The sequence below is a fragment of the Scomber japonicus genome, chromosome 5, assembly GCF_027409825.1.
Source record: "Scomber japonicus isolate fScoJap1 chromosome 5, fScoJap1.pri, whole genome shotgun sequence".
Lineage (NCBI taxonomy): Eukaryota > Metazoa > Chordata > Actinopteri > Scombriformes > Scombridae > Scomber > Scomber japonicus.
In genome coordinates this window covers 5671088-5743176 of record NC_070582.1, presented here as the reverse complement: position 1 = coordinate 5743176, position 72089 = coordinate 5671088, and the positions used below count along the sequence as shown (strand labels likewise).

Sequence of the window (72089 nt, the reverse complement as noted above, 5' to 3'; positions counted from 1 at the left end):
ATCATTAAAAGATGAATACTGAATGATGAAGATGAGTACAAAGGAGTGAAATGTGGATTGACGATTACAATACAAGGTTACTATTAAAAGAGCTGAAGCGTAAAAAAGAAGCTATACTTGTTGGGAAATTGCTTTGCTCAGAAAATCATTTTAAATTAACTGTTTTGCGTCGGCGTGAATGAAAATCACACTGATCAAGCTAGTTCATCCCCTCCAAGTCACATGACTGCATTGCTGGCTTTGGTGCATCTCATACTGAAGACCCCGTTAATTCTGATGCTGCAGCTTCAACTGATGAGCCAAAAGAGGTAAACACATTTTGTGTGACAGCTTTTTGTTTTTTGTTGAAACCTAAAATGTCTTCAGCTAAGCTTTGGAAGAGCAGCGGCCTCTTCCTGTTTTGTCCCATAAGGTAATTTCAAGATTCATGTTTTTATCAAAAATGTCAATTTACAGTATAAACTGCTGAGTAGAGGCAAAATGATCTTTATTTTTCAGCCAATCCTCCTCAGTCGTCCACCCGGGTCAAATTGACCCCGTCTGTTTTGACTTTTCCTTCTTTCCTCCCTTCCTTCCTCCCTCCCTCCTTCCTTCCTTCTTTCCTCCCTTCCTCTTTTCCTTTCTCCCTCCCTCCCCCCTTCCTTTTTTCCTCCCTCCTTTTCTTCTTTCCCTTCCTTCCTCCCTCCTTTTCTTCCTTCCTTCATCCTTCCTCCTTATCTTCCTCCCTCCCTCCTTTTCTTCCTTCCTTCCTTTCCTTCCTTCCTTTCCTTCCTCCCTCCTCCTTATCTTCCTTCCTCCCTCCTTTTCTTCCTCCCTCCCTTTCATCCTTCTTTCCTTGACTCGAGGACAACAGGAGGAATAAGGATCCTTTAAATTTCGTGTTTTTTAAAGAACTGTGACAGATACACACATAGAGTATCTCAGTGATAAACTAACATCAAATGATTACCAACACAGTCAATTCATCATAACCAGTTTCTATGGTAACGATTCAGCATCATAACGTAATTAGTGTTCAGTTTAAGTAGGACTCACCCTTCAAATTAATCTGGAAAAGGGTGTGAAGGATCGAGTCAGACACCCACAATTAATATGCTCTAACACACACACACACACACACACACACACACACACACACACACACACACACACACACACACACACACACACACACACACACACACACACACACACACACACACACACACACACACACACACACACAGTCATTAAGTGTTTTAGGTGCATTAAACCTCCACTGTAGTGAAACCACTTAAAATACAGTTACATAATACCTGTTATTTTATTTATTAAGTATTAACGGCATCCTTTCTCAGCTCTATGTCCCTCCTGTTGCAGACGGTAAACTTTCATCTGCTCTTTTATTCCTGTCGAGCTTGAAAACTCCCACGCTCCTCTCTGCTGCCTCTGGCTACATCAGCAGCAGAGAAGCAGGTTAACGGGCCAAAGTGATAACAACAGATGCTTTTTCATGTTTGAACAATAAAGACAAAGAAAAAAAAGAAAAGCACTGAAAAGATGACAAAATTAAAACAATGGGGTTTTCACTCCTCCCACCCCACCTCCACACACACACACACACACACACACACATACATACACACACACACACACACACACACACACACACACACATCTATGGTAACCTGAAGTCGGCCGCTCACATCTGCTGCTCTCATTCTGCTGCTCTCATTCTGCTCCAGCTGAACACCCACACTCTATTAAATGCTGTATAAGAGACACACATACATACACACACATACACACACACACACACACACACACACACACACACACAGTAAAGGCAGTGTATATGTGTGTGAGAGAGTGACAGCAATTCAGACGGAGTGTGTGTTCAGTAAGTATGAGATATTATCATGTATAACTTCTGATGCACAAAAGAGGAGCTAGCTGCCTGTCAGTGGGGAAGAAGTCGGCATATATCAAACTAAATGTTAGTAGAGCTGCAAATATTGAGTCAATTTATCATTTAGCCAATCCACAGAAAAGCTAAAATGATCTGATTCCAGCATTTTAAATGTGAGTATTTTCTGATTAGGGTGAACAGATGAATCAATAGTGAAAATAATCATTGTTTGTAGGAGTCAATCAGTCGATGTGCCAATGAACTGTCCTGTGAAAGTGCAGTTTCCAAAGAGGCCATAGTGAAGTCTACATGTTCCTTCCTTCCTTCCTTCCCTTCTCCCTTCCATCCTTCCTTCTGTCCTTCTTTCCTCCCTCCTTCCTCCTGCCTACCTCCTTTCCTTCCTCCTTTCCTCCTTCCTTCCTCCCTTTCTTCCATCTTCCTCCCTTCCTCCCTTCCCTCCCTCCTTCCTTCCTTCCTTCCTTCCGTCCTTCCTTCCTTCCTTCCTTCCGTCCTTCCTTCCTTCCTTCCACCCTCCATTCCTTCCTTCCTTCCTTCCTTCCTTCCTTCCTTCCTTCCTTCCTTCCTCCCTCCCTCCCTTCCTTCCTCCCTCCCTCCCTTCCTTCATCCTTTCCTTCCATCTTCCTCCCTTTCTTGACACGAGGACAACAGAAGGGTTAATCTAAATGGCCAAATCCCCCCCAAAAAATGTTATACTGAATGATACACAACAAGGAAATGCCTAAATATCTCACATTTGAGATACTGGAACCAGAAAATGTTTGATTTTGCTTCAAAAAAGACTCAATCTGTCTGTCATTTTTTGTTTTACTAATTGATTAATTGAACAGCACAAATTATTTAAATGTTATTATTATTTGAAACATTGATGCAACTCAATGAGCAGCTTGACTGGCCTGGTAGTCAACTCACTGGATTCACCAAAAATAGACTCAGGGGCCATAATTTAATCTAACAACTAAAAGCTGAATCTCAATTAAGTCTCATTATATTGTGACAAATATCAATTATTTTTATTCAGATTATATTGTTAATAATTTTAATGACTAAATTCTATAAAGCAAACTAGAAATGATACTTTCTTCTTCTATGTATGAATGTTAGACGGTCTGCTTCCTCTCCCCGACTTCATCTAGTGACACCTGAAAAATGACAAACCGGGTCGAGACGTCACAGTTCAGTTTCACACATCTCACAGGAGTGTGAATAGTTTCAAAGTATTTAGGACACACATACACACACACACACACACACACGGGCTGGGATGTTACGCATACAAAACGAACTGTTAATGTGTTGAGAGCTTTTGCCGCTATAAATTCTACATACAGGGGTCACGTAAGGCGAGCAGAGTTTACCGTTTCTAGGTCTGTATCGCCATCTCTCATTTCATTCCCCACCTCGTCACGTGGAGTAGCCGTGTGTGTGTGTGTGTGTGTGTGTGTGTGTGTGTGTGAGTTAAAGTGTTCATGACGCTTTCAGCCCACATCTCACAGCAGCCATGTCATCAAATCAACCGACCGAGAGACCCTGACAGAAACAGAGAGAGAGAGAGAGAGAGAGAGAGAGAGAGAGAGAGAGAGAGAGAGAGACAGAGAGGAGAAGGTGAGAAGAAAAAGTAGATCTCGCTGAAAGAGTGATGTCATCAAATCAACCGACTGAGAGACCCTGAAAGAGAGACACAGAGAGAGAGAGAGAGGAGAGAGAGAGAGAGAGAGAGCGAGAGAGAGAGAGAGAGAGAGAGAGAATAAGAAGAAGAAGAAGAAGAAGAAGACGAGAAGAAAAAGTAGATCTCGCTGAATTTGGACTCAACTAAGGTTGGATACGGTTCACGTTTGAACCGATACCAGTACTAACATCTAACAGTACCTTTACTTAGTAATAGTCTGTTGTCTGCAGCTCTTCATCCAATATCATCATCATCATCATCATCATCATCACCACCACCACTCTGGCTGTTTCTGCTCGTACTCTTCATAGCTCAAAATATATCCAGATCTTGTCATGATGTCGACTTGTTTGTTTGTTTTTTTAATGAAGAAGGAAAAGAAATGTTTTCATCAGCAGTAACTTAACACGGGCCTGAAAGCAGCGATCAGGAAAAAGTAAAATAAGGAAGTACAAACAGGAAATTTAAATGTTAGTAAAGGCCATCAATACTTATTTGAATTCACAACACAAGCCGCTGTCAAGGTACCAAAATCTGGCACTGATTGATCCAACATGAAGCTGCACTTATGTAATTCAGTCGGTGCCCTTTTAAAGTAGTGAGTCTGACACCCGACCCTGGACTCAACTGCTTCATGAAACACTTCAGGGCTGCATTTCATCTTTCATCATTGTAGTTATTATATCATTTTATCTATAGCATGTTAGAAAATAGTGGAAGATGCTTGTTTTCATTTATCAGAGCTCAAAGTGACGTCTTTGAATGATTTTTGTGTATATTGTGTTCATGTTTTTTTTCCAGATTTGATACTATTATAGTGGAAATACTATAATTCACAATCACACTATATTACTAGGGCTGGGCCAAAAAAAATCGATTTTTATATTAATCGCGATTTTTTTCTGGTGATTTTTAAAAATCGATTCTCATACAAGAATCGATTTTTATTTATGCATTTATTTATTTATTTATTTTTTTCTAAACACCAGCTAAATGTAACAGTTTAGTTTATTGTAAGATGTTGGGTTAGGGTTAGGGTTAGGGTTAGGATGAGGATGTTTTTTGTGAGGGCAGGTGCACAGTTTTAAAAATAAATCTCACAAACTGATGTGATGTGTGTATTGTTTTATGTAAATATGACTTATGATGTATTATCAAGTGTTTGGTTCAACCTGTTCTTGTTTAAGGAAAGAAAATCACAATCATTGAAATATAAAATCGCAATACTTGTATAATCAGAATCACAATTTAAATTGAAGATAGAGAATCGAATCGGCTCAAAAGCATATCGGCCCAGTCCTAATATATTACGATCTCACGTTATCCAGAATGAGAGCATAACAGCCATAATTATATAGTGAAAATGAAACATGCAACAACAGTATGTAAGGGTTAAAAGTATGAGCAGCTATAAAAACCTGTCACTATTAGTCATTCTATGTTTAATTTGACTTTTGACCCAGAAACATAGATGTCCAACTTCATGTGAAGAAAAAAGAAAAAAGAAAAAAAAAGCTCCTCTCATGTTCTCTGTGAAGCGAAACAAGCAGAGCAAAGCGTTGATCAATGCCAGTGGGTCCGGAGGTTTGATTCCCAGAGGGTCCACACCCATATTATAGATGTATGCATTCACCACACTGTGTGAGCCACTTTAGATAAAAGCCTCTATCAAACAGCAAGTTATAGACTTTATGTAAAGAACGAAGGGAGAGAAGGGAAGCTGGAGAGTGAAATATAGGTCTATAGGAAGAGGAGGGGGGGGGGGGAAGGGGGAAGGGGGGGGGTTGCAGGCAGAGAGAGGATTAAGAGAGAAAGAGAGTGAGAGGGACGGATGCTACAGTATGACCTACTTCTTTGAGCACTTCACCAATTGTTCCTTCTCACAGTGAAGACTTTTTTTTGGACACATATGTTCAAGTATATAAAAATAGGACTAGCACGCACAACGATAAGTGACACAGAAAAAAAAAAACACGTTTAAACACGCACAATTAGCGATCCGCCGAACACAAGAACCACAAGGTACTCTTTATAAGTGAAAGAAAACGTTCTTCAGGCAGAGAGCGGTAAATTATGTAAAAGCCTTTTATTCAGTCAGACATATTTAATGGTTTAAAGTGCCGACTAGTTTAAACCACTCTGGGTCCTCATCAGGCTGGAGATTATGAAACAAACTGATTCCTGATAGGCTAACACGGACGTATTGAGTTACACAATTCAATCACATAATGAAAAGACCAGCAGATGCAAAGAAAGCACGCTGATAGATAGAGCTGTGTTGATATGATTAAAATCCCATACACTGATATTGGTCATTTCATATCCTCATAATGACATATATTCTGTAAATCCAAATCAATAAGTAGCACACACACACATTGCTGCGGCGAAAAATAGAGAAGAGGAGAGAAGCGTGACCGTTAACGACAGCAAACGCAGCAGAGACTCTCACATTGAGCTGAAATGAAACGAGTGCACTTAAACTTGGTGAATAATTGAAATAAACATTGTTTCTACTGTTGTTTTTTGCTCTCATTTATGGACGTGCTACTCTCCTCTGCTCTGTGTTTCAGCGTGGGCGGAGCTTAGCTCACAGCGCAGCAGAGGAGAGACAGTGAACAAGGTGAAGCACTCCAGCTAACAACAACTACACTCATTTCGTGACTAAACGTGCAATAAATGCTTCGTAAGTTAAAAGCCAAGAAGTTAAAGATGGACAGACTCAAAAAGTGTGATTTGGAATAAACGGTAGAGCATAATATGAAACGATAAATGTGCTTCTATTGTCACATGACATATATCGTCATATCACACAGTCCTGATATTGAAATATTAATACGATTAACATCATAAAATAACAGCTCCAAAAAGCAGATTATGCAGCATGATGCAATAAAGACTAAATCAAGACTTTACTTTTTGCATCAGAAAAATGAAAAGGTGCTGCATTGGTAGAAGCATCTGATTTTAGTTAAACATGATCCAGAAAGTCCAATTTGAGAAACAGATCCATGAGTTTTTAGGGTTTATCAGACATGAAAACACTCCAATGATACTATGAGTCAAAATGATCACGACTGATACGAGGTAAACTACACCTGGATGGAAACCTGCTTACTGTAGGAATGCAGAGGTCCCCTTTAATTAATGTGTGGGCTGCACTTTTTATGGAATACTCAGTGAAAGCCCAAATTGAAAATTAATGGAAACATAGTTCTGCTGATGACTGGTTCATCATTAAAACCATTAGTCGAGCTACAATGCTAAATGAATGTCATTTCTTTGGGATTTGCACTGTGTTACCTTTGACTCTGCAAACCTGTGTTGGGGCGTTTTCAAAAATCAAAGAAATAGCTGACAGATTAACAATAATGAAAAGCTTAGTCTACATACATAATACATGCACACACACACACACACACACACACACACACACACACACACACTCAGACATGCTCTTTCAACTCTGAGACAGTTCAGTCCCATGGGAGTGTACCCGTCTTCTGCACAGATTGACAGCACTTTACCCAAAAAAGAAAAAGAAAGGAAAAAAAAAGAAGGAGCTCTCCAAAGACAGCCGTTAACAGGTCGTGCCATTTTCTCAAATAAAAATGGAGGAAAGGGAGAAAAGGGGCGTGGGGGTGTTGGCTGGAGAATAAGATTGACTCTCTGAGTCTTTCTAGCCTCATTCCTGAGTGGCATGTCAGTGGGTGGCAGTGAAACACGAGCCTGGTAGCTCATGAAGGAGGGTCCAGGTCGGGGGGTCTGGTTGCTAGGCAGCCGACCAATCAGAGCAAGATGCTGATTGGCTTGTGTGAGTATCTGGAGACAGGGGGTTAAGCCAAGAACTATAAACCTGGTTTTAGATCATGGAAAAGAGGTAAAAGAAGGATGAGAAAGAAGAAGATACAGATGAACGAAAATGCATGCAGGTTGTTATTAATGTCCTAAACTGTATTTTCATTGTTGTAAATTATATTTGCATATATATTGCAGCTGTAACTTATTCTAAAATGTTTAAAAGGAAAATATTTACTGTGCCAAGTGTCTTAGCAACAGTTCCTCAGATTGAGAATCATGCCTGCCTTGGCTGAAGGGGTTTCTCTAACCAATTTAATTTCCAATATCTACAAACCCAACCAAAAAAGAAGAGATGGGTCAGGTGGTGAAGATGATAATACTGCTCTTTTTTTTTTGTTCGATTTGAATAAAACGAAAAAAAGATTACTTCTCTTGAATTGTAGGCTCAAACATTTTGCTCAGCACATGATTGAACTCGTTGGGGAAGCTTTCTATCAAGGCAGGGAGAAAGAAAAAAAAAGAAGAAGTTGAATCTTTCTGTGGTTCAGGGAGTGCACTGTGATTTTTTAATATATTTCGGATTAGCTGTGGTGGTAGCCCGAAGAGTGAGAGAGAGAGAGATACAGCGAGAGAAACACACAAATTCAAAAGATTTATGTGCAAGGAGAGACAATGCAAGAAAGACAGTAATGATGAGTAATGAGCTCTGTCCAAAAAAGAGATAAGAACAGAGATAGAAACAAAGAAGCAGTGAGCGACAAGGAGCAACACAGGAAGAAGGCAGGATGTCCAAAATGCAAAGATTTTACGGGAACAAAAAGAGACTAGCAGAGATATAGAAGAAGACAAACATTGCTGAGTGTATGTGTGGGGAGGAGGGGGGGGGGGGGGGGGGGTTGGATGGTAGGAGAGCTGGAAAAGCCCAGCAACAGGGCATGCCTTAAATAGCTAGATGGTCGAAGATAACGTGACGCTGGAGAAAGCCTGATGGCTCGGGGCATGTGTTGTGTTGTGCTAAGCATGTATGAGCCCAGTGCTGACAGCAGCTCCACGGGCTCTCTTAGTCATATGGCAGATCACATGACCTCCCGAGGAGGCCTGGCTGCATGCGGCCCGGACGCTGGTGGGCTGATAAAGCCGACCGCCCATCTGGATTCTCAAAACATCACCGTCTGTAGGGATAGTTACCCCGATCTACCTCAGGAACAGCACTCATTCAGTTGGTAGAGGTTAATTTGTAAAGAGGAAGCATTTAATAAGCATGAGAGCTGCTTCAGGAATGGTATTACTGACCTTGACATTGTTTGTTTCTTACTCAAACGCTATCTCATGTTACAGCAATGGCAATCAGATTCATATATAGCAATAATGTATACACAAGGCAGTGCAGACAATTAAAACTTTAGAAAAGGCTTAAAAGGCTGCATACAAATTCAGAGTTAAAATGTCACAATTACTAAGGCACTACTCAAGCTGGTTTAGCACTTATCCCCAGACAGTTTTATTGCCTGGTCACTACATGAGTTTTCATTTTCTGTCCAGTGATCACTTCTTGCCAGTGAAATCATCCCATGAAGTCATTTTCACAAAAGCACAGACGTCCAATCTGGACACCTCCTTCTGTACAATCCTCCTCTCTCCCACTGAGACCAAAGCTCACAGCACATAACTGCCCAACACTTAGAAACAGTTTGACAAACTGTCCAAACAGTTATCATGGCTCACAGAGTACAATTAATGAGTGGAAGTGAAGTTTGATTCAATTATTTATAAAAAGGAACTACTGATCTGGCAATGTGTGTGCCTTGTTGTTTCCACATGATGGATTTGGAAGCAACCACTTGCAATGTTTTGATATTACTAAAAGGCCATTAGTTCAAGCTTTATTAAATGGACCAGTGTGTTAGATTTAGTGCTGTGTACCAGTGAGGTTGCAGATGGCAACCAAATTAATATACTCCCTCCCACCCTCACTCTTTGCTTGCAAGCATGTAGGAGAACCTACGGAGGCCCAGACACTTATGAAAAAAGCAAAAGGTCTTCTCTAGAGACAGTGTTTGGTTTGTCCTTTCTGGGCTACTGTAGAAACATGGTGGCCTCAGTGGAGGGGACCCACTGTCTATGTAGATATAGAGCTCATTATTTTCATGGGATTATACAACAATTAAAAACATACTTTTGAGCAATATATTCCTTTTCTGCCAAGTCTGTTAAGATAGATGCCACTAAATTCTACATAATAGTCCTTTAAATTGTATTTTTTATATAAACATTGCTCTATGCGGGAGTCGATGGCCAAAAGCCTTCAAAATCCATTCTCATTTAGTCAGCCAAATCATTGCATTTTTTAAAACTGCAAATACAAATCAAGTTTTGACCAAAAACTAACAGTGATGGAAACAGACAAGGCTGACCAAAACAAAAGGGTAGCGTGACTCCTTTCTGCTTCAACGGTCTGATGCTGAATGTTAGCAAAGTCAGCTAAACTACTTTTGAATCAGTCGCTGGTAAAAACGTCCTCTGCTGCCGTCCTGTGTGACTGAGTCACTGGCTAACAGCTCTGTCAGCAGCCACACAGCAGAGGCGCTACGTTGGGCTCTAGGATGTTCTCACTGACCTATGACCAATATGGATTGAAATGCAGCCGTGAAGTGAAATAACCGCTCCCATCCAAAAGTTGAATTTTCAGCCTAAACTACTGACTCAACTGGAAACATTCAGATTTGGGTACAGCCTCGTTTTGTGAGTAGCCTAAGCTTAGTTTCTGCCATCTTATCGTTTTGGCTCTCTAGCTGCACACAGACAATATGGTTGAACTGCAAAGCTCTCCTTTATGGAAATATATGGAGCCATTTCAAGTTCGCCAGATCAGGCAATGAAACTGCTAACTGCCAGGCATGGAAAAAACTGAAAATCAAAGTAAGAAATGTAAACAACTAGATAAAGACCCAAATATAATTATCAGGAGTTGGTGGAGACCAAACCAGAGCTAAAAGGAGAGTGAATGTTACTTTGTGGGGATTTGCTCTCCCTTATTGGGATAAAAAAGGGCCATTAACAGTCATCGAGTGCTTATCTTCTACTGCTTTGATGACTCATGGATGGTGGCTTTCAGACAGTGTGGGAATGGAAAAGTTTTTAAAATGTCAAGGACATTAAAAATAGTTTTAATGACCTTCAGATTTTCTGCATTCATGCTTTCTATAACCAAACACTGAAGAAGCTTTAGACAGTGTTGTGTTTTTGTAAAACTGTTCTTTGTATTAGCGAGAAATTACCATTGGCCATTGGCCAAACACTTAATTTTAGTTCTGGCTCGTAAGCTTATCCACTTCAACTCAGGCAGCTACTCAGCCAAAATGTACCCAGTTGATAAAACAGTGAAAGCAGCTTCATCATTTTGGAAATGCGCTTTGCGGCTGTGGCCTGTCAATACAAATGAAACAGTTCCCTGCTCTGAGATTTGGGTAAAGATGGAGTCTCCAAATGCCCTCTGAAAAGCTCTTGGCCCAAAAGAATGGGTGACTTGTGTTGCCGTCAGCCACGGTAATCATGTGATATCGCTGTTGTTTGACTAATCTGCTTACGGCCTCCTTTCTTTTTTCCAGGATGAAACCTGATACGGCAGCTCAGCCAGCTTTAGCCACACGCTAATTAATCTGCGGCACCAAAGCTTCTTAATAACACCCGAACGCCGCAAACAATCGTTGTAGATGTGCCAAGCCATGGAAGTTTGGACCTGCCTTTTGGTGTGGGTGCCGATAAATGGTCCAGTGGGGAATTGGTGGACCAAGACAACGAAAAACAACATGAACTAAAACTGAGGACACAATACTCAGTTCTGTGTGTGTAGCGCTTTGTAGCTGTGCCAGTGTAAGGTGCTTTGGAAATGCTGACTAATGAGGCTAGTTAGCTTGATTTGTGGTTTGATTTAAAAAACAAAAAGGGACATCATTGTGCAGTGACATTGATAGCCCTTCAGCTGGTTGCCAGATGATGCTTTTCTTCTAGCTATTCAGGGTGGGAGGGAGGTGTGGGGGGGTTGGAGAAAGAACTGGAAAGCGAGTGGTTCGGGGCAGTTGGCTTAATCCTCTCTGTCACACTGTCCCGCTTTGTCAGAGACGATATCAGGCCTCCACTTTTCACCCCCGCTTTTGCATCTCATCCATCCTCTATCGCCTTCTGTCAGATCCGAACGGACGATCTGGGCTTCTCACTCTCGATGCATCTTTCTTGACTATTTCCACTGTGTCTCTTTTATTTCTTCCCACCCCTCCTTTCTTCAATCTCTGTTCCTCTCTGTCTCTTCCTCTGTCTAGCTCTGTCTCTCTCTCGGATGGGGCTTATCTGCGACAGAACAAACAGGCTCATTGTGTTTTGCGAGAGCCGTCAGGGCAGCAGAGACGAGGCTTATTTCATTGAAACCTGGATAGGATATCCACCCACAGGGGAGAGGGGGCCTGCAGGGACTCTTAATGCCAGCAGAAAACATGGGTGAAGTGGTGGTGGAAAGAACCAATAACAAAAACACAAAGGGACAGAGAAAAGGTGACATTGAGGCACAGACTGTCCTAAATTCAAATAAAAGAAGACAGTAGAAGAGGTATGACGAAGCACAAAATATGGACCTGAATGAAAAATTAGAGGGAGGAGAGAGGAAAACTAAGTAAAAGATTCAAATCACTGCCTGAAGCCGGTGCTGTGGTGCCGAGAGAGGTAGGGAGTTATTAGGTGCTGTTCAATATCAGCAAGGTCAATGACCGTAAAGCTGCACAATGGGCTCAATATCACAGAAACCGAACAAAATGTCTGCAAGCTGAACATTAAAAAAAGAAACACCAGAACACTAGGGACGGTTATGAAAACTAAAAGGTCACCGGTTCGATCCCTGCAACAGTGTTTGGAGCAAAGCATGGAGGCTTATATGTTATTGTTCCAGAGCATCACTGACAAGCCTTCAAGCTGAACGTGTATGTGTAGGAATGAGTCGCACATTTAGAGCCTATTAAAAAAAGCCTTAAAGTAGAGCGTGGACAAACCGAGGCACAGATTCTGACCTAAATACAGAGCTGCAAAGCCAAAGAGGGACACGCAAGAGTTTGTTCAGAAATAACTTGGTATACCTGTCCCTGCAGAGAACGAGGCGACCTGCAACGTGAGGGCGAGACAGGTTGTCTCCTCGTCTGCTGGGACACGACACAGAGTCATCATCTGTGCAGCATCAGTGTTAAGTAACCACAGATCAATGTCATCCGTTTAAACTCATCCCTGCCGTCATCGCACAGCTATTAACGCTGTACAATATGCATATATACACACATTCCAGCTCTGTTTCCTTCACCAAGGACAGTAAAAGTTCAGGCTAGGGCTGGGCGATTATGGCAAAAATCTAAATCACGATTAATTGAACTTTTAACCTCAATTACGATTAATGAACGATTATCTCCACCCTTGATGAACAATGATGTATTTTCACAGTTTCTTTTGTTTTGTATTTTACACTGCTGCCCTCACGCATGAGTTTCTTTAAAGAGAGAAAATAAAGATGTTTTAAGGTGTGGTGCTGTGGTTAATGTCTAGTTTACTTGATTAGAACTATGTAAAGATCATGGTTTGGGTTAAAATGATCACTGGAGACAAGTTTTCTAAGTCCTTAAAGATATGCAACATTTGCTGTCATGGCAACAGTGAACACCACGATTAATTGACATGAGCAAGATTAAGTTGATTAGAGTTTCTAAATGTCAGTTTCGATTATTTTCCGATTAATTTCCCAGCCCTAGTTCAGGCTTTGGAGACACTGAACCTCACAACCATATTTCTATACTGTTTAAATGAAGTGCAGGACACAATGTAGAGAGCAGACTACAGTGTAATGGCAGGTAGACCAATTGCTGACAGTAAGCTGCTTAGCTCAACACTCTTGACACTTAAAAGGTTTTATAGATTGAGTTCAAACAACATATGCACTGGTTTACTTTCCCACCAGCTGTGGAGATGTGTGACCACTGCTTCAACTCTTTTTAAAATAGATTTTACAAGTTTGCTGCAACATTACTGATTAAAAGCATCCAGCGATATTGATGTAGGACACAACATGTGCTGCAAATTGACTTCAGATCCTCATTATCATAACATTTAGAAACAAAAATCAAGGTATAATCCAAAAAGGCAACAAATAGAGAACATTATCTTTTTTAAAGTGTAGGTGGGGAATCCCCTAAATGACAATATTACCACCCAATTATATTTTAGAGCAGAGCAGGATGGGAAATTAGCACCAGCCACCAGTCAAATTCTGGTCAATTATAAAACTGGCTGCTATATTTCAGACACAAAGTAATGATTTGTACATTTAGTAGATCTAGTAGATGTTCACATTATAAAAAGTTAACTTTCCCACCCTGGCAGATACCTTACCTACTGATGTGGCTGATTGAAAAGACTAACTAAATAAATAATATAACAGTGTTCACCTAGAGTTACTACTGGCAGATAAAAATCAAACAGCATCCACCTAATTAGTCTTCACTGGTCACTGAGGAACAAAAAGAAGCCAGAAACGAGCGAGTTCAATCATCTGTATAATCACTGCTAGTTGAACGGGTGGTGCCGGGTTGATTTGAGCACACTGGCCTTTCAGTCAGGAAACAAAGTGCTAACCAGTCGCTCAGCCAGCTCCCTTTCAAGAAAGGCAATTAGAGAGGCTGCTTATCAGTGGGTAATTACAAAAGGAAAGAAAGAAACCGTGAGGCACAGTCTTTCATCGTGGTCACACAAGTGTTCTGCATATTTCTGGGATAACGCCACCGATTCAGATTTTGTGATATCGCCTTCATTTAGCGGGAATTCATCACATTTATCGTTCATTAAGCCGAGTGACACAAACTCAATTCTGGGTCACAATTACGGCTAATCGTCTCATCTTAAGACTGCTCACAAAGGCAATCTGCTCCGAAATAGGCTGTGTTCGTTTTAAGCTAAGAAGTTCAGACGTGTGTTAGTGTGTCATTCGGACTCACCCTCAGGGCTTCTATGACCAGGTCTCGGGCCTCCAGCTCTCCCTCCATGATACTCAGCAGGGTGAGCAGCTCTGGCTTGCTCAGGTTATCCATGTTGAACTCACATTTCTGTAACACAGCACACAAACATGTCACCATCGTGCAATCAACACAAACACAAACATTAAACCTTAAAACTTCTTGAATATCCATCGAATTGTTTCCATAGCCATGACCAAAATCTTACATATCATTTCATATGCCGATAGCGATACCTATCTGGATATAGCAAATACTAATACAGTGGATAGTTGGTCCATGCTTCCTCCTCCCCACACCACGTGATTGTTTAGTCACAATGAAATACACTAAAGAGCATAATAAGATATGACAGACAGATCCGTATTGTCACATGATATTTATCATCAAACTGCACAGCCCTAGTTGAAATCTGCAGGTTCAGCATCCTTTATTTCATTGTATTTGTCTGAGAAGTGCTACACAAATAAAGTCTGATTGATGTATTGAGTGATACCACACAGCATGTAAAATTTAGCATGCTGGCATGGCAACGTTAGCATGCGTGTGTACATATTGTATAAACATATGTCCACAGTTTCTTGAATTAATTATCAGCAATGTTTCTTTGAGTGAAATGCCAAGTGAAAACAAACACAAACACACACACACACACACACACACACACACACACACACACACACACACGCACACACACTTTCAATTCTGCATTGTCATAGTAACATGTACCATACTGAAACTATACTGGCATTAAAATCTGCAGGGTTGAGGTGTTTAATTTGCTATACTGTGTCAACAACCAGAGTTATCATACAACATGTAAAATTTTGTGTGCTGGCAAGCTAACGTTAGCATTAATATAAACATACTGTATGTACATAGGCTATGCACACAGTTGCTTCAATTAATTATCAGCAATGTTTCTTTGAGACAAGTACCCAAGTACACACACATACATTCATTTTCACTTCTCCACTGTCATAGTAACGTACAGTATTCAGAATCATTACACATATCAATCAAGCTTTGGGACTCCTAGCTACCCACAATGTTGCTGATGGTGGAAAAGATTGTGCTGTGTAATGCAACTGCAACCATTTCTTTGGTAAAAAAAAAGAAAAAAGAAGATAAATATCCCTTTGTATGTATAACACACATCCAAGATGTTGACTACTTCATGTGAACTCCACCAGAATAAAAGAAAAAAAAGTTGCTAGCATGACAAATGTTCTACTTACTCCCAGTGTCCAACTGGTCTCATTAAGTGCAGCCCTCAAATTAGGCTAGATGTCTCGTTCTACCTCGAAGCCATTAAGGCCTAATTACATTTAGCTAGGTCATTAAGCACCTACATGGTCAGTGGTGACCGCAGGGCTTACGGGTGGAGATGACTGTAATTGGGAGTGACCAGACCACTTCATGCTTCCCCTCATGTCAATTAAAAGCTTCTTCCGGTCCACTTTTAAAAAGCTAGACGGCCATGTGTTGGCTCGGCCTTGTGGGTTTTACAGGAAGAAGGCAGGACTTGTTTCAGGTCAAGTCAATTTCAGTCAGCATTCATTAAAAGCAGAAATGACTGTTTATTCAGGGGGTCTACTCAAACCTAAAAGTGGTGTGAACTTAAGAGGACAAATATAACCATTTCCATATAGAGACAATATTTGTCATTCAGCACTATCTGACTCACTACTTCCAACTGACTTCATTTAATTCTATTTAAATCATTTATTTCTGAGTACACCCACTTCATTATGAGGGCTTGTTCCATTTAACGCTGAGATATATTTTAAACTAGCTTCAATAGCTGGCAGGCCTGTGCGACCATTTTATATACACAAATAAAAACTAAAGCTCAGAGAATCAAAAGTTGCATTATTACAGTTTTAATCCCTCCAAAAGTAGGTTGTCAGTGATAATTCACTCAGACAGGATGAGCTATAGCATCAACATGCTTTTTTTTCATGTTGATTCAACAGTAGTCATAATAATAAATAATATATTATAGCATTAGATAATAAATAATACACTAGAGCTTAAATGATTGAGTTGATTAATGATAACTAATGAATAATTTAAATACACCCAACTATCTTTGTTTCCAGCTTCTTAATGTGAGGATTTGCTGCTTTTCTGTTTTACATCTTTGTAAATTGAAGACGTTTGGGTTAGGGACACTGTAAATGGAGAAGGGAATGAAAATACTTGTCAGTTGCATCCCTAATGTAGGCTACAGTATGATAAAGTAATGTGGAGAAAGAGGCCATTCTGCCCAGTGAATTTACTTCTGTGAGGGAAGCCTGGCCTATTAACATTCAATAATAATCTAAAGTATTTTTCATCAAGACATTTTTGGGAAGGAATGGAGGGGGTTGGTAAAATAATTATCTAACATATCTAAAGAGAGAGGGAGACAGAAGGAGAAGAAGAGGGTGACAACATTTTCACATCCGTAAACAGCACAGTGTCAAATAGTTGTGTTAAGGTTGCCTGAATGACATTTAAAGTAAAACCCCAGTGAGGAAAATTAGTGACATTCTTGGCCGGACGACTACAAAAATGACGTAACCTCACAAAGAAAGGCCAAAAAGATAACAGTGGAGCTCGGTGACAGAAGAATTTCCAATTACCGTGTTGGCGACTAAAGTGCAGCCATCTGCTGAAAAAGCCTTCTGGAGGCACAGCTGCATTCCCAATATCTGGAAGCTTTACATCGGGCTATTTGTTCAATAAAACCTTCATAACCAAAGACGGGAAAGGCAAATGGAGGAAGAGCTTCTTTGGCTCAGGAGCACATCAGGCAGATTGCTACCTACTCATTCTGGTGACGTCTAAAGTTGTCAACCTGCCATTTAGGACTGATTTACAAAACTACATCTCAACCTCAGCCAAGATTATTCCATTTCATCAAGGATCCACACACATCTCCAGAGGTCTTTCTCAACCAAAAAGCACAAAATATGACTTTATGCAGGCCGGTCTGAGCTTTCAACAAGCTGCTGCCTTCTATGTGTCCTTTACACGCTCCTGTGACGTTGTTTATTTCACCGTGAGGGGAAAAGTTCATGCTCAAACAACTGGAACAGAGGTAATAAATCTAAAAAAAAAAAAATGAACGAACAGGCCAGTGCTTTCCCTTAAAAATATGATGTTTTAGCCAGAAAAGCTTTCTTGAGACAGGTGCTGAAAAACATCACGTTTTATCAAGAAATCAGTGCTTAAGTCTGGTGCCTGCTCACTCTTATGGACCTTTTTTTTTCATTTTCAGAACAAGGAGCTGGAAAGTGTTGCATCAATCACATGTTTCAGTTTAGTCAAACCACGTTTTTATACTGATGTGATCACGGCAAGCTTGGAAGTAAAAGCCGAAGAGATTCCAAGGGATTGATTCATTCGTATCAAGCCGTCCAATCGATCCCCGAGCCCCCTTTTTCTTTCCCGGCAGCATTTTCATCGCTCAGAGAATTGGACGACTCGGGGAGCCTTGATGGACGGCAAACCCTGATCCATGCTGTGCTGTCACGGGGCCTCGGCTGGTTGTGAAGTGAGGGTGGAGGGCAGAGGGCTCCTTCTCTCTGGCATTTCTGCACAGTGAGCAGGTGAGGGAAGCGAACACTAATTTGTTCCATGAGCCGTGTGCTGTGCGCCAAGGGCACGAGCAGCCTGGCTGCCATTCAGAGGCTCGCTGTTAGCCCCGGTCCACTTAATAAGGCCTGTGTCGTTTCACTAGGAGCCACAAGGGAGAAGAACCGCTTACTCCGTGCAAAGTTCCTCCACTGTATCCTGCTGGCAACAGTCTGCTTAGGCCTGTAAGTTTCTCGCAGGTTTGTGTCCTGTTACTTGGAGAACAAAACTGTGTGATGATGACAGGCTGTAAATAGACGCCTGTGAGGGGGTTACCAATAGTTATGGAGGGAAAAGATGGGGAAATCAATATGAACTGCAGGGCCGGATGAGCTTAAAATGATCATAAAACACATAGTCTCGTTTAACAATCGTAGAATCTAGCCTCACAGATAGTTTTTTATTTGCCTTGTTAAAGTTTTGAGATGTCGGTCTCACGCTATCACCAGTTTACTATCACACTATCAACTGTTACGCTGCATGGTCTGTGAAAAAAAGGTATTCGTGTCGATTGCATGATGGTTTCGGACAAATAAAACAAAAACTATCTGCATATCTCACATACCACTAAAGGTAAATGACAGGTGACAACTTTTTCTCTGTTGATACTGATTCAGATACCTAATTTCAGGGTGTCTGTTGGGACTGATAAGAAACCTGTGCTCTGTTTTTCCAAAATGTAAGATCTGCATACCTCAGTATGTCAGTGAAATCATGAACAAGGGGACTCCACTGTGAAATATTGATGATGAAACTGTATTTAATGTGGATCAGTCATGTCATGGGCAATACCTGATCCACTCCAAATCACTTCTACCTCCATTATGTTGGGATAGAGGCAGAAATCTCCAGAGACAAACATCTCAAAACGTGGAAAAACCAATAAAATCTACATGGTAAGATACCACTAGAGGTATTTGGGTGAAGCAGCCCTTTAACTAAACTTGTTTACGGGGTAATTTGAACCCTTGTATCACAGCACAGAAATGGTGTTGTTGTCAGGAGGAAGAAGCCATGACATTACAGCCACTCATGTTCATGGCACTGGTCCAACATGGCAGCATATCCCACATAACAACTGGTGACTGCTCAAAGGCCTCCATTACACAATACATCACAGGGTTGAAGTTGGGGTTGAATCACTCACATTCTAAAAAGGGAAATTTTTGTGTTTTTCTACAATCTATTGCTTTATTTTGTAATTCTGGCTATCATCCCTGTCTGTTAAAAGGTAACATTTAACATATCAAGAAGTCATATGAGACCAATTTCACCACTTATTTAAAGGTGAAAACATAGCAAACATGGAAATAGCGACCCAATCGCTCCATCTTTTATCTGATTTTGCAGACTTCTCACTTCAGCTTTCACCTACTGTAGTTCCCACAGTTGTGCACGTAAAGTTTATCTGTGCAAAAGATTCCAATTAAACATTTTGTAGGTGCTCACTTTAAGTTTCACCTCCAAATGAATGACTAAATCATTTTTATCTTTATGCTTCTTGCTGCAGTTTTCTTTGCTTTTAAACATACTATTGTCTAAACTGCATGTAACACTTTTATTGTCTTCTTGTCTTGGTGTCTTTTTTATTGTGTTTGCTTTTTCATGGTTTTCTGTTTTCATCTTCTCTTGCTGCTTCTCTTGTGTGGCAATAAAGATCTGAAGTGAACTAAAAGCTTGTCTTACACGGTGACTGCTTGTATTTCTTGTCTTGTTGGACTCTTCTAGCAATGTCGCCACATTATCAGATCTCATCACTTGGTAAAAATAAAACTCAAGTTCCTTTACTTTAAGTTTGAGACAAGTTGTAGACATGCTGTCTTGTCACACTAATGTGTATTATGGTAAATGAGTAGGAGGTGACTGGCAGAGAGCCTCTCATTGACCTCTGACCCCTCTCTGGACCATGTGTGGCCGGTCCTTCAGAGCCCTCACAAACAAGAAACTTCCCCCACCTCTGGCCAACAACAGAGAGTCTGACAGGGGTAAGCAAAGAGCAAAGTGCTTTATTTAACCACAGCAGGCATGATGGTGGCTGGCGGGAGGGGGGTGGGAGGGTTTTGGAGGCGGAAGCCCCTTTTCGTTGGCCAGAGCACAGAGAAGGAAGAGCGTGTTGGCAGGGAGACGGGTAAGACAGAGCTGAGGAGGCTGCCCAGCTCCCATGTCTCTGGAGCACCTGTTCGCCTCAACGCTAAATGTAAAGTAGCCTCGAGGCAGTTCTGAGTGCGCTCCCAGTACTCCCAGCTATGCCAGCTGAGTCACTGAAATTAAGACCAATTTAGAAAGGTGTCTGGTGAACCGGGCCTCCACCCCCTCCCCTCCTCCCTCCACTGTGCTGCCTCTGCCCTCCATCCACCCCCGCAGCACTCCTCTCCCACCATCTCCTCACCACTCAACTCAAACCCACCCACACTACCACCCACCCACCCACCTCAGGGACTGTGGCTGCTTTCTATTCCAGCAACACATTTCCACCCGGCCAGCCTCTTCTATCTCACACAATCCGAAGCGAAGTCATGCTTTTTGTGATTTAATGGGATGCAGAGCTGCGTGAATCAGAGAGGCTAAATTCATTATGAACAGGACAAGGACGAAAACTGACACAAAAACTGCATCACTGCCCATTCTGCATTAAGGTGTCTGCTCGATAACAGCAATCTGACAGGTTGCATTATAAGGGCAGCTGAAGGGAAGCGAAAGGCTATATGACCTCCCTCCCTCCCGCCAGTCGGGGCAACAGATTGATCACTTTGCACAGAGGGGTGGAGGAGCCACTGCCCTGCCACATATGCTTCAACCTGCGAAAGGGCAAGCGAGAGATATCACAACTTGGTGTGTGTAAACAGGTGAAGCTCTACAACAAATATACTTCTTTAAAACAAAATAGGACACCTTGACTTGCTCTGGTCTTGTCTGACACTCAAGAGTAACCCATGGGAAGAGTCACAGCTTTGTAAGGTGAGCTGTGGGAGTGTGTGAGGATTCATGCTGGACTTCAGGGGGGGAAAAAGACCCATTTTCATGCCACAATCATTTCCAACAGAGCAACCACAAAAAACCTCTGAGTCATAACAGAAAATCAGTTGCAAATTCTTAAAAAAAGAAAGGTGGAGTAAAAAAAAAAAAAAAAAAAAAAAAAAAGATTCACCCTTTGGCAGGGAAACACATCTGTCACCAGCCTTGATAAATCTTTTTTTTTTTTTTTTTTTTTTTTTTTTTTTTTAAAACAGGATTTAACTCTCAAGCAACCAGCCAAACATGTTGCATTTAAGTCTCTGCGTATTAACCCATTTACTGTAATACATATCAACCTGTGTAGCAAGCAACGATTTCTCTGTGATCAGGCGCAGGATAACATTACAACTGCGGGATGAATGTTGAAAGCAGCCAAAAGGGCGAACAAAAGAATTCACTATCATGCTTGAAATTAAAAAAGAAAAACAAGCTATCCGCCTGTTTGCAAGCCTGTTAGAGTCTCTTTGGGATATTTATCACCTCAAACCGACACCAAACCCCTTGTTTTTCTCCAGACATTGTCGCCAGGATCCCGCTGGAGAGAAATAGATGCGCACTGCATTCCTCCCCCTTTTCACTCTGACTACTCCAATGCCACACCGATGAAAACACCCGTGTGGCTTTCACATTTCCCTAAAGCCTCATGTCTTACCGTGTCGATACTTCCCAGCACGGCGGTTGCCAGTGTTTGTACCGGAGGAGGCTGCTCTCCGCTGGCTCCCTCCGACGCCATCTTCGTACTGTAGCGGTCTGCTGGAGTGAGGGCGCATCCGGCACTCATTAACTATTGCGCTGCTGAATGCAAATCACGCCACGGAACGGCCATTGAAAGAAAAAGGAGAGCCGAGATCTGACAAAGCTTGGGGGGGAATGAGGGGGGGGAGAGGGGAGGACGACAGGTCTCCGCCGTGAAAAGCCAACAGCAGAGTGTGCGGGTTGCAGCAAGGGGAGGCGGGCAGTTCTTGTAGGCGTGGACCGACCGATGCGTAAAATCCAGATGCGAAGCACCGGTGCGCTCCCAACTGGAAAGGAGGTGCGTCTCGACGGACTGATTGACAACAGCATTTGTCGGCCTCTGTATGAAAAACGAGCCAGTGGGTGTGTGCGGGGTCTTTAACAGTTCACTTATATTCTCTGTGCATTAGATTTTCCCCAACATGAAAGGTCTTAAAGCCTTTTTCCTCTCTCTCTCTCTCTCTCTCTCTCTCTATGTGTGTGTGTGTGTGTGTGTGTGTGTGTGTGTGGGTTTAAAAGTTTATGTGACATAAGCATGTTGAAGCTAAAAATACCAGATGAAATAATAGTATAGTATAGTAAAATATAATATGCAATATAGTAAAGTATAGTACTGTGTAGTATAGTGTAGTATAGTGTAGGATAGTAATGTATAGTAGGCTATAGTATAGTGTAGTCTAGTAGTATTGTATTGTATAGTATAGTGTAATATTGTCAAGTGTAGTGTCATGTATTGTAGTATTGTGCAGTGCAGTATTGTACAGTGTAGTGTAGTGCTGTATTGTGTAGTAAAGTGTAGTGTAGTTTAGTATTCTATAATGAAGTGTAGTATTGCCAAGAATAGTATCACATAGTGTAGTATTGTACATTGTAGTGTGGTATAGTAGCATAGTCAGTTATAGTGTTGTGTAGTATAGTACCATACAGTGTAGAGAAGTATTCTATAGTGTAGTATTGAATAGTGTAGTGTAGTATTCTAGAGTGTAGTGTAGTATTGAATAGTGTAGTGTAGTATTGTATAGTGTAGTGTAGTATTATATAGTGTAGTATTCTAGAGTATAATGAAGTATTCTAGAGTGTAGTGTAGTATTCTAGAGTATAGTGTAGTGTAGTATTCTAGAGTGTAGTATAGTATTCTAGAGTGTAGTGTAGTATTCTAGAGTGTAGTACAGTATTCTAGAGTGTAGTATTCTAGAGTGTAGTACAGTATTCTAGAGTGTAGTGTAGTATTCTAGAGTGTAGTATAGTATTCTAGAGTGTAGTACAGTATTCTAGAGTGTAGTGTAGTATTCTAGAGTGTAGTGTAGTATTCTAGAGTGTAGTACAGTATTCTAGAGTGTAGTGTAGTATTCTAGAGTGTAGTGTAGTATTCTAGAGTGTAGTACAGTATTCTAGAGTGTAGTGTAGTATTCTAGAGTGTAGTGTAGTATTGTATTCTATATTGTGATGAAGTATTGTATAGTGTAGTGTAATGTAGTTTAGTGTAGTATTCTATAGTGTAGAGTAGTTTAGTGTAGTATTGTATAGTATAGTGTAGTATAGTCATGTATAGTCATATATACAGTGTCATGTAGAGTAGTGTAGTATAGTATTGTATAGTGTAGTGTAATGTAGTTTAGTGTAGTATAGTAGTTATGTGTAGTGTAGTATAGTATTGTATAGTGTAGTGTAATGTAGTTTAGTGTAGTATAGTAGTTATGTGTAGTGTAGTATAGTATTGTATAGTATAGTGTAATGTAGTTTAGTGTAGTATAGTAGTTATGTGTAGTGTAGTATAGTATTGTATAGTATAGTGTAGTGTAATGTAGTTTAGTGTAGTATAGTAGTTATGTGTAATGTAGTATAGCCAAATATAGTGTAGTGTATTGTAATGTTGAACAGTGTAGTGTCACGTAGTATAGTATGGTGTAGTGTAGTGGAAGTGATCAGGTTGAGTAATTTCACTGAAGAGCACTTTGATACAAAACCGAACCACATCACTCACATTTGGTTGGAGAAAAACTAATCAAATGCATCTAATCTGGTTTATTATAGGAATCCTTTTTTTGGGATTATGTGTCTAATTATATACAGAAGCAGAATAAATTAAACTATGTACTGCAGCACAGGCCGTGATTTTAGTTTACTGTTTAGGACAGTTGCACTTTCATTTTTGATAACATCTTGCTCTCGTACCTATTGCATTTGAACGTGCATGGTGTCATTTTGATTTGAACAAAAACATGTGCCAAATGAATGTATTGCAATATATTTTAGGGTCTTTCACATGAAAAAATTAAGCACCTTCTGTGCACTAGATTTGAGCATGAAATGAATTTAAACAGGCAGATTAGTCTAATAATGCCGCCATTAATCCAGCATCTCTTTGTAATATCCACTCACATTGCCCACCATTTTACTTTGACGGCCTATAAATGAAACCCAAACGCAAAGAACTCAAAACCCGAAAGCCCAATGTTAATCTCAATGCATGACTCAATGCTCAGAGTTCAAATCTCTCGGCTCTGGATCTGTTTATCCTAGAAAAGCAGAGAGAGAGGATAGGGGGCCCTCTCAGCTCCCAGATGTGGCATTTAGGATTAACGGACGCTGATCCAGCCTGGTCATCCAGAATGAGGTTATTAAGTCTCTATTTAGGTCAAATGTTGCACGATTGACATTCCCTGGTTGCAATGAGAGCGTAGCCGTGTGACGATTACAGAGGTGTGTGTAATTTTCTCTGCACATGAGAAGCAATACAAGGTAAGCTTGTGTCACCAGCTGAAATTCATGCATCTCTTTAAGTTAACCCTCCTGTTGTCCTCAGGTGAAGGAAGGAAGGAAGGAAGGAAGGGAGGAAAGAAGGAAGGAAGGAAGGAAGGAGAGAAGGAAGGAAGGAAAGAAGGAAAAGAGTAAGGAGGGAGGAAGGAAGGAAGGAAGGAAGGAAGGAAGGAAAGAGTAAGGAGGGAGGGAGGAAGAAAAGGAGGAAGGAAGGAAGGAAAGAAATAAGGATGGAAGGAAATAAGGAAAGAAGTATGGAAGGAGGGGAAGAACAAAGGAAAGATTAAAGAGAGAGGGAGGAAGGAAGGAAAGACGCAACAGTCAAAAGCGATGGGGTCAATTTGACCCGTGAGGACGACACAAGGGTTAAAAAACATTAACTTTCCCATCCTTTATTCTCAGGATAAGGTTTCAGACCCTTATGGATAGATATTAAGATAAAAACAAAGCTATTTCTTAGTTAGTTATTTGCAAGCTTTTAACCCACAACAGCTATACTGAAGCAGAAAGGGCAAAATAATAGAAAATTAGGACCCAATATGTATTGAAATGTATCTATTTTTATAAACAGCCCACTAATGACTTGATGAGTGCAACCTTTACAGTGACTCACCTCATGAGATTCATAATGAATACTATTCAACTCCTCTCAGTGCTTTCCCACAGAGATTTTTTTTTTCTTTTCTTACCATCATGTCATGTGTCAAATCCCAAACTCGTGTCTAAATCTGAGGCAGATCAGCGGAGATGGAGCTGTCATGTGGAGATAATCCCTCCACCCTCTGAAAGGAAGCTCGCCATTAGCCAGCGATTATGGGGGGGGACTCCGGAGATGTGGCACTGGCTCGGAAACGACAACCCCATTCCTCTTTTTCCTTCAGTGGAAGTTGGCAGTGAGCTGAAAAAGAAAGAGTCCCCCCCTCCCCCCCCCCCAACAATATCCTTTCATTCAGTGATTTTCAAGAAGTTTTGTGTTTCTATGTTGTGATTTACTCTTTTGGTGAACATATACTCTCCAGGAACTCCCAGAAAAAGAGGTTATCTGTGCAGTTATAGTAATGACATCGAAGGAGTGAAGTATTATGTGCTTCTCTGCTGTTGTAATGATATAAAATTGCAGCTCTAAAAGGATTTTTTTTTTCTCTTCGACACTGAGAGGCTGATATCAAAACATAAAATGTCCTCATTTCACCCCATGCTAGCTATGCCTCAAATGTCTCAAGTCCTGCACTTTATGTACTGGTCCAGGTGAATGGTATTTCAAGACATTTCAAGTTTTTGAGTCTTTTTTACATCATGGTGTTTTTGTTCGTAATGTCTCCAGCAATCAATTGGCGCTTTTCCACTACACAGTTCCAGCACGACTCGACTCGGCTCGACTCAGGTTTTTCTTTGTGTTTCCACTAGGGATAGTACCTGGTACTGTTTTAGTATCTGCTCTGCTGAGGTTCCAAGCGAGCCGAGCCGATACTAAATGTGACGTCATCAGACTGCCGGCCACTGATTGGTCAGAAGAGTTGTCGCTGGAAGAGTCATGAGCCGTCCCACACAAGAATCAAACCCGCCATTTTTAAATACTGGCAACAGTGTTACAGTCATACGGTTTCTCTTCTCTTGCTTTGTGTGTGACAGAAAGCCACATACAGCAGCAAGGACACCATCGCCTCCATGTCCTCCATTGTTTATGTGTTTGTGTCGCGTATAAAACTAAGTCACGGCAGTTTTGCGGAGCCGTCGCTATGACGACCCCGCCCACGTTGAGTAGGTACCTTTTGTAATGGAAAAGGTCGTTCCTGGAACCGTGTCTAGTCGAGTCAAGCCGAGCCGAGTAGTGCTGGAACTTTGTAGTGGAAAAGCGCCATTTATGTAATGGTCCAAGTGAATGGTGAATGTTTTAAGGCATTTCAAGACATTTCAAGTTTTTGAGTCTTTTTTACATCATGGTGTTTTTGTTCGTAATGTCTCCAGCAATCAAAAACTGTCCTCAAACCTGCATTAAATTATTTTTTAAGCCACTTGGTGGAAGCAGAAACAAGTAGTGAACACAACACTGACATACCATCATCATCATCATCATCTTTTAAGCTGATATATTGAAGTTGTTGGCAAATAGCTGCTTATTTCCACATCCAGCAGTTGTGGAACAACATTATCATTCATTTGGAGTCATGTTTCTGTCCACCTGGTGAAAATAAATCCAATATTCACTCTTTTTTAGCTCTGCTTTTGCTCTCTACCAACTCCTGAGGGAAATATCTGGCTCTTTAGTTGCAAAATGCTCAGCTAGCAGTGTCCATTTACTGTTTGGTGCTGAGCAGGTAGAGTACAGTGGGTTTTTACAGCTCTTTCTCTGAAAACAGCCCAAAACGACACTATGAGAGTGGTGAGAGTGAACCAAAACAGTAAAGTCGCAGCCAGACACTAAACAATGAGCTGAAACTCACTGTAAAGCTTAGAAAAGCCGAGGGGAGACAAGATTAACGGATTTATGCATTAGACATAATAGGAAATATAGGTATGGACATCAATAAGAAACAATGTACAAGTAAGTTTCTGTTTGATCTTGTTTTATGTATACATGAATGTGGATATATGTGGTTATACATGTATATGTATATATATATATATATATATATATATATATATACATATATATATACATATATATATATGTATGTATGTGTATGTGGGTGTTTACATTCCTTATCATAGAACCCTGGTGATCCATGAAGTGAATAGCTTCCCATGTTCGATTATATATATAGTTAACTATGCCCTATTGTTTGAAAAGAAAAGAAAAAACTTTGGAAGGGCAACATTTGGATAATTGAAGAATGTAAAGTCTAAAAAATATGTTGTGTGACTTTATCAGTGGTACAGCTGCAACTGTGTGAGATGATATGTAAGAATATGTAAGAATGTACTTGCCAAAATAAAATAAAATTAAAAAAAGAAAATCCGAGGGGAGATGCAGAGTCACTGATAATTATCTGTAGGTTCATCATCAGTATGAGTGACACCTCTGACATTATACACTGATATTTAATATATTGTTATTAAAAAAATACGAATTATAGCCACTTTAAAGTGCCAGATGGGTGATGAGTTGAGTCTTTGTACATGTTAAGTTAGATTTCAACATATTGATTTCCTCCTTGACTTTTCTGCAGCCATAAATGTATTTCTGAAAACTATGAAAATAATTTTGCTGATACTATTTCTTATTATATTAATTTTGCTGGTTTGTACATAGACATACAACCATGTAACATAGACACACACACACCTGCTAATCTTTGAAACTTATAATAAGTCATCCTAAAAAATTCTGTTGAAGAGGCAGAGCTGCTTAAAGTGAGCTAGAAATGTGTTAATATGTTGATACCTGTACCTGTGAAGCCTGCTATGAAAGGACATCACTTATCTCTCTCATCTGAATACTGAAAAACCTACAGCAGATTACATTTGTTAAAGTTACATCATTGCTGTGCATGTTGTTGATGCTCGCAGCTCTTGGCAGCCGCTGACGTCAATCCTACACAGAGCATGAAACATAAATGAGCAGTTAGGCCAGAAACACGAGCAGGAGCAGGCATATCAGTGACCTGCTGTTTGATGGCACGCTGAACACTGCACATAGACTTGAATTGTCTTTAACTGTAACTGTAATGCCCTCTGTTGTAGTTTTATTTGTCTGACAATTGCCACACATTTCCCAAAGGATAATAAACAACATTCAAGTGAAGAACCAAATGTGTATTTATCCAGCAATGAAAATAGTCCATAGCAGATGCACTATTTATTCGTGTTTATTTATTTAGACAGTAAGTATTTAGTGAGGGTTTTTCTTAAATAAGACTTTTTGATAAAAATAGAATATCACCAGCCATTGCCAGTCCTGTGATGTCAGTTTTCAACAACTTAACATAGTTCCCTGAGGTCTTAATAAAATGTATCTGACATGCATTGGTCAAAATACAACAAGGACCAAGCAACACAGCTGCCTTCTCATCCCGACTGGTTTGAGTGTCAATAAACTTAAAAGCAAAAAATGGATTTAAAAAGAATGCTGAAATACCTAAATCATGTAAAATGTCTGAATTCATCTTGTGTTGGGTCTATCTGCAAGACGACAAGCAAACAACTTTTAAAATGCTTGTTTTCTGAATGGAGTTCAGATTAATCAGGGCTATGCTAACATTGTAGCTTCATCCACATAATCAAAATAACATCATCTAAAGGTATAGATACTGCAGTGATATTATTTTTTTATACACATAGATATACATATACACACAAGCACTGAAAAAGTCAGTTTTTCATAATATGACCCTTTTAACCCTTACATACTGTTCATATTCTTATAATTAGTCATTCATTAATTCCCCGTCAGTCATTAATAAATGTTTAATTAATCCTTAATGAAGCTGTCAGAGAGTGAACAGAGTGTATTCTATTTATTTATGGAAAATAATATGCTCATAAAGATGAAGAATTCAATGATTTTTGATTTTATGATTTGAACACAGGTAAACATGTACATTTGGTTAGGGTTAGCAGCCGCGCAAAATATTAAAAAAAGATGCATTTTATTTTCATTTTTGTATATTTTGTGTCACATTTGGAAAAGTCTGGCTAAAACTAACGTGTATGGGGTGTTTTGACAGCTCTCAAATGTAATAATGGGTCACATTTGACCCTGAACAGTATGTAAGGGTTAATACTGAGACTCATCACTTTTCAGTCACACTTTCTACCATACTGACATAGTACACAGTATCTTTCCATTGTCAAAGTCAGTATTATTCTTTCAGTGACTTTTTGAGGGGCTTGTATCCACTTTGATCCCAAGACCCTATCAATGCTGTTTGCATGCAGCTGAAGGGAACTACTGGTCATGCTCACTAGATCTAACCAAACGCTGACCCATTGCCAAATGTGGCTAATCATGTTTGCTGTAATTGGCAGTGTTTAAAGGGGTGTGGGGGGGGGTTGGTTTCCGGGGCTGCATCACAGGGAAACTATTGATACAAGGCAGGGGTTTATGGATAACCCTGTCTCTAAAATCTGTATCCTGAACTTGGTGAAATTTTGTATCTAGAGGGGATTCCACATTTAGTCTTCTTTTTAAGCACATGAGCAGAAATTATTTTTGTTAGATGTTTGTTTTTTTTGTCTGAGGAACAAAACTTGCTGATAGTGACAGTGAATTGTCTGTATAATAGCCTAAATGTAATCAGGCTGCCTTATTTTGCTATGATGGCCAAGCTTTTTATGGACTTTTTAGGGCTTTATGTGGACCAAATTGCGAATGAGAAGGCTAGATGGAGATGGATCAAAGATATTGTATTCTAATTCTTTCAATTAAATAAAAGCATGTCAATAAACTACAAATATGTCTGGCTCTTGATGATGATTCTCATTTCCCAGTGAAATTAAGTTTGACACCGTTGCTCTAGGCGCCACGAATGTCTGTCCTAAATTTCACAGCAATTCATTTAATAGTTGTTGAGATATTTCAGTCTGGAGCAAAGTTGTGGACCAAGCATGGCTAGTAAGAGATCTCTGTTAAGATGAAGATCCTAATTCTCCCCTGTTTATCTGTGATATACTGTAGTTCTCAACCCTTTGAATGTGATACAAAATCAATAAACTACCAGGACAAGGTCTGAAGGCTGCAGCTAGAGAGTCATATATTAGTACACCTGGTCTAACTGTACCCAGAGTAAGATCCAGCTCTTCAGAGGGAGTTTTTACTTACTTTGGTCCTCCTCTCTGGAACAAACTACCAGATTAACTACTGCTTCTATATTTAAAACTTAAAACCTTTCTGTTTTCTCAGGCTTATGACTAGTCACTTTCTTGCCTGAGAGTGTGTGTGCTTGACTTGGTGTTCATTTTTAATTGTTGTATTTCTGTGTTTTTAAACTTTGCTTTAAACCTTACATTCTGTTCAGGGTCAAGTTGTACCTTTTTTTCCATTTAAGAGCTTCAAATCACCCTATATATGTTTCTTATTAGCTGGACTTTTCATAATGTGACCCACGGTATAAAAAATGGGAACTGAAATGAATCGTTTTTTACATTTTTGTGCAGCTGATACACATTTTTTTATATGCAAATATACAAATTTGTCCTGTGTTTATTAAAAAAATGAAAAGATCAGCATTCAAATGTCTTGTTGTATTAATTGTCATGTTCTATAAAATGTTCTCTGGGCTATAAAAGAGTGATTGTGAATGTTTTAATCAAACATTTATTAATGACAGATGGGGAATTTTTGACTCTGAATAGGTGTAGAGACTAATTATAAGTCAGAATATGAACAGTATAAAAGGGTTGAAACACTTCCATCATGTTGATCCTTAAGCATCTTGAACTGTCGCTGTCTAAGAACAGTGTTATAAAAATAAAATCGACCTGACTTGGAATAGATCACTGTAGTTGTAATTTGCACTGCGGTCTTTTCTGCATGTGTCGGATGCACCGGCAGCCTCATGGTTTCCGAGTTTCGTAGATGACCCATAAAACATGTCCACAGGGTCCTTTGAGGGGAGGCTGAGCCGGGATGTGAGGACAGATCAGCAGCCTGGAGCTCAAATGAAGATCATCAGAGTAGGGCTGCGAGGAAGTGGTGCAACTGGAGACGACGGGATGGACAGTAATGGATGGGGCCGGAGCTGGGGAGCAGCAGGGTCCTTCAGCCGGATCCCCCCAACCACCCTCCTAAATCCTGTGGGGATACTTGGCTCATATTAACTCACTCATTGTTGGGACACACAGCAGGCACAATGACTGCCTTTTTGTTGCCGAAGGCATGGTGCACTGAGGGGCAGCCGGGCGTCCAGTCGGCCATCACTGGGTCCTGTGTGCAGTGATGGCGAGGCAGGGCCGGCCGAAAGGCAGACAGGAAAGAAAACAAAAAGAGTGAGACAGAGAGCCCCGGATCCCATGTCTTGGCGAGAGCTTCAAATGGGAGGACATGGAAGGTCTAGATAGAGACTCTACTGACAGAGAGAGAGGATATGGAGAGGAGGAGGAGGAGGAGAAACAGGAACTGGGCCACATCTCCATCTGATTGCCCCTGAGGGACTGCCAGTATCTGAACCAGACCTCTGTTCAGTCACCCTCCCTGCTGATCTGAAGTCAACGCTGCTCTGTCTTTCTCTCTGAGCTCCAATCTCGCTCTCTCTCAGTGTATTTCGATGTCTTCCCTTCCCCTTACTTTCACCCTCACACTGTCTCTCTCTGTCTAACCAGTATCCCATGACTGTGGAGTGGAGCTAGCAGGTGCTTCTACTAAACACTAAAAGCCTGAAGTCACTGTTTTTTTCTCCCACATTCAGGGATTCACTCGAGCAAACCAACCAGAGAGGAATAAAACGCTGTCATTTGACTTTTCAGGTTTATATTAAACCTGCAATGACTGACATTTTTTGGCGGCTTGGTAGCAGAAGAAGCAATAGAGCCTTGTAGAGGTAATATCTTTAAAGTTGTAGTATATCTTTTGATTCTGCCTAATCAACAAACAAATCAACTAATCAAACTAACCAAATATTTTACTATATCTCAGTGGTGGAAAGTAACTAAGGAACTGGGCCACATCTCCATTGGATTGCCCCCTGAGAGACTGCCAGTATCTATCTATCTATCTATCTATCTATCTATCTATCTATCTATCTATCTATCTCTTGTATTATGTTCATTGCCACCCTTGTAAATAACTGTCTGTACATGAATGAAGTCCAGCTGAATGTGACTGAAATAGTAACACTGCAGCGAAGTTTCAGTCAACACCGTGTCTGCTTTGACATCTCACTGTTTATCTTTTCATTGTGCACCTAAAGTCTTTGTTCAAGAATGAGAAGCACATACCCACCACAATGCACAGTGAGCTGAGGAATCTGTTTCTTGTGTCTTTCTCTGAGATGCACATTGTGTGCACGTTTCAGAAGAATGGTCAGAATGCACACTGACGTGAACCAGTTCTTCATACACTCATCTTGACTGTTTGTTCACTTGAAAAAGCAGAAAGGAGTCTTAAACATCGGAGGAATGTAATTCATGCATGAAAGAGCAAAGTGGAAAATGACTTAAAGAGAGAGAATAAGAAGCAGAGGTGTCTGACTGTTTGAAGACAGGTGCAGAAAATCCACTTTGGGTACTGCGTCACTGTCCCGCTCAGTCCGACTAGAATGTGGCTGAGGTCACAACCCCGACGACAGGCAGAATGACACTCTTGTTCAGAACTTGCTCCGACTTCAGATGCCAAGATGAGTCATCCGGAAACTTGACAACTTCAGCATTGCATGGAGCTGTTATCCCCTCTAGCACATTTTCCCTCTCCAACGTTACAGTCTACATGTTCTGCCAGAGTGTCGCCCTGATTAACCGTCAGCAACGTTTTGAATGAAGTGCCAAGAACAATTCTGTTTCAAAAACTTTTCTTCCATATAGAAACTGCTTGGTGGAAAGTTTTGTAACACCCGGTGGCAAATCTTTCACCACTACTTCTACAACAGCTTATAACTTGTGCTTCTTTTAACATTACTACCACTGGATTACCACCAGAATAAAGCAGGCAATTGTCCTGGGGCTCTAGATCCACGGGGGTGCCAACAGCTGCAGGTTCACCATTTGACAATACATTTCTGGTCATTTAATTAATTGCAGATGTGTCTATTAACACTTTATGTGCCACCAAAGCACATTGAAAAGCAAAATAAGTAGGATGTTAAGACAACATCTACATTGTTACCCAATCTTGTAGAGAGACAGGACATGAAGCATCTTTCTATATAAATGTGTGCAATAAAAAGAAAGCAGGGAATGTTACTAGGAGAAATACTTTTGCTATTTCTACATCTTACTTTTTTCTGCATTCAGAACCCAATTTGTATTATAGTAGTATTATAGTATTTGTGGTGTATTGTAAGCATGAGTAGGCTGGAAATTCACACATACATGTAAAAAACAGAAGAAAGTCAACACACTGTAGCTCCCAATGCAGATGTGGTTTAATGGGATATTAATTTTAATGGGATACATCTGCATTGGGAGCTGCAGTGTGCTGACTTTTTTCTGTCTTTTACAGATTTGATTCTTTGGACCAGCACCTGGTTTAAAGTTTATTGCTCTGGATGTGCACGTCTACCACACAACTTTTTCATTATACACAAACATGGAATAATAAAATAATTGAAACTATTTATTAATGACTGAAGATTAAGCTGTTCCAGTATTATTATCACTAGAACTCCCTTACTATTGCAACTACTACCATTATTTGTGCTGCTGCTACTATTTTAGATGCCAAGTTTTCATGTAGTCCACATGCACTCTTAATACTGTAATATTAATTAAAAATGTTATTCTTTATGTTGAGTATTATATGTTTTAATACTGTAACACGATGACTTTCAACATGAATCTGCTCTCTGAAAATCTGCCCTCTGAGTGCAGCTCCTCACATGACACTTCATGCCTCAGGGCAATTGTACATACTGCCTGGGTGACAGATTGCCATTGATTTCAGACAGGTTGTCAATCAAAGCTTCAATCATTGAAAAATGTCAGGCATCCAGTTTTGCTGGGTTACCCTTCATGTTCTACAGAGGCAGCAGTTAGATTTAATGTGACAATATCTTTAGACATTCAGATATTTGCAACAAAAGAGATATGGATATACCTACTATGGAAATACTGTGCATGGAAACAATGGAAACGCAGTGAGGGAGTATTTGGCATGTAACTCAACTTATAGATGGATTCAGTTCCACATCATTCAGGTAATATATAGTATCAAACATCCCACAAAGATTTAAACAGGGTAGACTTTAACCACTTTATTTTGAGGTAGGTCTATCTTTTACACTACAAGTGTTGCTGGTGTTTTAATCCCTTCAGCAATCTTCTCTTTTTCTGCTGCAAACACAGCTATTCAGACTCACTTCAGGGAGCTCCCCACTACAAACACTAGCTCATCTGCCAGACTACAGTTTTCCACATACACTATTGGCCTTTTATTGAATTGCAGAAAACAGATGCTACATTCAAAAACAAAAATACTATTCTTGAAATAGGGATTATCAATGAAAAATGCTCTGAATTAATTATTAATATTAGTATCTTAGTGGAACAGCAGTTAAGCAGGCTGCAAGTATTTTTTTGTCCTATGGGTATGTGTCGCCTCCTAGTGACCAATGAAGGTAGTGAAGAGTAGCCGTACACTACTGTATGTGCAGTAATATAAATAAGGTCCTGAACATGTGACATGAGGTCTTGGTATAGATGTTGCTAAAGGAACAGACCACCCTGACTTTGCAGGTAAAGGATAGAGAACCACTCGGCTGCCTTTCAGATACATTTGAATGCAGTAACGTTGCATAAGAAGGTCTTTAACCCAAATTCATTACTCATGTATCCAGGATGGAAGGTTTTAATGTGTTTGCAATGTCCTAATGATTTGACTAGAGGTGTGATACAGCTGCTCTTGAGCAAGACAAATCAACAGAACAAATGTCACCGTGTTAAAGGGCGATGCCACCTATTTGTTTTGGGGGTTTTTTTAAAGATTTTTTTTTTCAGGCAGCTTTTCAGCCATGACAGAGTTGTAGAAAGGAGTGTTGGGTGGAGTTTATTGTGTTGGAGTAAAGAAAGTGTAGTTTTCTCTCTGTTATCCTTTCCATAATTTTGTCAGACACTTATAATATCAATCTGAACCTTTCAGTAGACGTAGCTACATTGACAACCCAGTTGAATTACATTGCAGCCTGTTTCGCAACAGGCGACTGAAGCCCTCCCGCTTAATACTGCCATTTCAATAACTGTTGTCCTCATTAGTCACTTAGACACAAAAATATGGGAAAATAAGGTCTAGGTGAAAATATATCATAGTTTACATTTAAGTCAGCCAGGTTTCAAAGGTCAAACACACAGAACGGACACGTTTAAAGGCATAATAAGCGATGTAGGGGAAAACAAGGAAAAGAGTTGTTGTTATTTGAGTGAAAACCATACCGTCTATGGTGAAAACCAAAACACGTTAGCACGCTGCTAACGTTAGCTGCGAAGCTAACGTGCAGAGCGTCAAACAGCTGTAGTAACAACTCTGCTACTTTACAGCTAACATCACAACAACACATACAACAACAACATATCATGGCTAACTAGACACTGAGCTGAATGTCAGCAGGTAACTTTACAGTGTATGTGAAGCAGCGCTGATGTTACTCACCTGTCCGACAGATCAGCCTTCACTCTGCAGTCCTCCTCCGCCGGGTCTCCGTGCGTCTGTCCGCCGGTGTTGTGGTATTTTCCGACTCCCACTCAGAATGTGACTCTCCTTCGCGTGAACGCGCAAGCATGTCTTGTCAATTTACGGATTTTTGTTTTAAATATGGTTACTGGAAACAATCTTACACATTCTTTTCTGTTTATTGCAAAACAAATGCCTATAACAAATAGACTATATAGCCCAGTAAATCTGCATTTAGATGGTTTTGTGATGTATATTTAACTTAATTTCATTTCGCACACATCTCTATCCATATAAAACTGGTTTTGTCATTTCTGCCATAGCAGCGTTTAACAAACTGCGTCGCTGCGCCAGTGATGGCCTACGTGTGTTATGACAGGCGGGGAATTAAATGTTATGGCTTTATGTATTCTGTACAGCCTGGTGTGGTTATTGCATATGCACTGGCTTTTGAAAACAAATTCCATGCAGGACAATAAAGTCTGTCTGTCTGTCTGTACAATAAATAACACCAACCATTTTCACTCTGCTGGCATACTTTGACCTCAGCTACATATGTGTAAAGTTATTTGTAACTAGTGGTATTATTATTATCGCTTACTACATCTTTAAACTCGAGGGATTGATTCTTACAGCATTCCAGTGACTTGCAGTCAATATCTGTGACCTGTTGGATACCAGTTTCATAGTACCTATGAGCTACTCCTACCTATATGTTTCCAGAGAGTAAGTCAAGTGATGACCTACAATAATGCCCTGTGCAGAAAAAAACATTATCACAGTCATATAAGTAATTAGGCCTTTTAAATGTTTTATTGTGACAGTTTTGTCTGATGTAATTCAACAAAATCCAAACTGAATGAAGGTGCAGTAGTCGGATCTCGTGCTTCAGCCATTGGATTGGTGCTCGATCCACAGGCAAAGCCAGGACAAAACATCAGCGTTGGGCCTTTGACAGAAAAATATCAATTATGAGCCATGGTTTACATTTTACCAAGACAAAAACACTGGTACAGGAGAACATTTTAAAGTATGACAAGTCAAATTTGGACATTTGCATATCCAAAAATTTGCATCAACTGCACAAAAACAAAGCATGCATTATATCTCCTTTTTTTGTATATTCTGGATCACATTAGGAAAAGTATAGGGTATTTTTATAGATCAAATTTGACCCTGAACAGTATGTCAGGTCTAAATTGCAGGTCAGTACACAAAATAGAAGAAGAAAGACTTTTTAAAAAGCAGTCACATTTTCTAGGAAAGTATTCAGATTTAAACACAAAACAAGTGTACTCCCTGCAAGGAAATAGGAACTTGTGACGAAAATATGAACTGGACAAAAATCACACACACACACAAAAATCCCCATCCTATAGCCAGTTTACTGTATAAGCAATAAAATGGGCAACTGAAGCCATAGTAGTGTACTTTTCTGTGTGTGTTTTATGACTGTTGCTATTACAGTTCACAACCTTTCTGTTTTCCCATACATCTGCTTCTCATCTGCTTGTCCCAAAATAAGAAACATTCATATAAAACATTGGAATGTCCTGCACTGTACTAAAAGATAGTTTCTCTTAAGAAATAAATGCTTGTATAGCATTGAGCAGTGTGTGTACGTACCAGTCTATTTGCAGTCGTACAGTCTGTTGACCCTGTCGATGTCATTCTGGCTCATCTCGGTAGCTACGCCGAAATCAACATTGGGGTTGGGGATTGGCATCATGGTGGGCTGGTTGTTCTTGGAGAAGGCGTACCTGGATTTAAACATATTATACTATACTTAAAAGAAGCTGATGAGATGCGTAGCAAGATCATGTCCACCACTCTACTTTTATGCAGACGAAGCCCAATAATCCAACAACCATTTGCTCCTGAAGAAAATGTTACGTAGATATAAAATATTACATTTAATGTATTTACATTGGCTTTCAGTTGGAAGGAACAGTCAAAACAGACAGGGTCAATTTGACCCGAAGGTTAAAGCACATTGTGGACCCAGATTTACTCTCCCTTCATGCAGTTTGAAGTCTTCAGATCTGCCTTATGAACTTTGTCTTTTAAAAAAATACATAATCATTAGGATGGCACCGTGGGTAAGATCCAGACCACAACGGTTGGAGTTTTAATGCGTGCATAAATAAATCAGGTTTAATTTTGACATCATAGCTCCGTCTGCCCTGAGGATATAATTCAGTTTCTTAACAAATGGTGAATAAAACATTTTTTTACAGCAGAAATGACAATAAATAAAGTGAAGTGTTGTGTGTCTCTGTTCTTACTTGCTGTACTGCATGACAGAGTTGTAGTCATAGAGGGTTCCCTGGTTCAGAGTGTTGATCTTGTCGAAGGCGTACTCCCAACCTGACCATAAAACAAGAGAAGAAAACGTTGGTCATGATCCTGAGAGTACTGCTGTGTTTTTACAGGCCTGGGTTGCTCTGATACAACAAAGGTTAGATTTGACCTTTGACCATGTTTAACATCAAACATCATAATAGTATATAAATGACAGCAAAGCATTACATGTTGCATTTAAGTCACCGCTAATGCAAACCTAACATTTCTTGCTTTTTTATCAGCAAATTATGCGTTTGCCATAATGTCTTAAAATGTTGAATGTCTGAGCAGCAATATTGTGAAAATTTTTGTTATACTTTGAGCCTTATGGGGTTAAAAATGTAGAGTTTGGAGCACCCAGTGGCCAAATGGTTACTGTGCATGCAACAGAACAACAACATCCCTTTGTTGCATGCCATACCCATCTCTTTCCCCTTGTTTCCTGTCTTCCTTTTCACTAATGACTGTCCGATAAAGGCAAAGGTGTCCTATTACACTGAAGGAATTGGGGTCATTAAAATAAAAGGTTTTTAAATTTAATGGTAATCTGACGACTTAATTTTAAAGCTGCAGTTGGTAAGTCTTATAAAAGTATAACTTTTTGTCTTATTTGCTAAGACTGTCACTATGTAAAGACAACATTACATGAAACTAGTAATCTGTAAAAAAAAAAAAAAAAAAAAAAAAAAAAAAAAAACAGGCTCATTTAGCCCCGCCTACTGCTCCTACTGCAAATTGCCAGAATCCGCCGCGACCGGACAAAAAGAACCAATCAGAGCAAGGATTATGTCTGATGGAGTGTCTGACAGCTGTCAATCACTGCTCACGCTCACAGGCCCCTCCCCCTTCCTCCTCAGCTCGGTCAAGCTCATATCTCTGAGTTTCTAGGTAAGGTATAGTCATGTGAAAGTCACTGTGAAGCGTTTTATATCTAGCTGTGTGGAGTGTAGTTCATGTTCATTGTCACAGATTATAATGTTAGTCAAAGCACTAAACTCACACTCTGGGATTCCAGGATGGGAAGTTGTGACAGGATGGTAGTAGACATAAAGGTCAAGAGGGGAGGGGTCACCTACCAGGAATCACGTTCTCCCACAGGATGCGGATGTACTGGTCTCGGTCGGAGCGGCACTGCTCATGTTTGAAGCCCAGAGCGTGCAGCAGCTCATGTTGCACTATGTCATGGTACAGGCAGCCCGAACGCTTCAGAGACAGATCCTGAACATAGAAATGACGACCCACATAGGAGAAGCACCTGAGAGATGATAGAGATAGAGAACAGTGTGTGTTATTGTGTGTATGTATTCACACTTAACCCTCCTGTCGTCCTCCCAGGTCAAATTGACCCCGTCTTTTTTGACTGTTCCTTCTTTCCTTCCTTCCTTCCCTCTTTCTTTAATTTTTCCTTCGTTCTTCCCCTCCTTCCCTCTTTCTTTGCTCCCTCCTCCTTCCTTCCTTCATTCCTTCCTTCCTTCCTTCATCCTTGCCTTCCACCCTTCCTTTTCTCCTTACTTCCTTCCTCTTTTCCTCCCTCCCCCCTTACTCCTTTCCTTCCTTCCTTCCTTCCTTCCGTCCGTCCTTCCCTCTTTTCCTCCATCCCTCCTTACTCCTTTCCTTACTTCCTTCCTTCTGTCCTTCCTTCCTTCCTTCTTTCCTCCCTTCCTCCTTACTCTTTTCCTTCCTTCCTTCCTTCTCTCCTTTTTTCCTCCCTTCCTCCTGTACTAGTAATTCAGTTGCATGTGTTTAGTAAGGTTATATAAAAAAGTTATTGAAAGTGATTATTATGAGCCAAATAAATTGTCTCATTTACTTTAATAATGTGTTGAACCACATGATGATTTGTTAACTAAGGTTGTTTTCTGGAACTATTCAATTGTTTTGGGTTTTTTTGTGTATAGATGAAATACAAATCTAAGCTTCTGTATGTCATTACGTATACAATATGTTTTCCTTTAGATTCAAATATGAAATGAGGCCAAACCCGTCCAGTGACTGGATGTGGATGTAGTATTTTTGAGTGCTGTGAGGGACAAATCGGATGCAGGTGACACTGTCGAAGGACTGAAGACCACGTTCGATGATGGCCAGCTCTCGAGAAGCTGGAAGTGTAAAAACCAGGTATTATATACTCATAATGACATAATTCCTATATATTCTGATTTTGCTGATTGGCTTTTCATCTCTGGTTGTTTGTTTGTTTGCTCAAGTTTTGCATTTCTGTACAATGTTAAGGTGTTTTTGTACTATTTCATACTTCTGCACTGTACATTTTACTGTGCTACAGTAATTTCTGGTACAGTAATATTTAAATTGCAGGACTTCACTTATAAAACATGATCACCTTATAAAATATGATCCATTATAATAGATTACACTCAATAACAATATAAATTATAATGCCACCATTATTATTATTTTTGTTCGATTATGTGCTCTCTGCATACTTTCAATTGACAATTTATAAAATTATAAGGTGAAATGAAGTAAAACAAATGCAAAACTTATATCTGTAATCTAATACTTGAGAACGTTTTGTCCTTCTACAGAGTTTCTATTCTAACCAGTAAAAGATGTGATTCATTTCTACTATTATAGTTGACGTAAAACCAGCTCACTGTAGTGGTCTGCGATGACGTAGGGCACGTACACCAGGCCGTCACTGGCCTTGTCCCACTTGCAGTCGCGGGAGGTGCAGGGGTCAGCGTTTCTATCACTTTCAGAGGCATAGGCGATGTCATCCTCCACAAAGGGCCCATCAGGACGTCTGACTGATGTCAAAACATGAGACACAAATCAGTGTGGTGTAGGGCATCAGATTCTAAAAGAAATATCTCCAGACAAAATTAATGCATGATCTTGCAAACTTGTCTTGAGATTATGAAACAGTTATTTAAAGGAATTATTTGGAAACTGTGACAGCATATGATAACAACACTAAAGTGACAATAAGCTTTTGGGTCTCAAATTCATTAGTACCAGGCGGGTTCAGTCAGCTTGGGTCTGAAATGGGCCAGGTTTGGGTCTCAGTTTTAGGCCATTGCAGAACTCAACTCTAGAGCTATAAGCAGACTTTTTAACCTAGATTCAGGCTAGCTGTTTCCCTCTGTTTCCAGTCATTATGCTAAGCTAAGCTAACAGGCAGCTGGCTCCAGCTTCATATGACAGTGGTACCAAGTTTCTTATCCAACTCTTGCCGTTTAAGGGAAGAGGCATATTTTCCAAAATGTCAAATTATTTCTTAAATGTATTGAGAAAAAAGGTATTATAATTTCAATCCCTGCAAATGACAAATAATCAATCAATAAACTGACAATAATCATTATGAATTTGAGGAAAAATATGAGTAGTGGGAATAAGAATATAAGAACTATAAGAATGTTATGTCTTAGCCTTCTGCAGTTTTGCTCATGAAGAAGAAAAGACATCGAAGGTAGATCAAAGTCAAGACTTTACCTCCAACTGTTGGAAAATGTACTTATCCATTGTAAATATTTGAATCTAATTTATTCAGATAAAGCAGATAAGATCGAGCACACCTGTATCCATCTGTGTGAATAACTGAAAGTCTTCACAATGTTTTTAAAGTCTAAGAAAATATCTCACCGATGTTCCTGTTGGCTTCCTCAATCCTTTCAGAGACGGATTTAACCTGTAAAGAGAGAAGAGAGTTAAAGAGTTATTTCATCAACAGCTGTACAGTACATGATGTCACAATATGAGATTAGTGGAGATATTAATAACAGAAATGATAAACTTTCACATTGTTTCAGGTTGGCCATTTAAATATGAAAAATGAAACAAATTATAATTGGTTCATTTGCAGTTGGGAAGCACCAAGCAGTCTAAATCTCTAATTCACCAAAGTTATTGTTAGTGACATGTGACAGTTTATAAAATACAGTTACGTAATAAATCCAGTTTTACATCCTACTTTTTAATTGAACTTTAAGTCAAACAATCTTCATAACATTTTATAAACTAGGGGTAAAGTTTCTGTCCATTTTAAACCTCACTTCTTGCCTTCTGTTATTAGATTCCCTGTTTGATTTTGACCTTTTTGGTAAACCTGAACTGTTTTAAAAAAGCCACAAAATTAAAGTTTAAATAGACTCCAAAACTCACCTTCTGCTCTTCAGCTATGATGCAAACTACCATCAGAGCCAGAAGACCCAGAGTATGCTTCAGACCCGACATGTCTTCTGAAAAAACAAGTGAGCCGAGCTTAAAAATGAATTAAATGATGTTTCAAACAACTGAAAGGTAAGTCAGCGTGTTTCTGTCTGCGCAGCGTTGTGAACAGTAATCAGGACTGAGGCTCAGGATGAGAGGCGTTTCATGGAAACTTGGAGGAAAAATGATTGAAGGTAGGAATAAACCTGTTGGAGCTGATAAGACTGTTTCACCTTGATGCCACATGCTTATTCCCACACTGGTGTGTTTTTTAACGGCGGGGGGTTGTTGTTTTTTTTTTTTTAAGAAAATGACCCAAGTTAGTTTTCAAGTTAGTTAGCAGATAAACAATCTGGAGCATGATTAATTTAATTCACATTTAAAGGACGATACTATTGGTACATTGGTAACCAAGTTCATCATTAAATGTTGAAATGAATGTCTGTATTAGTTTCATGTCTTTATTCACACTCACTTTTAAGGGTATTACAATGCACTGTAACTCTCACTGTATTCTCCTTTGTTATTCTACTTTAGCTTCATTATATTTCCAATTTAACACTTTTAATCATTATTTTTATTTTACCATGTGTTGCTTTTATATCCTGTAAAGCACTTTGAAATGTGCTGTACAAATAAATGTATCTTATCTTATATTTTATTGGTTGTTATTCCATTTTTCTCTCATTCAAAGGAAGTTTGCAGCTGTTTGTCAACACACCAGCATTAATAAGTGCATGAGCTTCTGATATGAATAGATGTAATAAATGAAGATTGTTGTGTTGATTTTCTGGCCCAAAGAGGTAAAACATTGATTAATGAGATAAATAACTTTAAATGAGAGTTATGAGACAGATTCTGTATAAATATATATATATATATATATATGTATAAAACTCTGCTCTGCAAAAATCCAACTCTGCACCAGGTACAGAAAATATGATTTCAAATCTTAGACCAGATGGAAGATACCATTACAGCCAAAACACCTAGAGAGCTCTTCACAGCTGTCATGTCAACCAAACACCTGCTTCATAAGTGCAACCTCACCAGACAGAGCACTGACATTGAACAACCTGCAAGAAAGCGTGGGATGCAGCAGCCTCTCTGGTTTATGCCATTTTTATTACATTATGTGTTAATGTGTTATCTTAAATTCAAACCATGTGAAAGCAGTCATGACATCACTAAAAGAGAAACTAAACTTAAGAACAGCAGAAGTGTAAAAGTGACACATGGCTTTAAAAGGTAAAACCGTTTAATGTCCAATATGAACTTAATTAATTTAAACAGAAGAGATTAGCAACTCATGAACCAATGCAAAATTAATTGATGAGGTTCAAGACTTAAAATGCAAAATGATACACAGAAGCAGCCTGATGCAGATCTGTGTAGCTTTGAATAAGTTCAAGTTGGACTCTGACCTCTTTCTGAATAGTGAAATAAAAATGATTTATTAACTGGTTAACTGTTATACTGTGACTATGGTTTTTAAACTTTTTTTTCCTCTTACATGACATTGTTTTAAGCATTAATACAAAGACAGGGAACTTGCAGAATCCGGAGTTCTCCAGAAATAATATATAAAAATATAGATTATATAGAGAAAAAAAGAAACTAATTGAGAGTGATGACAGAAGGTCACAGCTGATAAAAAAAACACACTTTGATTCAACCTTGTATAGAAAAAAAGATTATCCATTACTTCTAAAGACACTTCTAATTTTGATGCTGCCACTATGATTTAATTATAACAAAATAAAAACCAACTCAGAGGGACTGTATGCTTAAATTCAACTTTATTGTTGATAATTAAACCATTGCTGTTGCACCAGTGATTGAAAATACTGATGACGGTGATGGTAATGATGAAGATGAAGTATTCTCAGCCAGCATCAACTCTTTAAAAGAGAGAACATTAAAAGTTTAGTGCATCAGGAAATCAACTTTTCTCATTAATCCGTAAGTGCATTTGCATATGAACAATATTCTAAATGTAAGAGATGTGCACTTATGAGAGTCGCTGCACAGTGGGTTTATCATTAAATCAATTGCCGTACAAGTAAACTTTATATCAGAAATCTAAAACAATACTTTCAGCTTTCACCAGTTTAATTCATGTAAACAGTTACACTTATTTTCCTTCATGTTGTATATTTAAGAACTTCTGACATTTACATACCACTGTTCAGCAGTACAGTCTGTTCAGTCTGATGATGTCCTTCTCGCTCATCTCAGGGGCCGTGCCGAACTCCACGTTGGGGTCAGGGATTCCCACCAAGGTGGGCTGGTTGTTCTTGGAGAAGGCGTACCTGAAACCACCAAGACCACCAAGCATTAATGGGTGCTGATTTTTTATTTAAAGCAGGGAACCCTTTGAAATAAATTTTAGAAGGAAATACAAGACAAAACAGCTAATATCTGTTAGCTTATAGCATTATTAATATTTCCCTCTCACTTTAACTACTTGAATAAAATTGTGAAACACAAATGCTTCTCCAGGTATGCAGTTATAAAATAAAACAAAGTTATACAGTACCTAAGCAGTTACTTCTATTTTACTTACTTGGTGTAATGCATGACAGAGCCGTAGTCGTAGGTGGTTCCCTGGTTCAGAGTGTTGACTTTGTCAAAGTTGTGCTCCTTTCCTAAAGATTTGGAAAAAATTATCATGAGATCCATCAGTGTTTGTAATCAATATTCATGCATTATGTGGCTCGTAGTGTTTAATTTGGGGCTTTAACAGAGATTGTAAGTGTTTTTCCTGAAGGATACAGCTCTCATGTGTAGCCTACACAAAGCTTGATATATCTTATTACTCTTTGTCGTAGACCTCCGTTGTTGTCCAAAAACTATTCAAAATATGTCAGTGACCACACCTCAACTGCACTGCCTGATGTGTTTCTTTGCCACAAAGAGTTGGGCACGTTAATTTGTTTCTATACAGCTCCAAATATTAATAGTAAAGTAATGTTCTGCAAAGACATATTCAAATCTGCTTTACTTAGAAGTATTTTAATAGTTGGGGTATAATGGAGTCATTGTTTATTAACTTCTCAGTATGTATTTCACAAACTGGTTGGCAACTTACTGTGGAAACACCACCTGACTAAATATGTACCACCATGAGCTGTACTGCTCTGCCTCTCATGCTAAAGACGGTATTATAAACTATAGTCGAAGCGCACTCTGCTGGACAAACTACGTAATGACACTATATGTCTAAATCACCGCAAGCATAATTTTCTGCATTAAATGTTCTGTTAAAAAAGGTTTCATATCGGCATATATCAGAAAACATGTACACTGATACCGATATATCTGTGAAAGGCTCATATCAGTCAAGTTATAGTAGAGTAACAGACGAACCAGGAATGACATTCTCAAACACGATGCGGATGTACTCGTCCCTGTCAGAGCGTTTCTGCTCATGGTGGAAGCCCAGAGCGTGGAGCACCTCATGCTGGACTGTGTCATGGTAAACACAACCAGATCTCCTCAGGGACAGATCCTGTGCATTACCACGACGGCCGATCCAAGACCAGCACCTGTGATGACAATTTGAGACAGATTTTAGGACATGTCAAGTCATTTTGTCTACTTTTGTTTCAGCATAGATAGAAGGAAACAATCATTTTAAACTACAGGATACCAGTCAGAGTATTTCCTAAACTGTATGTGCAGCATCTAACACATGCGTACCCATCAAGGGACTGGATCTTCAAGTAGTCTATCTCACTGGTGCGTCTGACAAAGCGCAAACAAGAGAAATCCTGGAAGGACTCCAGACCACGCTCGATGATTGACCGCTCACGAGAGGCTGGAAAAAAACTTTAAAGTTTAAACTGACACCACACCAACCTCAACACTATCAGGATACTTACGATATTAAAGGCACGATATCTACAACACAGCGGGCATGCAAGAAAATTGTCGTATTCTTCTCATAAAATGTTTTTCTATGAGGTTTGATTATTCACGTTGGATTTGACACACTCCCTTAAATGCCCACACTTGTTGTTCAATGTTAGTTTCAGCCTCTCATCTCAAAGAGCTAAATGCCACAAATCTTCTTTAAACACATGCATAAGGCTCATTGTCATGTTGGTAAAGCATGTTGACAAGTTTTCAATATGCTAGGACAGAATTACAGAGCTGGGCATGTTGAGGGAATTTCCTGGCAATTTGATAATAGTTGGACTTTCCCATGTAGGTTTTATTTAGGGGAAGAAAAGCTTGGCATTAAATAAATCAATTATTTTTAACTGACTGATGTTGAACCCTTTTTTTTATTCACTAATGTGCATAAAAGAGTAAAGGCCATATATGAATGCTGAAAAATGCTGCTTTTCCAAATCTGTCAGCTCAACTATTCCATTAGTATTCAATATGTGGATTGTCTTCAAATTTGTTTTTAAATCACAGATTTCACATTTAAGGGACAAATCACAGAATTCAGCACTCACAGTACTCGCTGGAAATGGTGTAGGCTACGTAGACCTTTCCATCATTAGACTTGGGCCACATGCAGCTGTACTGTGTGCAGGGGTCAGCGTTTCTCTCGGCCTCAGAATCAAGGGCGACGTCGTCCTCTATGATGGGCTGACCAGGAGAACGGACTGCAGAAAACAAGGAGATCAGTGTAAGAATACGTTTCTTCTAATTGGTTATCAGTCCACCAGTAAGATGTGAGATTTTTACTGGTGAGGAAGGTGGAGCTGTCATCAAAGTCTGGATTTGAGTATCGTTATCTCAAGAAGATTAAAAACAAGAACACTAAAGCACAAGAACAAGCACATTCATGAGGCAATAATTTAAAAACTTTCCCCCTATGATTTAGAAATGAGCCAAAAATAGCAAAAAGATAAATGCTCAATGTTAGTCAAATAGTTGAAATGTAATGTAGCAGCCATTTTTATTACTAAAACACATTGGTATTGATGTTGAGGATTCTGACCCTTTTAGTGATCATCTACTGGGTGGAAATCAAATGTTGTATCCTACAATCTGATGTAAACTTAAAAATTCTCACCAATATCTCTGTTGGCTCTCTCAATTCGATCTGAGGTACTCAAAGCCTTATCCACCTGCAGGAAAGAGTGATTGAGGTTTTACTTTATGAACTGTGGCACTGTGATTAAGGTTATTGAACAGCACATTTTTACATGATATTCATGCTTTTAGCTGTATTATTATATATGATGCAACTGTGTTTGTAAGAAATACAAAGAACTTACAGAATCAGGAGTTTTCCAGAAATATATATAGAGAGAAAAGGAGACAGAGAAACCAATTTAGAGTGATTATTTAACATCAAACAGTGTAGATGTGATGTATTGGAGTGAGTCTTACCTCTTCCTCAGCCCAAACTGAGACAGCCACCAGGACCACAAGGACCAGAATACACTTCATGTTTACAAATAACCTATAGAAAATAGATTTTTGTCACTTTTGTTTTTCAAAAACCCAAAAACAGCATTTAAAGTGATGAAGATGATGATGATGAATGATAGATGATACTTACTTGTATCCTCGAGGGAGAGAAACACAGTGAGCCGTGAGCCAGACTCACAATATAAAGCATCAGCTGCACTAGAAAACCCTCCTCTTAAGGATATATTTAGGCAAGCGAGTGGTGAAACAGAATTTGGCACCTGATAAGACTATTTCACCTTGATGCCACATTGCACTATTCCCATAAAAACAGCTTTTCTAATCTTGTTGGATTTCGAGCTGGTACTTGGCTTTGAATATTTTCTGTCAACAAATAGGCTTGTTTGTCAGAGTGAGGCACAGGGCTATTAATATAATTGACCTTTTTTAATGTTAATATAACAACTTCACATTTATTTGATTCCAGGATGAGTTGTAGGGCACAGAACAACTTTTTTTCACTTGTACACACTGTATCTCTGTTTAAAACAGAAACAACCTTTTACATCCATTAGTCTACATGCACTTTTTTACTCTTCTGGTTTACTGAGGTACAGAATTACAAATTTAGCACATTATTGTATCATGTTTGACTGTAATTGATGGGAAATATAATAAAATTGAATGCACTAATCAGAGCTGCAACAATAAATCAATTAGTTGTCAACTATTAACTTGATCTAAAAACCTATTTGTATAATTAATTTATTAGTTTGAGCAACACAAATATATAAAAAAATATATAAAACAAGAAATTACAACTAGCCTTGGCAGATATTTCATCTCAGGTCAGATGTCTCTTATTAACCAGCTCAAACTGCAGGATTATATTAGATTTAACCAGATTCTGTGACTTATTCGTGGCTTTTTTTTATCTTGTAGTTTTTTCCTGGCTTACGACCAACAGCAAACACTTGCCTGACCCTCACAGAAAAAGGAAAAAAAGAAATACTCTACTTTTAGGGTTGTGTTAGGTGAGGAACATCCAGGAGAGGGAATGATTGGAGAATCAAAAGCAGCCCCTGAAATCTTGACTTATGATTGGCTTACGCCCATTTTTAAACCAACATGTTTGATCTCCAGTTGGGTTTTTCGGAGTTAATAATAAATCCACTCAAACTAATACACAACATACAACATACAGTGAAAACAGAGCTAACACATAATGCTATTGTAGTTGGATCTAAAATATCCCTCAAAAAGACATTTCTCTTGGCAAACTTTCTCTTGGTCACAGTCACAGTCATGACTCTGCAGGACACTTACAATACAAAAAGAGGCATCTTTAAAGTTATTTTTACCACCTGTGTCAAAATATGTGCTGCTATAAAAGGCTTTGAAGCTGAGGACAAAACTGAAGACTAGCTGACATTTTTTACACCAACTGGCCTACTGATTAAAAAAGGGTGATTTGTTTATGTCTGTAAGGGATTTTGACACTGGATCATTCTAAATTACACAGTAAAAATATCACACTTTATTATTGCACATAGCTAAAAGAGAATTTAACTTAAGACCAGCAGAAGTGTAAATGTGACACGTAACACAGTTTACAACATAATTCTATAATTCTATAATAATAATTTGAATATAATTCATTTAGAGAGCTTCCACAAAGAAGATTAGCAACTCATGAACCAATGCAAAATTAATTGATGAGGTTCAAGACTTAAAATGCAAAATGATACACAGAAGCAGCCTGATGCAGATCTGTGTAGCTTTGAATAAATTCAACTTGGACTCTAGCCTCTTTCTGAACAGCGAAGTAAAAGTGATGACAGATCAAATGAAAGCTCACAGCTGATAAGAAAACACACCTTGATGCCACTTTATATAGAAGAATAAAACATTTTATTACTTATAAAGCCAACTCTAATTTTGAAGCTGCTGATTTAAACCAAATAAGATCAAATGAAAACCAACTCAGAGGAAGTGTATGCTTAAATGGAACTTTATTGCTGATAGTTAAACCATTGCTGTTGAACCAATGATCGAAAAGACTGATGATGGTGATGGTGATGATAAGGATGACTCTCTTGGTGAAGCGTCCTTGGGATTCATCAACTGTTTAAAAAGAGAACGTTAAAGGTTTAGTGAATCAGAAACTTTTCTCATTAATCTGTAAGTGCATTTGCATATGGGTCAGTGATATGTGTCCATAATCCTCAAATTCATTCTCTCAAAATGGATTAAATGCAGAAGTTATATACTAAAGAATGTGTGCAAGTTATTCATATTTATTTTCACATTTGAATCCCTTTAAATTTGACTAAAGCACATGGACACAAAAAACATAGCGTCATGTCATTGAACCATATCAACACATTTCTGACTAAAATAAGAGATTCACACTTATCATCTAATTAATTGCTGTACAAGTAAACTTAATATCAGATATCCAAAACAATACTTTCAACTTTCATCAGTTTAATTCATATAAACAGTTACACTTATTTTACTTCACGTTGTATATTTAAGAACTTCTGACATTTACGTACCACTGTTCAGCAGTACAGTCTGTTCAGTCTGATGATGTCCTTCTCGCTCATCTCAGGAGCCGTGCCGAACTCAACGTTTGGGTCAGGGATCGCCACCAAGGTGGGCTGGTTGTTCTTGGAGAAGGCGTACCTGAAACCACCAAGAACCAAACATTAATGGATGTTGATTTAAAAAAGCAGGAAACCCTTTGAAATATATTATAGGAAGAAATAACAACTAACCGAGCAACTAAAATCTGTTAGCTTATAGCATTATTGGATATTTCCCTCTCACTTTAACCACTTGAGTAAAACCAATTGTTAAACACAAATGCTTCTCCAGGTATGCAGATATAAATACAACAAAGTCATGCCTACAATCACTCCACATAAATGGAATGGACTGTACCTATAAAGTGCCTGTCTAGTCTTTGCGACCACTCGAAGCGCTTTACATTACAACTCATTCACCCATTCACACACATTCATACACTGATGGCAGGAGCTACCATGCAGGATGCCAACCTGCACCATTCATTCACACACCATTGGTGCAGCAACGGGAGCAACTTGGGGTTAAGTGTCTTGCCCAAGGACATGTAGACTGGAGGAGCCGGGAATCGAACCGCCAATTGGAGGACGACCGCTCTACCTCCTGAGCCACAGCCGACATCTTTCATGTCCTCCACCACAAGGAGAGCAGCAGCAGTTACTTCTGTTTTACTTACTGGTGGTAATGCATGACAGAGCCGTAGTCGTAGGTGGTTCCCTGGTTCAGAGTTCTGACTTTGTCAAAGTTGTGCTCCATTCCTAAAGATTTGAAAAGATTTTGAAAAGAATTATCATGAAATCCATCAGTGTCTGTATTCATTATTCATGTATTATGTGGCTCGTAGGGCTTTTCCTTTGGGGCTTTAACAGAGATTGTAAGTTTTCTTCCTAAAGGATAAAGCTTTTCTTACTGTTAACAAATCTCATGTGTATCCAAAGCCTGATATATCTTATTCCTCTTTGCTGTAGACCTCCGTTATTGTTCAAAAAATATTAAAAACTGGTTGACTTGTTTCGATACAGCTCCAAATATTAATACTAAAGTTTCCTCTGCAGACACATACTTGTATTTGTTTTACTTAGAACTACTCTTTGACGACTGAAAATGCTTCAAATCTAAATGCCTCAGTTTAGTTGTTTTATTAGTGTGATGTAAGTTGTAAACAGACCAGGAGTGACATTCTCTAGCACGATGCGGATGTACTCGTCCCTGTCAGAGCGTTTCTGCTCATGGTGGAAGCCCAGAGCGTGGAGCACCTCATGCTGGACTGTGTCATGGTAAACACAACCAGATCTACGCAGGGACAGATCCTGTCCGTAATTACGACGGCCGATGTAAGACCAGCACCTGTGATGACAATTCGGTACAGGAATAGCAAAGATAGAAGGAAACAATCATTTAAAACTACAGGCTATCAATCAAAGTATTTCCTAAACTGTATGTGCAGCATTGAACACATGCGTACCCATCAAGGGACTGGATCCTCAGGTAGTCTCTCTCACTGGTGCGTCTGACAAAGCGCAAACAAGAGAAGTCGTGGAAGGACTGCAGACCGCGCTCGATGATTGACACCTCACGAGAGGCTGGAAAAAAACAGCAAAAGAGTCTCTTCACAACACTGACACTTAACTGATAATTATTATGATATTAAAGGCAATCTGGAACACGGTGGACATGCAAGAACATTTTCATATTCTTCTCATAAAATGTTTTTTCTATGAGGTTTGCTTATTCGTGTCAGATTCGACAATCTCCCTTAATATCAACTAGTTTGGCATGATCTTACATTATAACTTTTCTATAATAAATAAAGGCAATGGAATACAATTGTTCTAAATATTACATTTAATCTAGGGAATCATGGAGATCATGATTCATCAGGACCTACACTGTAGGTGGATGAAATATTTAATATTAATCATTCTTTTGTGGTTACACCATTTGACATTTTGAGGGGCATTCAGTCTTAGTTTTGGTTAAAAATGGTGCAAATGTCATTTAAATGATATAAAACCAACAAAAACACAAAATACACTTTTTGAATTCTCAACTTGCCAACCCATATTTGTCACTAACCCATATGTGGATTCTCTTTAAATTAGTTAAATTAAATCACTAATGTACGTAGATAAAAGAGTAAAGGTCATATATGTTGAGATATGAATGCTGAAAAATGCTGCTTTTCCAAATCAGTCAGCTCAAACTGTTCAAGTACATATGTGGATTATCTTTAAATTAGTTCAATTAAATCACAGATTGCACATTTAAGGGATAAATCGCAGTATTCAGCACTCACAGTACACGCTGGAAAGGGTGTAGGGAACGTAGACCTTTCCATCACTAGACTTGGGCCACTTGCAGTTGTTACCCCTGTAGTTAGTGCAGGGGTCAGCGTTTCTCTCAGCCTCAGAATCAAAGGCGATGTCGTCCTCTATGATGGGCTGACCGGGAGAACGGACTGCAGAAAACAAAGGGGGTCAGTGCAGTGTAAGCATACTTTTCCGAGGCTCAAGAAGATTAAAAATTGGTTAACAGGTCCCTTTTACAAGCACATGCATGAGGCAATAACTTCAATTCATTTAAAACTAACTTTTGATTTAGAAATGAGCAGAATAATGCAAATGGTAGAAATATATCAACCACTTTTAATAATTGGACTCACTTATTGGATGGAAATCAAATGTTGTGGTATCCTAGACCTTTAATGTCAAACAAAAATCTGATGTGAACTTAAAAATTCTCACCAATATCTCTGTTGGCTCTCTGAATTCGCTCGGAGGTACTCAAAGCCTTTTCCACCTGCAGGAAAGAGTGATTGAAGTTTTAATTGTTACACTGTGATTAAGGTTATTAAACAGCACATTTTTTACATGCTATTCATGCTTTTAGCTGTATTATTATATATGATGCAACTGTGTTTGTAAGAAATACAAAGACAGGGAACTTACAGAATCAGGAGTTTTGCAGAAATAATATATAGAGAAAAAAAGGAGACAGAGAAACCAATTCAGAGTGATTATTTAACTTCAAAGTGTAGATGTGATATATTGGAATGAGTCTTACCTCTTCCTCAGCCCAAACTGAGACAGCCACCAGGACCACAAGGCCCAGAATGCACTTCATGTTTACAAATAACCTGCTGAAAATTGCCTCTGTTACTCAAAAACATAATTTAAAGTGATGATGATGATGATGATGACGATGAATGATAGGTGATACTTACTTGTATCCTCGAGGGAGAGAAACACAGTGAGCCATGCATATTCAAGTTATAAAGCATCAGCTGCACCGGAAATCCCTCCTCTTAAGGATATATTTAGGCAAGCGAGTGGTGAAACAGAATTTGGCACCTGATAAGACTATTTCACCTTGATGCCACATTGCACTATTCCCATAAAAACAGCTTTTCTAATCTTGTTGGATTTCGAGCTGGTACTTGGCTTTGAATATTTTCTGTCAACAAATAGGCTTGTTTGTCAGAGTGAGGCACAGGGCTATTAATATAATTGACCTTTTTTAATGTTAATATAACAACTTCACATTTATTTTATTCCAGGATGAGTTGTAGGGCACATAACAACTTTTTTTCACTTGTACACACTGTATGGACTGTAGGATTTCGAGCTGGTACTTGGCCTCGAATATTTGAGCTGGTTTGTCAGAGTGAAGCACAGGGCTATAAATTCACATTTATTTTATTCCAGGATGAGTTGTAGGGTGCAGAAGACAATTTGATAATTGCACATACTTGTACAATACTTTTTACATCTATAGGTCTAAATGCACTTTTTCCTCTTTTACTGATTTTATCATTTGGTTTATTGAGGAATAGAGTTAGAGTATCAAAATGAGCAAATTATTGTATTATGTTTGACTGAAATTGATGGCAAATTTAATTTAATTCAATTTAATAAACTGATTAAATCTGTAACAATAAATCAATTAGTTGTCAACTATTAAAATTAATTTAATAATCTTTATTTATCAGTTTGAGCAACACAAGAACAAGAAATACTAAACAAGAAATTACAACTAGCCTTGGCAGATATTTCATTTCAGATTTGTCATATTAAGGATTAGATTTAGATTTAACCAGATTCTGATCTAAAAAAGAAGTGACTTGACCTACTTGTCTTGAGAAACAATATTTGGGTTATTTCTGGCTTTTTTTTATCTTGTAGTTTTTTCCTGGCTTAAGACCAACAGCAAACATTTACGTGACTCTTACAGCAAAAAAAAAAAAAAAAAAAAAATAGAGGATATGATTGGACGAACCAATCGTGGCCCCCGAAATCTTGGCTTATGCCAATCATGAGTCAATAATCTCCAGTCTGTTTTTCCTGTGTCCACTCAAACTAATGTGTAACTACCAAAATAACAACATATAACAACGTAGAGTGAAGACAGAGCTAACACAAAACACTACTGTAACTTTTAATTACACCAGAGGCAAATATAAATATACATGGATCTTAAGTTTCCCTCAAGAAACCACTTTGTTATTTTTAATCATTTTATTGAAGCTATTATGATTATACTTTTTCTTTTTTTACATTTTTTTTTTAATATTTCATTGTACAGCCATGCAACTGTTGGGTGGGTGGGAAATGGGTTGGGGTTTATAATTGGCATACCTGATGGAGTTGATTTGGATGTTTTTGTATTACTCTGTTATTTGCCTAAAAATGCCACAAAGAGATTAATAAAGAATAAAAAAAGTTTCCCTTAAGAAGACATTTCTTTTGGAGGATATTTTGACATTTCACAGCATAAACAAATAAACAATAAAACTAATGACTTAATGCTGGATGACAACCCAATCACACATCAAAATGTATCATAGTTACGTTGGTCCACAGTGCAGAATGTACTAGTTTCACAACAATGGCTCAAAAACTGTGACATGGATAGGATACGTTTTTCTGCTCTATTCTTTTCTATAGGACTGCAACCAGGTCACATGACTTTCAAGTCTTTGTCTGTGAAAACAAAAAAATGGCTGTCATTCCTTTTATTCTCAGTGTCAAATACGTTTTAAGATAGTTTTGGCATTAAAATGTGTTTTGATGACACATTTCTCATGTAATGAGAAATGTGCTTTTTATTTTCATAATATTCGTTCAGTGAACGTATATGATGTCTAGTTTATCAGTCGTTACTAAGATTTTTTGCAGGTTTTACAGGTTAAAAAAAAAAAAAAGTGTTTTTTTCCCCCCCGACAGGATGTGTTCATTTTAATTAATGGATTCATTTATAATTCTCATGTAACTTTGATGTGGGATAAAAAAAATTCAAACAATTTCTTCCATAAGTACTCCATGAGCAGACAACATTAATTGTACATTTAATATAAATTAACATTAACATTCACAATAACTTATATAAATGCATTCTGCCAGTAGAAATGGTTCATATGTCTCACATAATACAACATGCTGCAGTGATAATAGTGCAACGTTGATTTAGCTGTGAACAGACATCACCTCACATGATGCTCCAGAGGAAACAACTTCTCATGTCTCTAAAAACATTTCCTCATTTCCTCTCTCCTTGAGTGGTTTCCCTGCATCTTTCCATGCATCCACAGTGGGCTGGAGTAAGATGCAAGGAAAAGATGCAACTGAGGGAAACATGGATACAATTTAAGAGATTTGGGATGCTCCTAATGTCTGAAGACCGAACTGCCATGAGCTATAAGAGGCTAAAACATTCAGTATAGCTGCAGAATTGAAAGTGATGTGTAGTTTCAAGTGACACCTTTGACATTACAAGGAAGCATTTGATTCAAATAAAATCGTGCAGCTGTGCTATGTGTTAATGTACAGATACCAAAGAACAGAAAAACTTCAATGAACATGCACATAAATGTTTACTTGGTACCATTTTTTAATTAAATTGCATTAAAGCATGAGGAAACATGCTCAAAGATGGTTTGATGTCTGAACTGGCACCATGTTAGAGCCCTTTTCATTATTTCCTGGGGAAAAAAAAGACAAACATGTTAAAAAGCAACAAAAACACTTTTCCAAATGTATACTACAACAACATGTCCAAAACTCATGCATGCACTCTTACTGTTGACACTTGTACAGCTTGTTCACTCTGGCGATGTCATTCTTGCTCATCTCGGCGCCTGTGCCGAATTCAACATTAGCGTCGGGGATGGGCTGCATAGTGGGCCTATTGTTCCCAGAGAAGGCGTACCTGGAAACAACACAGGGGTTACCTTACATTTATTTATTAGTTTGTATTAAGAACTGGAAATTATTGCCATTCAAATATTGTTTAAAGGGTTGTTTCACCCAAAGACAATTCATTTTCTCTCTCACCTCTAGACATGCTGATACTGCAGCTCTATGCACTGTTTTTATATACCACATGATTCCGGTCAGAGTTAAGAGTTAAAATGTGATAATAAATGTATGAATAACTTGTACATATTCTTTTTTTTGTGGACCCAGCATCAAATTTCTGCTTTTAATCAATTTTGAGAGAATATATTAGAGGATTGTGGCAAAAATGTCTAAGTGGTGTAACCATAAAAATGTTGTACCAAATAATTCAACTTGCTTAAAAACAGTAAATGTTCAATAAAACACCATATCAACTAGTTTGGCATGATCTTACATTATAACTTTTATATTAAATAAAAGGTAATGGAATACTATTGTTCTAAATATTACATTTAATCTGGAGAATCGTGGAGATCAGGAAACATTTACCTGGTGCTAATGTAATTTCAAATGACATAAAAACAAAAATACTAAATGTACATTTTAACAAACCTGATGCTGCTTTTAAAACTATATTTTAAGATATTGTTGACTTTCTCATCTTGCCTCTCTTCTCTCATTGTGACTATGGATTATCCACAGTTTACACTGAGACCACTTTCCAACCCAGGAAATAGTATTAAAAACTGTTGTTACTGAGGTCTGGATTAATTCAGAGAGATTATTGAGGTGTTTAAAAATGTAACTAAAAGAGAAAGGGAAAATGCAAGTGGCATCGTATAATGAAATCAAATGAACAGATGTTAGATGAAGTGGATCATAGTTTCACCAACTTGTGGTACTGCATGACGGAGTCGTAGTCGTAGGGAGTGTCCTGGTTCAGAGTGTTGATCTTGTCGAAGGCGTACTCCCAACCTGAGAAAATAAAGAGATTTGTACTCAATCACTTTTATGATTTGGTGTTAAGATTCAAACTAGTCTCTCTTAAAGCTTTAGGTCCCTATGTTCTCATGTTGTCAATTTTTTAGATTATTTTTTGGTATTTTGCCTTCATTTGACAGTTGATAATGGAGAGACAGTAGTATGGCATGCAACAAAGCAACAGCTGGGAGTCAAACCAGGGACTCTGCTACCATGTGGTACTTTTGCCTAACCATTACACCACTTGGGCACCCCAAAAAACTGGCATGCTTAAATGTGCTTTCAATGTAAAGTGATAGAGGACTAAATCCAGTGTTTCCACACAGTCATTTAAAATTAGATTATCAGCTTCTATTGAGCTTCAGCAGTCTGAGTTAGTCATATCAAGTGATATCTGACACATTTACAGTCTTTTTAGCATAAAAAAAAAACACTAACGTTGAAAAATAGAAGATGAAGATTTGACTCATTTGGACACTGAAGCTTCAGATCAACTTTTGAATACGTGTTTTTACACAGAAGTAGGACTGGATTTTGTCCTCAATTACTTTAATGGTTAGTATGAACAGGAGAAATGATTACAGCAAGAAACACAATGTAATGTTTAATGTTCATTTGGGTTCTTGACTTGTTTTAAGACAGACTTGAAAGATTTACAGCATGAAACCATCCTTTCACTCAGGTTCAGGATTTGGATTTAAGGTTATTAATAAATTCAGGTTGGGTTTAAGATTCACACTCCAAACAATCTGGATTAGTGTTACTTCATGGTATATCTCTCTATGTGAAGACTTGGGTACTGACCACGCTCGATGTTCTCCCACAGGACACGGATGTACTGGTCCCTGTCAGAGCGGCACTGCTCATGGTTGAAGCCGAGGGCGTGGAGCAGCTCGTGCTGGACGGTGTTGTGGTAGATGCAGCCCTGACGGTCCAGAGACAGTGCCTGGGCATAACCACGGCGACCAACGTAGGAGTAACAGCTGAATTCGTACAAGGAAATAAAGGGAAATTAATGATTGTATTGTTCAGACTGTGTGAGTGTGGACCCAGCTGCAAGAAGGGGAAGCGAGGCAGAGGTACAAACTCCAATAAGGCAAGTTCTTTAATCCAAGTGGAAAAAAAATTCAAGATCAAAAACGAACCGGTCTTACACAAAGAACAAACAAGAATGCAAGAAAGCAAGTACACTGAGTAACAAAGACAATCCGGCAAAGAACATAGACATATATACGTAGGCGCCGCATTGACTGCTGCTGCCGATTGGAGCGACGTGCCTACACGGTGGCCATCTTGGTACAGGGCCACTCGCTCCTGCAGCGCATTATGTCTATAGAGGAATGACATGTTTGCACTATTAAAAAGTGATCATACATCACTCAATTGTAATAAAAATAAATAAATAAAATTGCTCAATTGTCAACATATATTCACACAGGTTGTTTGTTACAAATGTCAGACAGACAGATAGACACTTTTTTAACAAATCAAACCGTTTGGAAACCGGTCGAGATTTCAGTGAATAATTCTACTTTGAAACTGTGTGGAGCACCTCTTACCTCCATAGATATACATTCACTAGCCCTGTACCAAGATGGCGGCGCTTTAGGCACACCTCTCCACAGTCAATGCAGCGTCTACGTATATATGTCTATGGTTTAGTGGTTTAGTGGTTTAGTGGTTTAGTGTTTTAGTGTTTTAGTGTGTTAGTGTGTTAGTGTGTTAGTGTGTTAGTGTGTAAGTATGTAGTATGTAGTATGGAAGTATGTGGTTTCGAACACAGCCTAAATAACAAAGACAATCTGGCAAGGAAGACATGGTGGGGCGGGGTTATATACACATGGAGGCAAGACACAGGTGAAACAAATAGGTAATCAACTAAGGCGGGAAAAAGAACAAAGAGGGGAAGTAAAACTGTCACAGGGGAAGACTAGACTTTCAAAATAAAACAGGAAGTGTACAATACAACATAAAATACAGAGTCTGACAGACTGTAAAAGCATGATTTTTTGCCAACAGTAGTATTTGTCCTCTTGGCTTGATTTGACATTACATTGCAGTTACAATGAGATTAATTGTAAAATTAGGGTGGCAACTATCAATTAATCTGTTATTATCTTAAAGTAATTAGTCATTTGGTCCATAAAATGTCAGAAAAATGGTGAATGTGTTTCCCAAAGCCCAAAATACAACCTAAAATGACTGATTTGTTCCCAATAACAGTCTGCAATGTAAAGATATTATGTTTAATATAATAGAGAATTAAAGATTAATATAACAATAATAATAATAATGTAAGCTTAAACTTGAGAACCTTTGCAGTTTATCTTAAAAAAATACCTCAAGATGATTAAGTTATGATGAAAAGAGATGGTGACAATAGCTGACTATTTTGTTTTGGTTCTATATAAGACTAAATAGATAAAATGTGATTATCCCAACCATTTGAAATCACATCTAACATGAAAATAAAAGGTTTATTGCTCAATCTATCAACAAGACTTCAGTGTAGATTATGAAAACAAGTATTTGAAAAGAGCTAATATCAATCTATTATAATTAATTACTTAAAAACACACATAAATCAGTGAAAGCACACAGATTGTTACCCGCTGTCGGACTGGATGCTCAGGTAGTCTCTCTGGGAGGTACGTGGGACGAAGCGGATGCAAGTGCTGCTGGCGAAGGACTCCAGGCCGCGCTCGATGATGGAGAGCTCACGAGATGCTGAGAAGACACAAAGAAGGAAGAGAAGACTGAATACACAATTTTGTCTTTTTTTAAAATAAAATAAGTACTTTTTTAATCCTAAAGGGAAATTGTACTAATAAAGAAAGAAAAAGGTCAATGGTTGTTATTCCACTGTGAAAAACCTTGTAATATAAAAATGAATTAAAACATTTTAGAAGTTGAATTTTAGTGGTTTTACTTGCAGGTGCAAGTGATTTCAAAGAATTAATAACAGCAATATATGTATATATGTATTCAGTAACATGTTAGATATAAAAAAAATAAGGAAAAAATTCTCCTGAGCAAAATCTTGAAAATGTCTGACTGCAGATGTAAACTCCTTTATAATCATCAACATTTTCATAAGTAACTGTAATTTAATTATACATTTTTTTTATCAGTAACTGTAATGGATTACAGTTACATTTATTTCATTATTAAATTATGCAATATCTCCTTTCTGATAACTTTCACATTCAAATTAAATTTCCCTTAGCTAGATGGTTGGTTGAATATGTGCAAATCTGATATTGATGATTGATTTTAAGTGGAAAAAATAAGCACATTGCAACTCCCTTTCACAGTTTTAGCATAAAGTTAGAATAAACTAATATTGGGTCACTTACAGTAATGGTTGGCGATCACGTAGGGCACGTAGACCCTTCCATCAGCGGATTTGCTCCACATGCAGTCGTAGGAGGTGCAGGGATCAGCGTTTCTCTCATTTTCATTGTCATAAGCAATGTCGTCGATGACCAAGGGCTCGTGCTCCTTACGCACTGTTGACGAATAGCATTAATATGCTCAATCAGTTATTTTTATTAACCCTTTAAATAATAAATAAATCAATGTTCTTCTCATTTTATCACAACTGTAATGTTCAACACAGACATCGCTGCAGAAAACCAGGACTGAGAATAATGAAACATGTATTAATGACTGATGGGGAATTTATGAATGTGAATTGGTGTGGAGACTAATTATGAGTCAGAATATGAACAGTATGTAAGGGTTAAGTGTGCAGTTTACACATATTAGATTAGCTTATTGCAGGTTTAAAAGTTGATATCTTGGCTTAAAAGTAGAAAGAGAAACCAGTTGGAGTATCTATAAAAGAGCAAGTTAGACCATTTCAGGTTGTATCAGTTGCACAACACCGAAATGGATTTTGCTTTAACCATTCCATTCATAATGTACTAACTAAGTCATGTCGTAGCTAAATCCACAGCAGTTCAAACTTTATCTGAAGCTAATAAGAAGCTTCAGCTGTCCAGATGAGTTAAATCAAGTAAATATCTTTCAATGTCACAGTCTTTGTAGTGCTAAAGTCCCTCTTTTTGTTACTATACCTCATAGGCATAGACTTGTGTTTTTTGGCCATGGGTGCCCAAATTAAGTAAATACCACCATGGTGATGAGTGATGATGAGGAAGGCTACTGTCATCTGTCGGACGTGGGCATGATGTAAACGATGAAATGTAATACTGTTCTGCTACAAATTATAAAGGCGTCCACCAGGGGGCAGTGCTAACATACACATTAGCCACAACATCACATTACATCACTCCTGTGTGTGATAGTATAACTGGTAGTGATAACTAAGCAAAAAGATGCCATTTAAAAAAAATGCAATTTAAGACCCAGTCACGCTGAAGAAACTATGTCTCTCGGCTGGCCTGGGAACACCTCGGGATCCCCCGGGAAGAGCTGGACGAAGTGGCTGGGGAGAGGGAAGTCTGGGCTTGTCTGCTAAAGGCTGCTGCCCCCGCGACCCGACCCCGGATAAAGCGGAAGAAGACGGAACGGAACGGAACAAATTATTTATTTATTCATTTGGATTTGCCTTCCCAATAGATGCTCAATATTTTTTCGGGCACACACACAGCTCAACAGGGAAACACTAAGAGGGAGTTTGATGCTAAAAAGACTGTAAATGTGTCAGATATCACCTGATATGACTCACACTGCTGAAGCTCAATAGAAGCTTGACATCTACTTTTAGTGTCTACATGCTTATATATGGACAATATAGTTCTGCAGAGTTGATAATGGGGCAAAAAATACCCAAACTTGAGGACATGTGTCTTACCAACATCCTTGTTGGCCTTCCACAGCAGCTCGGACACAGACAGCTCCTAGATCAGAGAGATGACATTACTCATTAATAAGGACTCAATTCAAAAGTGTATTCATGCAGAGTAGTCTGATGTTTATCTATGCTCTGTCACTTTATCAATAAAAACAGAAATTGCACCATAATGTACCGAAAAGGCTTTAAATTATGGATAAAACCACTACTTTTCCTGAAATACTTACAACTACTTAATTCAATACAACTATATCAAGATTATAATACAATGGTCAATGGCGTTTTTTTGGGTCCATGTAGTTTACTCAAATTTAAAAGGGGATAAAATGTAAAAATAAACGTATAAAACCAAATAAATTATACACAAAATTCTCAATAAAACACCTTATCAACTAGTTTGGTGTGATCTTACATTATAACTTTTTGTATTAAATAATAATTTAATAATATTGAATTTAACCTGGAGAATCGTGTAAATCAGGAACCATTTCAATTTCTTCAAATTAGGTAATTATCTGTAGAAGTACAATAGAAATACACTGTAGGTGGATACAATATTTATATATATATTTTTTTTTGGTTACACCATTTGACATTTTCAGGAGCATTCAGTCTTACTTGTGGTTTTAAAAAAATGGTGTAAATGTCATTTCAAATGATATAAAACCAACAAAAATACAAAATGTACATTTTAACAAACCTGATGCTGCTTTTAAGACATTTTTAAAGATATTTTTGAATTGCTCATCTTGCCAACCCTTATTTGTCACTGACCCATATATATGCAGTAGAAGTCATTTTTTTTACATTGCTGTATTGATACTTTTACTGAAGTACAAGATAAGAGTAGTTGATAAGTTTTTACACCACTGACAACACGTGTTACTCATTTCATCTTCATGTTAAATCTTACTATTAATAACATCTCCACACATACTTAGATATTACACACAGCCTCACCTTCTCTTCAGCCCAGGAGCAGTCGGAGACCACAAGGAGGATCAGGAAACTGAGTGAGCACTTCAGGAAAGCCATGTTACCAGTCTGCAGGTGCACAGTGTTCTGTACTGTACCTGGACCCTGCTGCAGCCCCTTTTTATACAGCTTTCACTGTATCTGTTGACTGCTGAGCGTAAACACCACTTTGCCCGGTTGATAAGATGCAGATTGTCCTGAGAACATGTTGCTGATTCCCACTATAGCTCCCCTATATAAAAATCTGCATGAGGTAGCAAAAAAAGTTCAAAAAAGCTTCCTGCCACCTTGTGAGAGTGTCGGCCTTGAGGACACCTGCCTGCTGGTGTTTATGGATCCTGTGCTGCCTGTTGCATAATGAATAAACTATAATAGTCTCAGTCAAAATGCACACTGAATGGTTTTGGGCCAAAATGCATTTCTCAGGCGGTCTGAGACAGGTCTGCTTTCTGTCCCCAGAGTCAAGACTAACACAGAGAGCCAGCGTTCAGTTGTTTACTTTACAACTGCAAAGTAAACATCTGCTGCAACTCAGTTCTTTTACATTAAGGCTGAAGACTTTTCTGTTTGTTGCTGCCTTTTATTCATTAAAATTTGCACTGCACTGTAACTTTCATTCTCTTGTATTATGTCTTCTAAATTATTTCTGCAATCCATTCAACTCTTTTTAATTGCATTTAAATGTGTCTTTTTTTTCAAACAATGCATTGTTTTTAACATTTTTGTCTTAATGCCTTTACATTTTAGGTAAAGCACTTTTGTTACTGACAGCTTTTATAATCTCACTCAAAATTATGAGAACAGGATTTTTACTTCAAAATTTCAAACATCATCATTGTTCATGAGTATGCTAATGAGTATGAGTAATAAATAAAATATAGATTTTTTTTAAAAGGAATATAAAAATAACAGACAGGTTTTTGCTCTTTTTCACTGAAAGTAAAATAGTTAGTGCTTGATTAGATTTAACTTAAGTTTAGTTTAGTTTGCATAAGTTAAAATTTACACAAAAAAAACCAGACAGATAATGAGAGATTATATGCAGTGAAAGAGAGACAGAAAATCCAAATGATTATTTAAAGAATCCACCTAAAACATGTTAAAATTTCACAATATTACAGAAAATAATATTACCACATTGCACATACTCTTCTTCATTTTCCCATTAATCTATATTAGACTTATCAGTCTAATAATGGTATAAACACCATTAGACATAAATACACCAGTGAAATAATTCACAGTTGCAGACCATTATAGTATTTTATTATTTTATAACAATATATAACAAATACAAATTCAGAGTCTAAGTATTCAGGCTCTGACTTGTGTTTGCATAGCACCTTGTGAACAAAAGTGATATAATCAAAGCAAATTTACTCCTTGCTGATTGTCCAATCACGGCTCAGCAATCATCAGTTAAAAGTCAGTTAAGTAGACAAGAGCGTGTTTTGTTTTTACACTTTTACAAACAAAACATATCAGAGTGACAACAAATGGATTAAACATATGTGCTTTAACATAAATTGCATGCTGACTAGCTTAATGTCCTCATTAGTAACCTTGCATCATTTTCAAAAGCAACATTATTTTGTTGGCAGCTTAGAAAGAGAACTATTTCGACATTTTGAGTATATCCAAGATGCTTCTATGTCAGATTTCAGAGCAATTATATCAGTTTAGTTTAGTTTAGTTACCACTCCAGTAACTCCAGCCAAACCTGTGTTACATAACATTAAATGTGCCAAACTGACCGATTATACCTCATTCTCATATCCCTTACTCTTGTAAAAGTGATGCATACTGTTTGAAAATAGACTAAACCATAAATGTGACCACTGTGATGTTTGTCGAATTATCTAAACTACAGTCTCTTCAATTCGTACATCTGTGCAATCTAATGCAATCCAGCTCTGCTTAAAATTCTACATTTATGAAGTTTTCTCAATTTTTGTTAACATCGTCAAAAAAGGTCAATTATACTGCATGGTGTACCTAATATTTTTCCGGGGTAAGGTCCCTGGTAAGGTCTATTCGGGGGTTCTGGAGAGGAGGGTCCATCAGATAGTCGAACCTCGGATTCAGGAGGAGCAGTGTGGTTTTCGTCCAGGCCATGAAACTGTGGACCAGCTCTATACCCTCTGCAGGATCCTTGAGGGTGCATGGGAGTTTGCCCAACCAGTCCACATGTGTTTTGTGGACTTGGAGAAGGCATTCGACCATGTCCCTTGGGGAGTCCTGTGGGGGGTTCTCCGGGAATCAGGGTCGGACCCCCTGATATGGGCCGTCCGTTCCCTGTATGACCGGTGTCAGAGCTTGGTCCACATTGCCGGTAATAAGTCGGACTTGTCTCCAGTGAGGGTTGGACTCCGCCAGGGCTGCCCTTTGTCACCGATCCTGTTCATAATCTTTATGGACAGGATTCCTAGGCGCAACCAGGGCGTTGAGGGGGCCCGGTTTGGTGACCTCAGGATTGGGTCACTGCTTTTTGCAGATGATGTGGTCCTGTTGGCCTCATCAGACTGTGACCTCCAACTCTCACTGGATCGGTTCGCAGCCTAGTGTGAAGCGGCCGGGATGAGAATCAGCACCTCCAAATCCGAGTCCATGGTCCTCAACCGGAAACGGGTTGAGTGCACTCTCCGGGTCGGGGATGAGATCCTGCCCCAAGTGGAGGAGTTCAAGTACCTCGGGGTCTTGTTCACGAGTGAGGGAAGGATGGAGCGGGAGATCGATAGGCAGATCGGTGCGGCATCTGCAGTAATGCGGACTCTGCACAGATCCGTCGTGGTGAAGAGAGAGCTGAAAGGCGATAATTCTACTCATATTAGCTTCACACCTATGGTCATGAGCTTTAGGTAGTGACCGAAAGAACAAAATCGTGGGTACAAGTGGCCGTAATGATCTTCCTCCGTAGGGTGGCTGGGCTCTCCCTTAGAGATAGGGTGAGAAGCTCAGTTATCCGGAGGGAGCTCGGAGTAGACCCGCTGCTCCTCCGCGTTGAGAGGAGCCAGAAGAGGTGGCTCGGGCATCTAATTAGGATGCCTCCCGGACGCCTCCCTGGTGAGGTGTTCAGGGCGCGTCCCACCGGTAGGAGACCCCGAGGAAGACCCAGGACACGATGGAGAGACTATGTCTCTTGGCTGGCCTGGGAACGCCACGGGATCGCCCAGGAAGAGCTGGAAGTGGAAGTGGCTGGGGAGAGGGAAGTCTGGGCTTCCCAGCTTAGGCTGCTGCCCCCGCGACCCGACCCCAGATAAGCGGAAGATGACGCGCTAGACTTATCAACTTTCTGACAATGTTAACAAAAACTGAAAATGAATAAACTTCATAAATGTACAATTTAAAGCAGAGCTATTGCATTGGGTTGCATTAGATTGCACAGGTGTACCTAATAAAAGAGGCCAGGGAGTGTATGTGTATAATGCTGTCCTTTAATTTCCATGTACTCTACATCAATCATCAGCTGGTTAGGATGCTCACTAGCATTATGTAGCAACAAAGTGCATATTTAAGATGATTAAATGCATATTTAAAGCCTCTCAGCTAGAAACCTTAAAGGAAACCAGCATTAAGTGAGTGTATGCTGTACTGTTTTCGGTATATTCTACATATGTATGTGGTTGAAGTTTATTTGGTTTGGTTTGGTTTATTTGGTAGTTTTATAACGTTGTTCAAGCCACTAGAGCTGAGAATAAGTAGGGGCATAGGTTTCTATAACTGTAGATATCTTCCTGGACATATGTATATTACACAGGTCTCACAAGGAGCGAGTAAGGGCGGATGGCCTTTTCTACAATCTCCTGCTCCTCATGCTTTGACAATTGTTTCGAGAGGGGAACCAGCCAGTATTTACCATTGTTGTGTTTCTCTCTGTATTTGGGGTTGATTCGATTCTGCATAAGCACCTCGTAGTCCTTCATTTTGTAGGTGAATTTTTTGATGTAGGGGACCGCCTCAGAGATATATGGGGTGGAGTAAATCCCCCTGCCGTATTTCTGTCCTGTTCCTGGCTGTGAAAGTAAATGGCATGTTATCATATGGCCACTTCATTGGATTTGATGATGATTATAATGATAAAAGAGATTAAATTAACCTCATATTTTGATACGATAATGCCATTAGCGCCTGGCTTTGATGTCCCGTGGTAGGAAACAGGCCACTCCCCACTCTTTGAGCTTGTGCCACTCCTATAGCCTCGCTCCCCGAGCCAGGCGTTTCCGTCTGGGTATTCATCCAGAACCTGAGATGAGACCAAAAATAAGGGGTTACTATTTAGTCTAAACCCATTGTGGATTTGTGAAAAAAAGCAATTGCCTGCACTTACTCCATTTCTCCACTCGGATGAGCACATTTTAGCTGAGCACTTAGATTTTGTGAATGTAGTAAAAAAGATGGGTTTGTAGTGGGCGAAGCTTTGTAAATGCAGTGTCTAAAACTGCTGTAATACTGTAGTTAACGTATTACAGTAACAGTACTGCAGTATTATGAGTGATGTAGTATGCAGTATTACAGTTAAAGTAGTGATATATTATTATATATGACATCATTAGATTATTAATAGTGAACCATCAGTGTTAGAGCAGCATGTTACTGTTGTAGCTGCTGGAGGTGGAGCTAGTTTACACTACTTTATATACAGTTAGCTAGTTTATACTACTTTATATACAGTTAGCTAGTTTACACTACTTTATATACAGTTAGCTAGCTTACACTACTTTATATACAGTTAGCTAGTTTACACTACTTTATATACAGTTAGCTAGTTTAGTCCAGTGGTTCCCAACCTAGGGGTGGGGCCCCTCCAAAGGGTCAGCAGATAAATGTGAGAGGGGGGGATTAATAATTTCTCTAATCTTTGATTTTGGTGAAATATTGGATCATTTGAACATTTATGGAAATGAAACCATGTGAGAAGTTTAAAAGGAAAAATCACTATTTGTCCTTGAGTGCAGTAACTGAATACATGCTCTTGGTTACTTTCCATCACTGAATTAAACCATTGTCATACTCACCTTCAGAGCGTAACGTTTCCAACCGCAGGGGCGTTCGTACACTTCGCCACCTCTGTAATAAGTCTCTGTGTCTTTCAAATCACTGAAGTCATAGTCATAATCAGGATCGAAGAATTTATGCTCATCAAGGATGTGTTCACGTACAGAAGAAGAAGAGGAGCTGCAGAAAAGAGCGCAGTGAGCAGCAGAGACCAAAAATCCCTACTTCGTGTATTTAAAAAAGGGCATAAAAGATATTTTAGAAAGATAAATAGAAAAAGAAAAATGCAAGTTGTGTCCCAATATCCTGCACTGTTACACACTATGAGAAAGTTCATGACATGATAGATTCCTCAAAGGAGAACACAGAACAAATATAGTATATATGCTGTTTTAGACAAAAAAAGATCTAAAAAAAAAGTCTAATTTAAGTTGGAATTTAAGTATACATTGAACTTGTTTGTAAACAGTTGCTCGTTTCCACATCCAACAGTTATGGAGCAACATTATCCTTCATTTGGAGTTATGTGTCTGTCCACCCAGTGAATGAAAGATCAATATTCACCCTTAGTTAGCTCTGTTTTTGCTCTTTACCAAATCCTGAGGTCTATACCAGCCACTGTTTCTCCTTTCGACTGGTGGCATATTCATTAACCCAGTCTCAGATCTATACAGGGGTATTGTCAGTTTGTGACGTCCAGCATTACATTGTGGTGCAGTGGCAGAGTTGTTCCAATTTTCAAACAGTCTGCAACCGTGGGAAAAGAGATTGATGGCTGTGATTGGGATATATCAGCCCAAACCCGTCTACTGGGGTTGGTGCCTAAGCTAGCATGCTTAGCCCCACAATCTTAACTACACTCAAAATTGCTAACAAGATAACATTAGCTGAGGCCTCATTTTTCTCTAAAGAAACCATGATCTCATTCTACTTCACATAATGAGGAGTTTTTTTTTCCTCCAAAGCACCAACAGCCTATCATTTCCAAAAAGGGAATCATGAGCACATAATGAAAATGACATCATTGATCCAACTTATGTCCCTGATATGAAGAAAGGTCATCATAGGAGGACACACGTTACTCATATAGGACTCTGAGACTCTGCCAAACACATGACACTGAGCCTTGATACCAGTCTGTATGAAAGACTCTCCACAGCGGTCTCTCTCTCTCTCTCTATCTCAGGTGTCATTTTGTCGTGCTGTCCAGTCATGTACAGTAGTAGCAATTGAACTAAGGAGCTCAGTAGAATAAATTTTCCCTGAACTATGTCCCTGATCGCAATCAGGGCTGTGCTCACATCTTTTTCAAGACATGTCATGGTCCGTAGTCGCTCAGCAAAAGGCCATTTCATTTTTCAACCTGCTGCAAATAGATGAACTGATAAACAGACTAGACTGCACCCAACTAGCCACAGTTTGCCCATATGATATGACCAATACTTAATCAAATTGTACCTTTATCAGAACTATCCATTTGAACTATCCATTTGCTTTGTTACATTGTTTTGAAAAGTGCTATATAAATAAAGTTATTATTATTAAATTAAAACATGCAAACTGAGAATAAGGAGACAACACAAATAGCATCACAATAGTATTTCTAGTATAATAATACATTTCATTAATAAGATTTTAAGTGTAAAAAGTACACAGTGATATGCAAGTATGAGATGAGTGAGATGCAAGTTTGTTATGTATTCATAAGCACTTGAATTGGGGTGGCGCCCAAAAAGCGAGAGAGGGCAGGCTCAATTTGCGGCAGCGGCACTTTCCGCGGCATTTCTTGCGGCACCCAGAGATGCCGCAGCTAGATGTCGCTTGTAGGCACTTTCCGTGGCATTTTTTGCGGCATTTTCTGCGGCATTTCTTGCGGCACCCACAGATGCCGCAACTAGATGTCGGTAGTAGGCACTTTACGCGGCAATGATTTCATGACTGTGGCATGGTTTTAGGCTTTAGATGGCAATTTACAGACATGTCAACGTTAGAAAATAATTATGTTTTGATGCCACACATGTTAAACGTAGCCTAAAGAATACATATAGAATGGTTGCCATGTTTGGGTTTCCCTGTCCTCATCTTTCTTTATCCACTATAACTAAAATGGACGTGTGCTAAGGCAATACTTACAATAAGATTTGTGACACTTTATGACACAATGAGACTGCGTCACATTTTTAACATCAGCTTTTTAGGCAATTGGTCTATAATACTGATAAACGGATTTGTGTATTTTTGTTATAGTGTTGGAGATATGTGACATAATAAGAGGCAAGGCCTACTAAAATAGCCTATACTTAATTTTTATGAGAGATTTTTTTTTAATTATGGAAAATTGTGTATAAAACCGCATTTTTAAATATCATAACCTACTTTGGAGAGTTACCTGTCACACCTGGCAACCCGAGAGCGTGTCAAATCATTTTGACGACTGCCCACTCATTTGTCACATCAGCGTACGACTGTCAGTCCTGTATTTCAAATCCCTAAAGAGACATTGACGACTGGAGAAACATAGGTAAGTCATAATCAATTTAGTCAAATGTGTGCCTTGATTTTAGTTGTATAATTTAAAGCGTCTGCTATTTCCACTCAAGTAATTTGACAATTAAAATAATACCACAACTACAGCATAATGAAAACGTGACTTCACTCTATTTATTGTTATTTGGTTTTTAGGTTTTGATCCGGTGGTTGCAAACAAGCAGCAACATGTGCCGATATCGAGCTGAAAAAGTGCTTCAGGAGTGCTCAACTACCTGGGAAGAGCAAAGGTACACAACTTATTTGCAGTGTGGGTGTAGATGCCAAATTTGTGCCAGTAAATAATTTATGGCGCTAGTTGTGGCATAAAGTGGTTTTGCATCAATACACTTAACCTATATAATTTCTTTTTTATTTTCCAGTGCTGAAGATATGATAACAGCAGACACAGAGGAAGAGGTAACAAGTTACTATTTCTGCACCTAACAAAAGAGCTTTACATATTGGCTCTCAGAAAGTACTGCTGCATCTTATTGTGAAATGAAAAAGTAATTTTGTATTACAGGTTTATGTTATAGCCCACTTAACTTGATCAGTAGTGAGTGCTGATTGGGGGAAGCCATACAGCACATTTAGAGACACCATATATCAAAAATATTAAATGTCACAGATATCTAAACATTTTGCCAGATCCATTATTGTATATTGTAAAAGTGGATCTAAACAAATACAAAATTGGTAGATGAAATCCATACATCTATCTGCTGTTGCTTATCCGGAAAAAGATCACAATGGTAACTTATTGGAAATTGAGATATTCATCACCTCAGCAACACCTTACAGGTCCTCCTTATTACGTACAAGTTATGAACTAGGCTCTATTGGTTAATGGTGTGCAATTAAAAAATTCAAAATTTTAACCCTATTTGAGAATGACATCCATACCTGGACCATGTTTTCATCTTCACTGCAGCAAAATGTGTTTCTCCGCGATGTTGTGGCAGCTGCAGACTGGTGCAAAAAGAGATCCTTTGAAGGACAATTGAAACTGCCAGCGGTTCTTTCAATGGACAACAAAGAAAAAAAGGACCTGCTGGAGGAACTGAAAGTGTGGAACGAGGACTACGACGAATGTTCTCCAGCAGAACACCTCACATTTGTGTTTGGAAAAAAGACCGAATATGACACTTTCAATCAAGAATTGATAGATAAAATGGACTTGAAAGTGTGGGCTAGATTTGAAGATTAATGTGCTTTATGCACACATCCACTACTTACTGAATTTCAGCCTGCTCCTGGTTTCCCGTCCTACAAACGGATTAATCCAGGTGTGTCTGACCAAAAGTTGAGGTCAGACACACCTGGATTAATCCGTTTGTC

General features: G+C 38.8%; 5 protein-coding genes across 5 annotated transcripts in view; all 5 read right to left on the bottom strand.

Annotated features, from left to right (window-relative positions):
• The window catches only part of cttnbp2 (cortactin binding protein 2), a 110516-nt gene extending 88731 nt beyond the window's left edge, over positions 1-21785 (bottom strand). Inside the window, exons 1-2 of the mRNA XM_053318892.1 lie at positions 21705-21785; positions 14399-14506 (exon numbers count right to left, since the gene is read on the bottom strand). Coding sequence (XP_053174867.1) covers positions 14399-14506; positions 21705-21785 — 189 coding nt within the window. The remainder of the gene's footprint in view (positions 1-14398; positions 14507-21704) is intronic.
• Positions 21786-37434: 15649 nt separating this feature from the next.
• Positions 37435-42341, bottom strand: LOC128358590 (high choriolytic enzyme 1-like). The gene is made up of 7 exons (XM_053318924.1): positions 42270-42341; positions 41751-41796; positions 40763-40915; positions 40129-40246; positions 39224-39402; positions 38090-38171; positions 37435-37564 (listed from the first exon to the last, which is right to left on the bottom strand). Exons 1-7 carry the CDS (start codon positions 42339-42341, stop codon positions 37435-37437), a joined length of 780 nt encoding a protein of 259 aa, XP_053174899.1.
• Positions 42342-44148: 1807 nt separating this feature from the next.
• LOC128358589 (high choriolytic enzyme 1-like) lies at positions 44149-47729 on the bottom strand. Its single transcript, XM_053318923.1, has 8 exons — positions 47670-47729; positions 47350-47395; positions 46784-46936; positions 46020-46137; positions 45687-45865; positions 44884-44965; positions 44500-44629; positions 44149-44218 (listed from the first exon to the last, which is right to left on the bottom strand). Exons 1-7 carry the CDS (start codon positions 47727-47729, stop codon positions 44506-44508), a joined length of 762 nt encoding a protein of 253 aa, XP_053174898.1. The 3' UTR covers positions 44149-44218; positions 44500-44505.
• Positions 47730-49775: 2046 nt separating this feature from the next.
• Positions 49776-53402, bottom strand: LOC128358585 (high choriolytic enzyme 1-like). The gene is made up of 8 exons (XM_053318916.1): positions 53343-53402; positions 53024-53069; positions 52576-52737; positions 51745-51862; positions 51448-51626; positions 50956-51037; positions 50249-50378; positions 49776-49814 (listed from the first exon to the last, which is right to left on the bottom strand). Exons 1-7 carry the CDS (start codon positions 53400-53402, stop codon positions 50255-50257), a joined length of 771 nt encoding a protein of 256 aa, XP_053174891.1. The 3' UTR covers positions 49776-49814; positions 50249-50254.
• A 2948-nt stretch (positions 53403-56350) lies between these two features.
• Positions 56351-63287, bottom strand: LOC128358583 (hatching enzyme 1.2-like). Its single transcript, XM_053318915.1, has 7 exons — positions 63213-63287; positions 62253-62298; positions 60790-60942; positions 60043-60160; positions 58238-58416; positions 57346-57427; positions 56351-56483 (listed from the first exon to the last, which is right to left on the bottom strand). Exons 1-7 carry the CDS (start codon positions 63285-63287, stop codon positions 56351-56353), a joined length of 786 nt encoding a protein of 261 aa, XP_053174890.1.
• Between the last annotated feature and the right edge of the window lie 8802 nt (positions 63288-72089).

Excerpts from the sequence above, each read along its gene's own strand:
- LOC128358590 (XM_053318924.1), bottom strand. The coding sequence starts at position 42,341 with ATGTCGGGTCTGAAGCATACTCTGGGTCTTCTGGCTCTGATGGTAGTT. Across the intron at positions 41,797-42,269 it reads TCATAGCTGAAGAGCAGAAG|GTTAAATCCGTCTCTGAAAG; the intron begins GTGAGTTTTGGA and ends CTCTCTTTACAG. Across the intron at positions 39,403-40,128 it reads CACATCCAGTCACTGGACGG|GTGCTTCTCCTATGTGGGTC; the intron begins GTTTGGCCTCAT and ends ATCATCTCTCAG.
- LOC128358589 (XM_053318923.1), bottom strand. The coding sequence starts at position 47,729 with ATGAAGTGTATTCTGGTCCTTGTGGTCCTGGTGGCTGTCTCAGTTTGG. Across the intron at positions 46,937-47,349 it reads GAGAGCCAACAGAGATATTG|TCCGTTCTCCTGGTCAGCCC; the intron begins GTGAGAATTTTT and ends TGTTTTCTGCAG. Across the intron at positions 46,138-46,783 it reads CACCATTTCCAGCGAGTACT|CCTCTCGTGAGCGGTCAATC; the intron begins GTGAGTGCTGAA and ends GTTTTTTTCCAG.
- LOC128358585 (XM_053318916.1), bottom strand. The coding sequence starts at position 53,402 with ATGAAGTGCATTCTGGGCCTTGTGGTCCTGGTGGCTGTCTCAGTTTGG. Across the intron at positions 52,738-53,023 it reads GAGAGCCAACAGAGATATTG|TCCGTTCTCCCGGTCAGCCC; the intron begins GTGAGAATTTTT and ends TGTTTTCTGCAG. Across the intron at positions 51,627-51,744 it reads AGGATCCAGTCCCTTGATGG|GTGCTGGTCTTACATCGGCC; the intron begins GTACGCATGTGT and ends TTGTCATCACAG.
- LOC128358583 (XM_053318915.1), bottom strand. The coding sequence starts at position 63,287 with ATGGCTTTCCTGAAGTGCTCACTCAGTTTCCTGATCCTCCTTGTGGTC. Across the intron at positions 58,417-60,042 it reads AGCATCCAGTCCGACAGCGG|CTGTTACTCCTACGTTGGTC; the intron begins GTAACAATCTGT and ends GTACGAATTCAG. Across the intron at positions 56,484-57,345 it reads TCCGTCATGCAGTACCACAA|GTACGCCTTCTCTGGGAACA; the intron begins GTTGGTGAAACT and ends TGTTGTTTCCAG.